Source organism: Hibiscus syriacus, unplaced genomic scaffold (genome assembly GCF_006381635.1).
Source record: "Hibiscus syriacus cultivar Baekdansim isolate YM2019G1 unplaced genomic scaffold, ASM638163v2 tig00110890_pilon, whole genome shotgun sequence".
NCBI lineage: Eukaryota > Viridiplantae > Streptophyta > Magnoliopsida > Malvales > Malvaceae > Hibiscus > Hibiscus syriacus.
Genome location: NW_024062900.1, coordinates 6,932,816 through 7,004,904, shown reverse-complemented (window position 1 = coordinate 7,004,904; position 72,089 = coordinate 6,932,816). Strand labels below are relative to the sequence as shown.

Sequence of the window (72,089 nt, the reverse complement as noted above, 5' to 3'; positions counted from 1 at the left end):
AAATCACCTTTTAGATCTTGGCTTGCAACGGTCGAGCCTGACTAAGTATGGTTCAAAAGAGAAAAAGTGTAAGATTGAGATTTGAGAAGATTTTTTTCCAGGTAACTGGCTACCTTTTTAGGATGATAAATGGTTGTTTGATCGAACAACTTCACTTAGCAATAAGAAAATGATCTCTAATTTCAATCTTGGCTCGTAAATCCACTCTAGAAATCATATTTAAGGGAGGAAATGAACAAATATTAGAGAAGAAAATGAACCCAGCGGCAGGGACAAAGGCAGAAGGGGAGATATGAAAGAAAGAAACCCTAACACAATTATATATTAGATGAATTTTTTTGTAAATAACTTAAACTATAAAATAGAAATATTCAAGTTGGGTTGGGTCGTGTTGGATATTTCTGACCTCAAACCCGACTTCATCCCGAATGTGAACAACTTTCACAATAAACCAGATTCGACCTGACCCGAACCTGATTTTTAAAAGAAACAATTCATTTTTTTTCCATATCGAGTTGAGTCAAAACCCATTGCAGGTTAAATTGCCATCCCTAGTTAAAAGATTACAATGGTCCAATAATCTTATGTCTTTTATAGTCCACTTTTAACAAAGCTTAAACTATTTAATAGAAATAAAAACCGTCTAACAATACTTACAAACTGTAACTAATTATTATTAACTCGTAATTATCTATATTCTAATATTCAAATTGCTTTCTTCTTTCTTTGTTTTAAATTTTTTTTTGAATTTAAATCAAAATAGAAACTGATAAAGCTAGTCCACAAAGATGCTTTCTAGTTTGTATCATCTTCACTATCGTCCACTTATTCATACCTTCTATTTGTTGGAAGCAAGGTGATTAAGGGCTCCAGAGTGCAATCTAAAGCCAAAAAAAACATTGCATTTTTTGGTTAAGGAATAAATTATTGTTAAAATCTTAAACTTCCCCAATTTTTTTTTGCCATGGATATTTGGTTTTGAATTTTGTTAGCATTAAGCTAAGAAAACAAGCTTCAAAGAAAAAAAGAGAGGAATAACAAAAAAACAAAGAGAAGGGAATGTAAAAGATCAAAGAAATATTGAACAAAGATGAAGAGGCTAAAGATTACGCTCTCAGCTATTCTAAGAAAGTCACTCTTGAACATGATGACAAAGTCAAACACGCCTGAAAAGAAAATTACATATGTTAAGTATAAAAACAACATTTAACTTAAAACAGACTCAAAAAATAATCAATAAATAATATTACAGTTGTCATACAAAACATATATGATTTTCAATATCAAACTCAATACTTCAACACTTCACCTTGAGGTTGATATTGGACATATCAAGCTCATGATTAAGAAAAGAAATTCTATTTATTGAAAGGGACTTTGTCATCAAATCCAAAACCTGGATTTCTCAAAAACAAAATTCTATCTTAATTGGTAAATTCTTTTCAGCTACACGTATTGCATAGAACGTTTCATTTATGTGTTTTCTTTACCATGTTGAACTAGATTTTCAACAATTGCTATAGTAGACTTATTGTTTCAAAGAAGAATAATAGCACTTTCGTGCTCAAATCGAAGACCAAAAAGAAATTTTCGCAACCAAATTGCTTGATTCGTTACAAAATAGCAACAATATATTCATCTTCAATAATTGATTAAGCCATAACTTGTTTTTTAGCTCCAACAGATTCCACTTGAACCAAGATTAAAAACATATCCAAATGTACTCTTCATACCATCCAAACTTCTAGCCCAGTCACTGTCAGAGTATCCATTCAACAATACACTACCAGTCTCTAAATAATTCAGCTCCTCACACATTGTGCTTTTCACATACCTGAGAACTCTCTTAGCAAAACCCAAATGAACATCTGTTGGTGAAATTAGGAATCTAGATAGCAACATTACAGGGAACATTAAATATAGTCTTGTTTTTTTTTTTCAAATAAAGCAGACTTCCAACTAAGCTTCTAAAAGTGGAATAGTCCTCAAGCTTCTCACCATCATTCTTTAATAACTTCAAGTTAAGAGGAAATCATGAATCAACTCCTTTGCATGATTCTAATTTGAATTTCTTTAGAAGATTTAAGGTATATTTATGTTGTGAAATAAAGATACCAACCTCATTTTGATTTATTTCCATGCTGAGAATGTAACTCATCAAGACAAGATTATACATCTTAAATTTCTCTTGCATACTCAACTTGAATGTTGAAACAAATTCAACATTGCTTCCCTTTACCAATAGATCATCAACATAAATAGAAACTACAAGAAAATAAGCATTCTCACTTTTCTTAAGATACAAAGTAGCTTCATTGATGCTTATTTGAAATCCCAGTTTCAGTAAATAGGAATTAATTCTAAAATACCAAGCTCTTGGTACCTATTTCAGGCCACAAAGAGCTTTCCTGAGCTTGTACACTTAATGCTCCTTTTCAGCAACTAAAAACCTTCATGTTAACTCACATAAATATCTTTTTCAAGCTCTCTAATTAAGAAAGAAAACTTTACATCCAAATAGAATACACTCCATCCCATCTTACCAGTTATAGCAATAAGCAGTCTGATGGTGTCGAGTCTAGCAACAAGTGAAAATGTGTCTCCATAATCAACTCCACCTATTCGTGTATGCCCTTTTACCACATACCTTGCCTTATTCTTGAACACAGTCCCATTAGGATTGAACTTGTTCTTATACACCCACTTCACACCTCATTTTTGTTAATAGGTCGATCAATTAAGAACAATGTATCATTTTTATCAATTACAACAACTTCTGCCTTCATTGCATCAATCCATTATGGTACCCTTGAAGCTTCACTAAAACTGGTTGGCACAACAAAGATGAGATTGCAGCTCTGATACACATTAGCTAAGGTTTTGGCTTTAATAACCTCATCATCAGTTGTATTTTCCGTAGAAGAATCGTTTCCAATTTCATCATTCTCAACATCATCATTCGTAACAGTCTCTTCAGCCAAAGGTTTTTTTTGTCATGATTCAATACATCATTTTTCTCCTAATTCTAATAGGAACCTTCATCAAAAGTAACATCTTTCATTACCATAATCTTCTTGGTTTCTAGATTGAAGACGTTATCCCCCTTGGATCGAAAGGAATAACCAAAAAAATTCCTTTCCATGTCCTTTCATTTAATTTTGACCTCAAGTTGACTGGTATATGGCTGAAAATAACTAAGACAAATACTTTAAGATGTTCCACAAATGGTTTAAATCCAAACCAAGCTTCGAGAGGAGTCTTCCTATTTACAGCCTTAGTTGCTAACTTGTTCAACATGTACATCGAGGTAGCAATAACTTCAACCCAAAATGGCATAGGAAGTTGCTTATCGATGAGCATAAATATTGACATGTTTAAAATAGTTCCATTCCTCCTTTCAAAGACTCCATTTTGCTGAGAAGTGTGAGTAATAGTAAGCTGATGATGGATGCCAACTTCCTTACATAAATCATTGAACTCCTTAGATACATACTCTCCACCATATTCTATTATTGAAACTTTTAATCTGCAATCAATTTGATTTTCAGCAAATATCTTGAATTCTTTGAACATTGTCAATACATTCAACTTAGATTTCAATAAATAAACCCAACACCCAAATCATCAATGAACAACACAAAATACGTGCTTCTATTCAAGGAAGGTGTCTTCATTGGACCACACAAATTAGAATGTGCCAATTCCAACTTCAAATTAGCTCTCATCACGTCATTATGGGAAAATGGCAACCTATGAGGTTTTCCAAGATGACAGGTTTCACACTTTTCATCATAGATATTTATCTTAGGCAAATCAGTTACAAAACAATTTGATTGCATGTACTTCAAGCTTTTAAGGTTAAAATGGACCATTCTTTTTTTCCAAAGAGCCCTAACTTCATCCTTTGCTAAGCAAACATGATCACAATCAACACCAAGCTTCAAATAGAAACTGTTGTTTTTCATTTTCAGCTGAGCAAACTTAGAAGCACAAACTTTATAAATATTACAGACATCACCCTTAAATTGAACACTGAATCCACTTGTAATCATTTGAGGAATGCTCAACAGGCTTGTTCTAAATCAAGAATAAAAAGAACATTATAAATAGTTGTTTTACTTGAACTTGAACCTAGCACCATTTCCCAACTTCTCACTTGTCTTGAAAGAATGATAAAGTGAATTGAAATATGTTTCCACAAGCCAAATAAAGTTATGATGTGGTTCAACAACAAGAGAAACCATAAACAAATGCTCATCTTGCTCTTGGTTTTTTTCACTTGTATTTTCTTGCTGTTGAGGCTACTTCTTTTCTTGTTTCTTCTTAGTCAAACAAAATTTTTTAGTGTGGTCAAGGTTATCACAAAAGGTACTATGAAATTTGGTCTTGCACTTGTCCTTGAACTTGCAGTCCTTTTTACCATGATTTGTTATCTTACAAACCAGAAATGGAGGAAACTTTCCACTTTCACCACTAACAAAAGAACCAAAGAAATTTCCCTTAAAGCCTTTAGGTTTCTTCCCTAAGTTTTTGAACTTTGCTCCTTTTTGAATATCAAGGAAAACACTTTCACTCACCACATTTTCTCACAAAGACACTATTTGTTATTGTGCTTCTAGTTTACTAAAAAGATTAGCAATGGTCAATCTTGACATGTCACAAGATTCCTCAATAGCTAAAAAAATTTCTTCGAACCTTTGAGGAACACTAATCATGACTTTTTCCACCAGTTTTTCATCTGGTAAGCCTTCACTATAAAGACAAATTTGATTTACAATGTTCATCAACCTCATTAAAAATCTTTGATGAAATCGTCCTTATTCATTTTCTTCATAGAAAACTATGGTATGCCAAGAGCTTTGTTTTGTTTACTCTATGACCCCCTCCATACATTTCTTTAATTACATTAATCATGACTTTCTGCACCGCCTTTTCATCTGATAAGTCAAGAGATTTGTTTTCTTTACTCTATCATATTCTTCATAAGTTTCTTTAAGTTTATTCTATACATTCTTTGGTGTTTCGAGATCCGTAATGTCTGTAAAAATATGGCATGCCAACCCGGAATGAATACACATTAGAGCATTATCCCTTTTCATCATTTGTTCATCATAAGCTCCAAGTTGAGAAAGAGTGGGATTTTTTGAACTATATTTTGATATAACAAATTAAGGCAAAATGTTTTTGGGCTTCAATTGAATTTATTCAAAGTTTTCAAAAATAATTCAATGTCTATTTAACTTGGAATTTAGTACAAAATACTTTTCTAGACAAGAAGTACCGATATTGTTCTTACAGTATCGATGCCTCATGAACAGTATCGATATTGTTCATATGGTACCGATACCAAAATACGAGAAATATCGATACTCACTAGGTAGTATTGATACTACCAGTATTGCTCAAATTACAAAATGCAAAAATTGTACTAATACCCAAAGGAGTACCGATACTACTTTACATAGCAGTATCGATACCATAGGCTTAATATCGATACCGTCAGACCCAACGGCTAGTAAAAACTAGTTTCATTTAAAAATAACAAAGGTAGTACTGATACTCCCTATAGGAGCATTGATACCCTCTATATTGGCAATTTATTTTTGTAGAGAAAACATCCCCAATGGCTAGAAACGACCACAAACTCTTTCCGAAATATAAATACAAGTTAAAGACACTTGAAGAAGGGTTAGAACACCTATCGAATCAATCAAACATAATAGAAGAGCTTTTCATTCTTTATTCTTATTATCTTGTAAATATTTTTTATTGTGAGTCTTATTTTTTAAACACCTTCTTTTTTAGAGGTTTTATTTGTTTATATCTTTTTCTTTGTAAAGGGGTTTTGGTTCTAGCTGAGCCTTTGAAAAGCTAGGGAGTTTTGTAAAGGTTATCTCTTTATCCTCGAAAAAGAAAGAACAAATTAGTGGATTTATTGGGAAATCCTAAGTGAGGAGCTTAGGTAGTGGATGTAGACTTAGTTGAGAAGTCCAACCACTATAAATTGTTGTGCAAAATTATGTATATTTTCTTTCTCCTTACTCGCTAAACAATTTTTCCAAATTCACCCCTTGTAGATTTTTTAGTTGTTCAAATTGAGCTTCGAAAATCCTGACAATTGGTATCAGTTCTTGACTCATTAGAAGGTTTAACCACTTTGAGATGATCCTTGAAGAATTTCTATTGATTCTCGACGCAACCGGTATGAAGGTGGCTTCGACTTCTAGCTCATACTACATCGAAGACTCTCATCCGATCAACAAGCCACCTTACTTCAAAGGAGAAAATTATGCCTATTGGAAGAATATGATGATGCTCTTCATTCAAGCCATTGATCTATGAGATTGGAATTCAATCATGAAGTGTTATTCCACTCCACCCGGTGATATGTATGATTGGAGTGATGGAGAGAAGAAGAAGTTCCAACTCAATTCTAAGGCTATGCACATCCTCTTTTGTACATTAGGCCCAGATGAATATGGAAGATTATTCTCTTGTTACAAAGCCAAGGAGATATGGGACAAGCTCCAAGTCACTCATGAAGACACCGATGAAGTGATAGAAACCAAGATAAGTCTTCTCAACCATAGCTACGAGAATTTCAAGATGAAACCCGATGAAGCAATGTTATTAAAACCGGACCGAACCGACCGGTTTGACTGGTTGAACCGTGAACCGGTGGCCTGTCCGGTCCGGTTAACTCCCAAAACCAGATTAGCACAGAACCGGTAAAGAACCGGAAGAACCGGCTGAAAACCTGGAAAACCGGGGTGAACCGGCTGAAAACTGACAAAACCGGTTTCAACCGCCGGTTCACTTTTTTTCTTAAAAAAAAAATTAAACCAAACAACGTCGTTTGTTCAATGAGCCGAGTCAAATTCGAGTATTGCTGAGCTCGACTCGAACTCGAAAACTTTAAAAGTAAGCTCAACTCGACTCAAAAACTCACGAGCTAAAATTTATCAACTCGAAATATAATATTAAAAATTGAAATCGAAAAGGCTCGAACTCAAAAAAAAATTTAGAAGTTCGATTGAAGCCTAAAATTTGAGCTCAATTGAAGCGAATGAATAGTTCGCTTTGTGCTCACCAAAAGGCTCCATGATTTTGAATGTCAAATTGCCTCTATTATTTATAGAAGTAAGTTGGGATGCTCTTCTATGTTTCTTAGCCATGTGGGATTGTTTTGTTCACATATTTTTACTCTTTAAACTTTTGGGATACTCTTCTATGTTTCTTAGCCATGTGGGATTGTTTTTTTAAAACAATTAAACCAAATGGCATAATTTGTTATGATTTTTTTAAACCCCAATTTTATTTTTTTGATTATATTTATATAATTATATTTATTATTTAATATGTTTTACCTTAAATATTATGTTGTAGTTGATTTGAATCATTTTGTTTCACTTGATTTTATGGTTTTTCATTTATACATGTTATGACTTGTGATATTTTTATACCTTTTAATATTGTAAACTTAAAAAAAGTGTTACATATATATTAATATTTCTTTGAATATTATGTAAAATTAAAAAAATATATTATTTTATATAAAATCCGGTTCAACCGCGGTTGAACCCGGTTGAACCAGTGAACCAGTACCTTCACCAGTTCAATGTCCGGTTCAGTTTTGAAAACATTGCGATGAAGACATCAAAGCTATGAAGAATAGATTTTCTGTGATTTTCAACGGTCTCAAGGGATTTGGAGAAGTAATCCCTAATGAGAAGCTTGTGAGGAAGATGATTTACTCTCTTCTAAAGTCTTAGAAATTGAAGAAGACGACGACCATTGAGGCTAAGAATCTAAAGTCTCTCACTCTTGATGAGCTTATTGGTTCGCTTTTCACTCATGAGTTGATGGTGAAGGAAAAGGAAAAAAAATGAAGAGATGCAAAATAAGAAAAAGAAGGAGGTAGGTACTGCCTTCAAATCCACCAATGAGAAAAATAAAGATTCAAGTGAAAAGGTTGATGCAGACGATGATGAAGAAGTAGAGATGGCCAAGCTCTTCAAAAGATTCAAGATATTCACGACTTTCAAGAGATTCATGACTTCCAAGGAAGTGAAGCATGAATCGAGCTATAAGAAAAGTCCCTCATTGTGCTTCAATTGTCAGAGAATAAGGCATGTCAAGTATAAATGTCCCCTCCTAAAGAAGAAGGGATCAAGCAAGAAAAAGGCATTTGTGGCAACTTGGAGTAATGAAGATGACTCCAATGATGAAGAGCAAGTAGCCAACCTATGCCTTATGGCCATCAGAGAAGATTCAATGGTAACTTCTAACTCAAATGAATTATATTCTTACTTTTTTGATGAGTTACAAGTTGCTTACAATGAGTTCTATTTGGAATTTGAGACCATGAATTCCAAATATAAGAAATTAATTTCAAAACTTAAAGATGAAAATGATTTGATTTTGAAAGCAAAAAATGATTTTGAAAAACAAAATGAATCTTTGAAAAATGATTTAGAGCTTACAAAAGTCAAAATCAATGATTCAGAGAAAGAAAATTTTGATTTGAAAGTTAAGCTTAAGAGCATAACAAAAGAAAAAGAATTCATTTCTAAAAATAACTCATTATTTTTAAAAATGGAAAAATGCTCATATTGTCATTTTCATGGTCAGTTGGAACATACTTGTCCCTTGAAGAAATGAAACATTTTAAAAATTAGACAAGTATGAGTTCCCAAGGGAACAAGGGCCATTGAAACTAAAGTCCAAGGATCCAAAGCAATTTGGATACCAAAATCTACTTAAATTTCTCTTGTAGGTGTGAAGGAGCAATGGTGATGAAATTGAAGATATTCAAATGCTCTAGCCACACTTGAAAAGGAATAGGTAACCACTAAGCTCAAAAGCTTTTTGATTTTCCATATTTTGTTGTTCATTTAGTTTATGCATGCATGAGTTTTGAACTTAAATGGTTTTATGTCAATTTTCTATTTCATGTATGTTAAAAGGAAGTTATAATGAACATTTTAAAGTTTTAATGATTTTTCATATTTTTTAGTTCATCAAAATAAATTTTGGTCAAAATTGTTTTCAATGCAAATGATATCTCTCTAGCAATTGATATCAATTTTTAAATGTTTTAATCTCACAAATTTTAATTTTGACCTAAAATTTAAATGTTTATGCATGTGGTTTAAAATGCAAATGATATCTCTCTAACAATTGAAATCATTTTTTTAAAATGCATAACATTTTTGAATAACTTTATGCACGTGCACTTAATTTCAACAATTGGTATTTTATAAAGTATTTTAGACTTGGATATATTGAATTTCATGTGCTACTAACATGTTTGTTATTCTTTGTTGAAATTCAATTTTGTTTGTCAAGCTTTTAAAGTCAATTTTTGTTTGGAATACTATTTTTGAGGGGGAGCTTTGGTTTTTCAAATGATTTTATGTCAAATTTAACACTTACACTCCAATGTTATTTTTTCAACTTTGAAGTTGAATTATTTTTAATATAAAAAAAGGGGGAGAAGTATGAGTTTGAATAATTCAATTTCTCAATGAAAAAGGAGAGCTGAAAATTTTCCAGCAATTGACATCTTTTTTATTAACTATTTTATTAAGGGGAGTTTTGTCAAAAACAATTTTTCAAATGTTTTGTTATATCAAAAAGGGGGTTATTGTTGAGCTATATTTTGATACAACAAATTAGGGAAAAATGTTTTTGGACTTAAATTGAATTTATTTAAGGTTTTAAAAAATAATTCAAAGTCCGTTTAACTTGGAATTAAGTACAAAATGGTTTTCTGGAGAAGAAGTACCGATATTGTTCTTACAGTATCGATACCTCATGAACAATATCGATAATGTTCATATGGTATCGATACCAAAGGTAAGAGAAGTATCGATACTACCAGCATTGCTCAAATTCCAGAATGCAAAATGGTACCGATACCGAATAGGGTACCGGTACTATTTTACATGGTAGTATCGATAACATAAGCTTAGTATCGATATTGTCAGGCCCAACAACTAGTAATGACTATTTTTATTTAAAAATAACAAAAGTAGTATCGATACCCTTTGTACTGGGTATTTTATTATTGCAAAGAAAACATCCCAACGACTCTAAATTACTCCCAATGGCTAGAAACGACCATAAACTCGTTCCAACATATAAATACAAGTTCAAGACACTTGAAGAAGGGTTAGAATACCTATCAAATCAATCAATCACAAGAGAAGAGCTTTTCACTCTTTATTCATATTCTCTTGTAAATATTTTGTTCTTGTGAGTTTTATTTTGTAAATTCCTTCCTTTTTAGAGGTTTTATTTGTTTACATCTTTTTTCTTGTAAAGGGTTTCTGGTTCTAGCTGAGCCTTTGAAAAGCTAGGGAGTTTTGTAAGGGCTAGGGAGTTTTGTAAAGGTTATCTCTTTTTCCTTGAAAAATAAATAACAATTTAGTGGATTTGTTGGAAAATCCTAAGTGAGGAGCTTAGGTAGTGGATGTAAACTTAGCTGAGATGTCGAACCACTATAAATCGTTGTGCAAAATTGTCTATTTTTCCTTTCTTCTTACTCCCTAAACAATTTTTCCAAATTCACCCCCTTGTACATCTTTGGTTGTTCAAATTGAGCTTTGAAAATCCCAACATATTTGATCTCAGTTATGGTGGATCTTTATTAATTTATACAACTCTCCAGAAGGCAATATACTATAAATAGACTTTTATCTTAACCGTCCAAATATGGTAATGAGTTCATGTGAACACTGGAATATGTGTTGAGGGAGCATTCAAAGAAGCCATTTTTTAAAGTACTAAAAAACTCAAACTCTTAAAGTTTATTAACCACTCACTAACAACAATGGAACCTTACAGCCCTTAAGAAAATCACTCTGATGCCACTGTTAATATTAAGCTAGGAAAAAAAGTTTCAAAGCAAAAAAAGAGAGGAAGAACATAAAACAAAGTGAGATAATACAAAAGATCAAAACAATATTGAAAAAATATGGAGAGGCTACAAATTACACATTCAACCATTCTAATAATGTCATTTTTATACATGATTACAAAGAAAAACATGCCTGAAAAGAAAATTACATATATTAAGTGTAAAGTCAACACTTAAAACAAACTCAAAAAATTAGCCAATAAACAACATTACAATTGTCATACAAAACATATTTGATTTCCAATATTCGAATCAATACTTCAACAAAGTTTTCAAGTCCCATGTTACCTTGTAATAGGAGTAACAGACCATGAAAACTCAAAATCCAAAGTCTTCCTTGTTGAACTCTGCTTTTTCCATCAAATTTGTCATCATTCTCACTTATTCGAACCTTTTTTTGTTGGAAGTAAAGAGATTAAACTTCTTGCTTTTGAGTTCAATATAAAGCTTCTCTTAGCCAATAAGACACCCTATTTTGTTTGGTTAACTAAGAGTTAGACTTTTAAACACTATATCCACATCAACAGAAGGGGTGGAATTACTAAACCTACAATCGTAACCTCCTCCTTGGGCTTGGGTGTTAGTGTGTGCATCACAATCTCGCCCGATGCTCCTTTAGTTTTGCCTACTAGTGCAGCAAGGTCCTCATCCGTGTTTCATTCTTTTTTTTCTTTCAAAAGACTTTCAATTATTACACTGATGATTTTGGCAACAGAAATATCCTGATTCTCTTTAGCTACAACATCTTGAGTGACTTTGTCAATATTAAAATCAAGGAGTTTATGAGGCTACTTATTGTGTCTCTAGTCCTCCTTGTCCAAGCCTTTCTCTTCCTCATGTTAGCTAGAATCCTCCTCATCTACATCCATGATATTAACCTCCTCAGAATTTTAGCACCATTCTCTTTGTCAGTAGTTGTGTCCTCAATATTATCATCCTTCTCATAACACCTTCATCATCATTCTCTAAATCGTTATCAATGTTGGTCGAAATATTCTCATCATCATCCACGGTAGTTAGGCTATGTCCTTCAAGACATAACTTGGGAAAGTACGAAACATGGTAACAACCTTTGGAAATTTCTTTTACAGTACATTCCTAATAACTTTGTCCCTCTCTTGAGCGTACTCCCAATAAGAGACTTGAGTGTGGTGCGTTTGAGGCTGATTCTATAAGGGTTATCTCAGGATAGGTTTCCTTTTTTGAAAGGCGAAAGTGCCATTAGGACAAGTGAAAGTAGTCTTTTATTGGTCTTCAAGTACAATTGCTATATGATTATAACCACTATAAACATCAAGAAAGCAATATAATGATTTGCCAACTTTCTTGAGTCTATAAAAATATGCCAACCAGTCATGGTGCAAGTAGAAATTAATATATTTTTCATTGGAAACAACAGTGATGCCACCCTTGTTTGAAATGGTTTGAACTAGACTCACCAAATTGTTGTGCGAAATATTGTAGATGATTCTAACATATAACCACTTGATGACTTCTTTTCTAAAAAAACCTCTTTCATAATATGGTTCAAACTCCTTTGTTTCTCAACAGCATCGTTGTTTAGATCATCTAGTAATATCTTGTGCATGAAAAAGGTTGGACTAATACATTTGATGTCAGCAATGGTCCAAGCAATTGCTTTCTTATAATGCATCAAAACATCTAGCAATTTTTTCTCTTGTTATGCATTGAGCTTTGCTGCAACAATAACAAGTAGAGTCTTGTTTTCCCCCAAGAAATGCAACTTCAAATTATCATAAAAAGGTTTTAATTAAAGGTTGGGGGCTCTTCAATAAAAGGGCGATGAGTTAGGATAGGTCCATTTGGCAGATCCAATGACTCAAAATATTGAACATAATTCCCTTGAACCTCATTTATCTCATATTATTCCTTTTACTCCTCTATTTTCACAACACTACAAGCAATATTGTCAATGTTGTGGCATTCATTCCATTATTCCTAGACAAAAACATAAATAATGTTAATAAAGTGACATTCGACATTGTCATCCTCATATGAAATACTATTCAAAACATTAAAAGGGAAATGTTCATCATTAAGGTGCATAGTAAGTTTTCCCTTTTCGACATATTGTTCAACGAAATATAATTGGGACATCCTTGTCAGCTTCACAGTCTAATATAATGAATTTGATGGGAAAAATGAACTTGTCCATTTGAACTAACATGTTATCAACTATACCATTAGGATGTACAATACAACGATCGACAAGTTAAAGTGTCATAGTGATAGGTCTTACTTCTCCAATTTCAAATTTTCTTAAAGATGAAGAAAAGCATTGATTAATACTAGCACCTAGATCACATAATGCTCTACCTACAAATTGATATCGATAATGCAAGGAATAGTAAAACTCCCTAAATCTTTTAATTTTGGTGGCATTCTACTTGTAGCCATAGCACTACATCATGAACTGAGTGCAACAGTTTCAAATTCTCCAAGTTTTCTCTTATTGGAAAGCACTTCCTTCATGAATTTAATGTAATTCAAATTTTTCTCCAACGCACCAATCAATGGAATGTTGATTATCAATTGCTTAAGCATATCAATGAACCTCTAAAATTGTTGGTCCTCATTAGTCTTCTTAAATCATTGAGGAAATGATTGTGGAGGTCTTGAATTTGCAAGCTTGGCAATGGGGGTGGAATTATCAGTGGGAATCATGTTGGCATTGTAGCTGGAAATGTCTCAGAATTACTACATTGTCCTACATCCTTTTCTGTGACATCCAAAATAGGTGTCTCAGTATCTACTTCCAACTCTTTTCCTAACTTGATACCCAAGCCTCTCATCATCCTTGTTCATTGGTTCATCATTCGGTTCTCTAAAGTAGAGTCCACTACGTGTTATGATGGCTTTTCAATCGTCATTGCATTGAACTTTTCCATGTGCTATAAGAACTTTAGTGTCACTTAGGACTATGTTTGATAGCTTTGTTAGTTGTGACATTATTGTGAATGCAATGCCTAATGATGTGACTGATGTTGTTGCACCATTCGCTACTATTGTTGTGATTGATAATACTATTGCATATTCCTAATGTTTGATTGGAATGCCATGTTGGGGTTAGCTACATTATGAAATCTCCAAGACAAGTTGGGATGATTTTAGTAGTTTGGACTGTATTTGTTCTCATGGGCATTGGTATTGTCATTGCTACTGCAATTCCTTACAAAATAAACAAACTCAGACTTCTTTGGACGTTCCTTAAAATTATGATTATCTCTACAATAAACACAAGAAACAATATATGTAGCCTTTTCATTATACATACCCCCAAGCCTTTTCATATTCTTCATCATTTTAGTTAGTTTCATAACTTCTGTGGTCAATGTGTTGATAGCATCGTTATCCACTGTCGCAACATTGTGTCTACTCGATATAATCCTTGTACTGATATATTAGTAATCATTATTGGATATTTTCACCAAGATTTCATAGGATCTGTTGTAAGTCTTATCCAGTGATGCTCTATTGGTTGAAGTGTCAATAACCGTACTTGTTTGCATATTAAGTCAATTGTATAACATTTTCATTTGTGTCTAATGCTGGAAACCATGCATCGGCATTTGTGCATCAAATCTTTGAAATGTTCCCCAACTTTGTAAAGGTTCTCGACCTCCATTTGCTTGAATGATGTGATATAATTCCTTAATTTAGCATTCATATTGGGAGGGTTGAAACGTAGAAAAAAACTTTTTGAGTAAGTTCATTCCATAATGCTATAGCACCAGGTGGCAACGAATTAAATCACACCTTGGCTTTGTCACGAAAAAAGTAAATAAACATTTTCAACTTCAAGGATTTCTCTGGAACTTCTTGATGTACAAAATAATCACACTTCTATTAATGCTCTTAAGTGTGCTCTAAGATCCTCGGTAAATGACCCATTATACTACCCTATCGATTGCAACATTTAAAACATCACAGGCTTCAACTCATACTAGGTAGCATGAATGGCAGGTCACATAATTCCATAATTCAAATCGTCAAAGGTTGGCACAACATGTTCTTGGATTAGCCTATTGTAGTCATCGATGTTGTAGAAATTCAATGATATATAAATTTTAGGTAAAGGTGGACTCCCTCCTTCATTATTAATTGGTAAATTATCTTAACCATTCCGTAATGGTGGTAAACCATTGTTATCAGCATCATGTTGAGTCATATTTGGTTGATGTTAATTAATTTGTCTACGAATTTGAAATGTTCCTTCAATTTTAGGATCAAAAGGTTCTAAGTCTTGATTGTTATTGCGGGTCATGCACCAGCAACGCTATTCTAAAAACAAGGTACCTACAAATTTAAATTAAAAAAAGTTAGTGAAAACAAAAGAAAAAGAACTCTAATGCAATATCACTACTCACAAAAATGGAACCAAAAACTTGATGCTATCAATGTTGTTATATCATTAAATGGAAGAATATGAATCCATTAAGTAATAAAGTGGACATAAATCATCCTGTCGAGCATTGAATCCTATAGGGAGCAAATGATACAATTAGAATCGTCATATCAGAAAGATATAAATTGAAATAAAGCAGTGGCAGGTTTATAAAAAATGTATTAAAATTAAGAGAAAAATGTTAGGGAATGTAAAGCAATCAAGGGAGCAATCAGACCAATAAACCTTTGATGTTGTTGTCAAATGGTAGCATTCAACATGATCACGATGTAACAATACATTTATATTTCATGCATTAATCAACTAATTAACCCTTTTACGTAGTTAAACACCTAACCAAATAGATTTAATTCTCAATAAATCCACTGATTAACTATTGACAACACAATAACAACCGGTTGCATAAATTTCTTTATGCTACATCATTTTGATAATGACCAATGTTGCAAGAAAGGTAGTATCCAAACTTCAAAATTTCTACTTCTAAAAAGAACCCAAGATTAAACACACATAATAGTTATTTTTATTTCTAAAAATAACTTTTAAAAGCTCCAGTAACAAAAATTTAATGTAAAAACAAAATCATAATGTAAATTATTTCATCAAATACCTTGAGTTTAAATCCAAATAATAACATTATAAAAATAAAACATTCAACTTAGACAAATAAGTATTGTAACATCCCAAAGATGGTAAATAATATTATTTTTGACGACTAGTTAATAATTTCTATACGTTGTAAGATTTAATTTGAATTATGAGATGAAGAATTAATTCTTAGAATTTATTTTGTAGAAGATTATTGACTAAATTTCCATAAAGAAATTTCACATCTCAAAAGTGAGAACAAGGGAAGAGTTGACTCTTTAACGAGTTAATCATCCCCAAAAATTACAAGATATTTTTGCTTGGGTGGATATGGACTAATATATTGGATATAATTTTCCATCTTTAACTTATACCATTAGATCTAAATAAAATGTGTGGTTGTTGTTTCATTAGAAAATATGTTTATATGTGTAAATAAAAGAGATAGAGAATAGATGAAAAGAGTTATCATCTTCTTCCATAAGCCCCAACGTGAGTTAGAGAGACAAGATAAAGTGTTTACATTTTCTTCATTTCATTAATTTCTAGTTAGATTTGAGGTTAGCTTGTGATAGAGAAAAGTGTTCATTTTCTCATTTCCATCAAAATGAGTAAAAGAATATGGATATTGAATGGTTTTGTTTAAACCCTAAGTTTATCCATGATAATTTTAGTGAGAAAGTTTAAGGTTTTGAGAGATTTTGATTGAATAAAGAGTGATGAATGACTCTCTTCTACCTCCAAGGTTGTATTCTTTTGAGGCAAGTGAAGAAATCAATCTACGGGAGAAATTCTCGAAGTTAGAGACTGAGGTGCTTGTGTCCATGGAAAAAAGGTTCTAAAGCTCGGATAAAGTCAGTGAGTCAGATTTAGGATATTAAGGTGATTACTCGTTTTTTCATGATATTCATTATTTCGATCCCTTGTTCTTAATGTTTCACACTTGATTTAAGCTTCGGGTAGTAATTCTTAAGAGCTTATTTTGACAATAAATTCATTGGGTATAACTACTATGAGGATGCTTAATTTACCTAGTTATATGTTAACTTTGACTAGTATAAGTCTATGATAGGCTCAAGATTGGAATTATGAGTTAAATTTAACTGGTGTAATTATGTGATAGGTTTATTGTTGGAATCATGTGTTAAATTTAATTGGTGTAAGTGTGTGATAGGTTCATTGCTGGAATTATGTGTTAAATTTGACTAGTGTAAGTCTGTCATAAGTTCAATGCTTGAATTATGTATTAAATTTGATTGGTGCACTACAAAAAATATGTTTTTAGTGGTTCATTCATATAGCAGCGTTTGTGATTGTAAAACACCGCTAGTGACTATGTATATAGTGGTGTTTTCTGTATAAGATCTAGAACTTTAATGGTATTTTAAAAAATTGTCGGTATTGACTATCTATTTAGTGGCATTTTTTATACAAACACCACGAATTAAAACTAATTTTTCAAATGTTGTTTTCTACTCTTTTGTTACCTAAATTTAACCTATAGCAGTATCCAATAAATTTGACATCCATAACAAGAAACTTGAAATTCATAATAATAAATCAAAGTTTACATTAACGTAAAATATAATGCAATTCAACATTGTTAACTAGAATAAACAATAATAACACCTAAGATGGTGGACTCTGGGGTTGATTTTGTCGTATCATCTGCATCATATCTTGAAATTGATTTTGAAAGTCTTCACATTTTTCTGATATACTACTTCTCTCTTTGCTTCCCTTGCTTCAGTTTCGACTCCATTTCGAAATTCGTCGCTTACCCTTGACAAATCCATCCAACTCTTATCCATTTCTTATTTCTAGATTATCAATTTCAAATGTTGATTGCTAATATTATAGAGAAAGTAAGCAACTAAACATAAGCATTACATTTAATTTCATAATTAAGAACATATCACAAAACACTAAAACTCACAACCAATATATCAAATAATTATCAAATAAATTATGAAAAAAATTAATTCTTTGTCTTGGCTCAAAATTAAATGTGTTGTGATAAATGAAACACAAAATAAAATTATACTATTGGTCTACTGTGTGTAAACTAATTACCATCTCTCTCACATGTTCTCTCCTCTCATCATTCCGAATAATTCATTTTTCATGAGGATGGAAAATGACAATCCTCTCATTTTCTTTCCTACTAAGCACATTCAAAGTTTATTTTCTTTCCACGATTTCACTACCTCCTTTTTCTTTCCATTCATTGCTTGATAATACAGTTGAAAATGAGGGGGAAAAAATAAAACTTAGAAAATTACATAATATTGAACTAGGATGTATCTACCTCACATTTTCTCTTTTCCTTCCAAATTGAAATCATTTGTTTATACAGATGAGGATGGAAAAGATCATCCATTCATTTTCTTTCCACTCACTTTTCCTTCTACAACCACACTACACTCAAAATTTATTTTGAAATAGAATTTTTTTTCACTTGAAGTATTTCTTTATTCTAACTCCCAATTGGAAAATAAGTTATCCAAGACATTTGACATTCCTCGTATGTTAAATATCATGTATTCGTAAAAACTAGTTCAATTGTAATGAAACCCAACTTATTCTTAAAGTGCACATCATTGTCTTAAAGAAAGAAACAGAAACATAATAAGATCAAGAAAATGAATGAAAGATAAACCTTCTTTAATGCCATGACAAAAGGGTAATTTTTTGAAAGAAATAGAGCCACTCGAGGTGCTCGTGATAAAAGATCCATTTAAGATTGCTCATAAGCAGGATTGACAACCAAACTACCACCATCTGCAAAAATTTGGACATATTTTCCCTGGTGCCCATATATATGCCTCTGCACATAGTGGTGACAATTTTAAATAAAATGTACATGGTAATGCAAAAACAATGATTAAACCTTAATGTCTTTATACACAAGTTACCAACTATCTAAATACTCTTACTATGCATATAAAATAATAATAGAAAAAAATAATCACCAAGATAAAGCCTTTGCTAACTAGTTGGTTAGCTTACATAGATCATATACAAGAGTACTCTATCAAGAAAAAAACAACTTCCTATTATCAACAAATCCAGTATCAACAACTTATTATATTTCAAACAAAATAATCACAGTACCCAGGGATTAAACAAAAAAACAAGTTCCTTGCCATTTCTATAACATAATCAAATCCATAAATATTTAAAAAAGTAAAATTTAGTAAGGAAGTTGCGGTTTTAGATTTAGATTTCTTACTGAAGCAAAATTTATGATGAAATCAGCATCCCCCTGGATTTGAAAGAGGAATAAATGAAAACAACAAGATGAAATTAAGCACAACAAATACAGATCTTCCCATTTTCCTTTCTCATTCGAATTTCATTCTTGTTCACCAAGTAGATGAGATGAAATCACAAGGCATTTTTAAGCTAGATCAAATTATTAAGATCTAGAACTTTTAAAAAAAATGAAATTCATTAAATAAGCGAGTGAAAAGAAATGGGTAAAAACTAGATTGGAGGAGATGACGACAGAGAGGTGGCCACGAGAGGGAAGATTGGAGAGAAACTTGGAGGTGCTAGACACTGTTTGATGATGATCGAAGGGCTAAGAAGAAGATCCCTCCATTGCAGAAGAAGCAACAGATGGATTTGGGTAAATGGAAATAATGAAAAAAATAGGTGAAGGGGAAAAATAAAAAAGGGTTAAAGGGGCACGAGACTTAGAAGATATAAACTTACAGCATTTATAAACACAAATGCCACTAAAGTACGAGTCTTTAGCGGCATTTGTATAAATATGCCACTAAAGTAAGAGTCTATAGTTATGTTTGTATAAAAAAGCCACTAAAGTACGAGTTTATAGCAGTTTTTTTTTCAAAAATGCCATTATATATGCGTCTTATTACGACGTTTGTATAAAAACGCCACTAAAGTATGAGTCTTTAGTGGCCTTTTTTTGCTTAAAACGCCGCGATATGCATAAAATTAGTGGTGTTTCTAAAACGCAATGAAATTTGTTATTTTGTGTTGTTTGTTCTAAAAATGTCGCGATAACAATAAAATTAACGGCATTTTCTAAAAAAAAATTGCTAAAAACGCCGCTATAAACCTATTTTGTTGTAGTGGTGTAAGTTTTTCATTGGTTCAACGTTGGAATTATATATTAAATTTTACTAGTGTAAATAAGTGATGAGTTTAGTGTTGGAATTATATATTAAATTTTACTAGTGTAAGTCTATGATGAGATTAATCAAGGAATTATGTGTTAAATTTGACTGGTGTAAATTAGTGCTGAGTTTAGTTATGGAATTATATGTTAAATTTTATTGGTGTAAGTTTATGATGATTTTAGTGCTGGAGTTATATGTTAAATTTGACTGGTTTAAGTCTATAACGAGTTTAGTGCTAGAATTATATGTTAAATTTGACTGGTGTTACTCTAAGATGTGTTATGTGATAAATTTCACTAGTATAAATCGATGATAAGTTCACTTCTTGAATAATATGTTAAATTTCACTAGTGTAAGTCTATTTAAGTTCAATGCTGAAATTATGTATTTTGTCTCATATGTAAATATGTGTTATGAAATTTTCTATTTAAATATGTGGCATCTATTAATTGGTTATATGTCTAGAATAAAACAAGATAAATGAGTAAAAATACTCGTTTAAGAATAACAATGATTGAAGAGCCCTCATTGTTGAGATACTAAAATACCCTTAAGCGTTAAATGGATTAATTAGTGAAAGTCTTGAGATAACTTAAAAGCGAGATAAATATAATATTAAGGATATGATCAAAAGAATTAAAGGCTTTAATTAATAACTTACATGGAATAATATTATAAAAGGAAAAGGGCCCTTAGATGTGAAATAACCAAAATATCCTATTGGTAGTAAATGTCTTATGGAATTTATAAAGGATTAAAATATATGTTATGTAATGCATAAATGATTTTCATGTTGCATGACTTAGTGCATGGTGAAGGGAGAACTTAAGGCAAGTCAACTCGATCTTTATTACGATGATGCCTGATGGTAGAGAGGCTTGAGGTAAGTTATCATGATTATTTCTATTGATGGTTGATTATACCGAGATAAGTGCATTGCATGCATTCTAATATTGTTGTTACCCAAGTAAAATAGTTAGAGGTCATTGGTACAATGGCATGCATAGGGTCAAGCAGTTGTATCTTGGTATCACAATATCATTCACCTTAGCGGAGAAACTTGGTGATGGTATTGACACTTTGGTGCATTTAGACCTACAGGTTTGTAGAACTTCAGTACATTTGGACCTTCAAGTTCATTTACTATAACATAGTGATTTCGTATCAATATGACATTTTAGCTCACATCAGCTAGATAGACCCCAATTAGAGTTTACTTCAAGTGTCATTAATAATATTTTACGATGATACCCCAATATTGATGATAACATGTATGATATACATGCACTTGCTATTGTTGATTATATGCAAGGTATTGTGCTTGATATTGATGATTACATGCATGATATACAAGCGCTTGCTAGTAATGATTATATGCATAATATACATATGCTTGCTACTAATGATATTGTGTATAGTCTTTTACCATGTTGATGGTAGGATTAAATATGTTAATTTGGATAAGACAATTTTCAAATAAATGGTTAATGATGAGACTATTAGGATGGAAACCGCTTTAATAAATTAAAATAATATCCTAGATTGGATAATTGCCTTGCCTACTACATAATAAACTTAGAACTACTAAGATCATGAATATTATAGAATGTGGAAGGTTGTATGATGAGAAAAGACATTATATCCTCTAGACCTTGGGTAAGTATAATGAACCCGGCTGATAATGATAAGACTATGATAATCTTATAATAACGGCTTAGGTTCATAAACAGCTAGCAAGTTGATTTTATGAGACAAGTGAAATATAGTACAGTCAATGTGTACTCACTGGATTAATAGCTCACTCTTTTAATTATTACCTCTATAGGTTTAGGTTTAGGGATCACGATAGGACAATGATGTTATCAAAGGAGTTTTAGTGAGAGTACAAGAATACAACATGAGGACTTGAGTTAGAATGTAGAGATTATAATTTTATTTGAGTATGTTGTAAATTTTTTGTTTATGTATATTGGTTTTTCAAATAAAGGAGGTTTGCCTTTTCTCAATGTTTATATTTTTCTATCATGACATTATTAGTTTTAACTTTTTAAGTAAATTGTATATTTCTAAGTTTTAATTTTTACGATCACTTTGATGGTACAATGTGACATCATAGATTCATATTTGATTTCTGGATCGAGTTGATGGTGTTACAAGTATCTTCTCTTATGTAGTAAATAAACTAAAAGAAAATTTGAAACTCAATCGGTCATCGCTGCTACGATGGCGCTACTTCATGACTGTTATTATACTCCCAACAATGAAATTAAGCGACCATCACTACTTGATTGAAAAATAAAATATGGAAAAAAATTTAGAGAAAAATAATCATCCCAAAAGTACCCTCTATATATAGGATGAAAAAGTGAAGACTTCATCCAGTGAGAGATTTCCATAATTTCCTTTAATTTGCAGCCAATTTATAGCTGTTATAATAGTTATCCATATTCCAGAATATTCCATAACTATCTGGTGACTCAGTAGTTGCTATGGGATTTGCTCAGTATTTCAGTACACCATCTCTGTACAACATCGACTACATCATCAATAATGTCATAACATTAGGATAGATATTTGCAGCATAAAACATAAAATTGGCCCAAGTATCAACACTTAACTCCTAAATAAAATTAATTATAAAACATACTAAATTAATCATAAAAATGTAAGAGTCTAAGATTAACCTAAGTATAAAGGTCTGAAATGATAACTCTTTTGGAGAGTTATCAACAATATCTTCCTTGTATTCTCTTCGTTATTCCTTCTCATTTCCTTTCTTAATTCTTCTCCCCTAAGGTTTTAAACCAAGGTGAATGGTAAGAGCTTCTTCCATGTCTCCTTCTAACACTAAATCCGTTCTTAAGTTCTCTTGCAACATCCTAGGTGATTTATAACTCCTTGCATCTCTTGTTGACCAGAGGAATGGGTGTAAAGTGCCCAAGTTTATGAGAAAGAAGAGAAAGTTAGTATAGCTTGAAAATAAGCTTTATTTTAGGATTCTAACATAAAGGTAGTGTATTTATAATCCTTTGTGGTGTTATGACTTCCAAAATCATGATGTTTGATGGGGGTTTATGTATTTGAGCATGTTGGAGGTTTTTGTTTGATTTTTTCCTTAAGGACTTTTTTTTATAAAGCTTATAATTTTATAGTGTTAAACGATCCTAAATAACTCCCCTAAACTTAAGAACATTTTTTGGGACCAAACTAGGTTGTCTGGGAGGATTTTTGAGTGATTCCTAAGACTATTTTTTGGTATTCTAGGTTGGAGTATTGATACTGGATAAACAATATCAATATCGGATGATATGGGATGATTTCTAGGCATTTTGTAAGGGTACTGTTGATAATGCAAGGAGGATTATCGATATTTCTTCTCTGGTATCAATATTGAGGCTATTAGTATCAATACTAGGGGTAATTTTTGGTACTTTGAAACTTTTTTTGTACCAATATTCAATGAAGTATTGATACTTTTCTAGGGAGTATCGGTACTACATGTAGGGTATTGATACTACCCATTTTTTATGGTTAAATATGAATTTGTTAAGATCCATAAGAGTGAGGGATGATCCCTAATAGTGGGATTTAGCTTGAGAGATGCTAAAATGGGTAAAAGTGACTAGAAACACCCTTAGGTGTGGGTTATAAGTAAAATAACCTTAACGAGATGGAATAATTCTGAGTATCCCTCAATTGAGCATGTATCGAGTAAGAAAATGAACGACGTGAATAGCTTGATAGAGGAAATTGAGTACCATTTAAACAACTATAAATCAAAGATAAGCAAATTACCATATCGGTTCAAGGATGAACTGATAGTAGTGATTACAGAGAATGAGGAGTCATAAACTTGAATCGAGTATTGAGCTAGTAATAATATACCAAATGGATAGTGATGAATATAAATTGACTTAAGGGCACAAAACACTAAATGAATTATAAGCCCTTGCATAATGTTCTAGATAAGGTAATGAACAAGATATTGTTGAGTGAGGGGATGACCTTATCAGTTTATGATAAGTTACGATTTTGAGTAGTTGAGATACCGAGATTGTCTTTGTTGGAAGCTCGGGAAACGATGAAGACACTTGAGTTACTTGTGTATGTGAGAGTGGAGATCATCTATTTGATTGAGGAATATCTAAATATATCCAAGTCAGTGCAAGAGAACTTTAAATTCTAGTTGGATGTCGCTTTGATGCTTTGTGACCCAGACACGTCCTAAGTACACTAAAGTATTAGAATAGTCGGGTGTTAGATATTGATGCTTTGTGACCTATATCTTACCTTAAGAACTTTGCACTGAGGACCATGTGGATGTAAGATGTTGATGTTTCATGAACTAGATCTTATATAGAGTACCTATATTGTAAGCTTTAGGGGAATAAGTTTCGTGGTGCTGATGTGACCCCAAACTATACCATTAGGCTTACTCGATGTTGTATGAATAGTATCTGATAACTATGTGAGACTGGTACTATCATTTTGCTTGTGTGTTAATTTGATAATTCATAGTAGTATGATATTATTTTTTGAGACCCAATATATGTATACTTATGGCGAGGACTTTGGCATAAGATTAAAAGATGCATGAGGCTTGTACTATAGTGATAGGATGGTTGAACCTTTAGTAGGTAGCACTTGTTCATGATCATGCATAAATCTACTGTTTATTACGATATCTTCTATAATGATTATGTTTATGAGATCCAAACACTCTTATTGATTAGTGATTATAATATTGGGCTTAGCAAGCTCAACATTTAAATATTTTCATTCACATGTTAGTATATTGAGTAAATAAAGGAGTATTGTCATAGTAGAATTTCCAACATTCCTCAAAGAGTATTGTATAGTTAGTTGTAGTGGGCATGTGTATTCATAGTAACCTTACTATTGGATTTGGATTTTTAAACTATGTGATTATATTATTTTGATTTAAACTATATGTCATGGAACTTCGGTTTGTAGAAGTATTTTATAACTGTTATGGATGTCTTTTAATGAATTCATGGTTTTTAAATGGTAATGAAGAAAGTTTTAAATTTTAGTTGTTGCCTCTACAGACTAATATGACACTTAAGGTCCAATTGTGTTTAGAGTGTAACATTTAGTAGTATCAGAGTTGAAGTTGAGTCGATTCTAAGACCCAGTGGTTGGTTTTAGTAGGTGTTATTGAATACATGCATGTAGGTTCTAAAACTACTCTTATAATACTGGAATTATGATTGTGTTTTTTCTCTATAACTACATACTCCTGGTATAATAGCACTATAAAGTCTATGGTGGAGAGATTAAGGATGTATGGTTCATGTGATGGTGACCCGATTTTAGTTAATTAATAGTGGAGAGAAACTATGTGGACTTTGAGATAACTTCACCTTACCTTGAGATAAGCTAGAGTGTGCAATCGCTTTACTCAAGGGTGAAGCTATCTTATTGTGGGAGACTGTAGAGATGGCTATAAAGCCTGAAATACCTACATGGACTAGTTGTTGAGTGAGTTTATAGGTGAGTATATCGATGAGATATATATCTTTTTGGTGTAGAAGACCCCTTGAAGGACTTCGCATAGGTATGCTTTGGAGTTAGCCTTATGGTGTAGAAGGCCCACTAAGGGAGTTTGCATATGCATTCATATGAAGTGGTTGTAGACCAGCCTAAAGTATTCTCTAAGTTGGCACGACAAGTTAAGGTCATGGAGAGGGCATAGAACATGAGGATGAGTTTGGTGGATGATACAAATATGTTGAGTAGGAAGAGTTTGGTATCGGCAGACCTATCTCATTTGATATTCCATTAGGGCCATAGATTCTCATAAAAAATTGAGAGTGGCTTCATTTTAGTCACATCAATTGAGTTAGAGATTTAAAATGGGATCATGTGGGAGATTATTAGCTTCACCGCCTATGAAAAGAGTGAGAGGTTCTGATAGAGTGTTGATGTATCCAAAGTGTGATTGTTATGGATAGGGGCATCGAGAAAAATGTTTTACACTCTCCAGGACATGTTTTAGATATGGATCCTTAGAGCATTTAGTGAGAGACTACCCTAACTTGACTAGCAATGTTATAGCTCGACACAAGAGAGCAATCCAAGTAGCCAACATGGAAGAGGGTCTGCACAAAGATGTGTCAATGCTATGATTAGGTACGAGAGTGGATGAATAGATCGACCTATTCCCAATATAGTTATATATGTCCTAGCCTGTCAGATCATCATGAGGTAATTAAATAATGTTTTTTTTTTGTAGTTTCGTAGTTTAGATACCAAGTATGTCTTGAATGATTCCAATTAATAATTTTACATTTAGTAGGTGCAAGTTCGTGCATTCCTTCGTTGTGTGAAAGAGAACTATATAGGAAAATTATTCGTATGGAAGATCTTGGCGCAAGGATCCAAGTGCCTAGTTTAGTGGGTCTGAGTTAAGTAGACCAAGTTTACCGTAGATGTCCATTGAGGGCTTGGGTCGGGCTCGATAGCTGACCTAATGAAATTTGTTAGCGTGAGTATTACTTTGAACTTGGGGTTGTAAGTCTAAGGCTTTAGATCAATTAATCATGTAAGAATCATTAATTGATCCTAGTTAAGTTGCGCATCAACTCTAAGGAAACGTTTGGTAGTCGATCAATAAGACAAAGTGGCTCTTCAAGGATAAGACTAACATTATGGGAGCATGTGTTCTTATCGAGAGTCGATGGTTTGTTAGACTTGCTCGATAGAGAATTAGTCCGAAGTCTGGATTTAGAGGTGTATATCTCCAATAAAAACATTATGGGTATTGAGATGCTTGCATTATTAATAGTTGCTCATGTGTAATAGGTTACTCAAAATTTATAAAAGTACTACTAAGGTACTAGTCATGTGAGGCTGCTGGATGTACGTTCCTCATGTGAGTTCTAGGTCTCATCCAAAGTACCTATGTTAGTATACTAGTGGGGTATAAGTCCTGCAATGTTGTGTGACCCTAGAATAATCCATAATATCTACTTGTGTTGTTTGATAAATGTTTAAACTTTTCGAACCAAACTTCATCTTTGATGTCTTCGTGTTGGTATACGATTGTGAGCTATATAGAACATCTAATGTTCTAAGGTGCCAAGTAGCATTTATAGTGCTTGAGGCTAAATGAGACCAAGTACCTTAAGTGTCAATTGACTAGCATTGCTAACATCAATTAGCACATTGTGGTATGCGATGGTGGGTACTAGACGTGGAGTCATGGATTCAATAATGTTCGAGGGTGTTTTTGAGGGATCTCTACAACGAGAAGCATACTCTCTAGGAGAGTTAGAGGTTTCTAGTCTCACTACGTGTGTATTTCGGTTATAATTTCCTATATGTGTGATCTAGTGATTGGTGTACTTATTAATTACAAGGAAAATTAAAAGTTATTGGGTTATCGCGAGTTTGTAGAAAATCATAGTTACGCACCGAGAGCGTGTAGGATGATGTATGGGAAGCTAGAAATTGGAACCATATCTTTAGGATATGACATTGAGATCATGTATGGCAAGTAATTGTAGGATTCTATAAATACGAAAGATAAGTTAACCAAGATTCGATAAGTGAAAGAGACTTATAGATTTTATACGGGTTGTCAAATCGATTGTGTCGTAACGACCCTTCGCGTGGTCCAAGGTTCATGTCTAAACTTGGATTGAATGATGGAGTTATCACCGATCATTTTTGAATTAGGTAGATTGGAAACTTAAACTTTTCATTTTACTAGATTTGCATCTTACGAGAGAAATGTCGGATTCAGAGATGGTTACAATCGAGAAAGGTTGAGCACCCCTGTATTACCCTTCCAACACCATCACGATTACCCAATTATCTTAATTATGAAAAATGAATTTTAGGTGAAAATTTAATTAATGATCCAATCTACTTACCTTTGAGTTTTGTAAATGTAAAATACAATAAACTAGGACTACAAAAAGAATAAAAATCAAAATACATGATTTAGGTTTAATTTGCAAAAGTGAAACAAAAAGATTATGAGAACCAAAATAAAGAAATCATGAACAACGTATAATAGAAATAAAAATTAAATAATATATATACATATACATATACTTTTAATAATAAACTAATTATTTAAAAAAAGAAATGGCAAAGTGTTAATGAATTAAGTCAAAAGTGAAAAGTTAAATTAAAAAAATTAAAATAAAATTATGAATGATGAGACTAAAATGAATTATCTCCTACCCATTTAAAGAGCGCATCATCTACGGTATCCAGATCGGGTCATTAGTTTATTTAATCGAAGATAAAATCCCTAAAAATAAAAAAAAAAGTCAAAATTGAATATAAATAAATAAATAAAATAAAGAGAAAAGAAAAGAAATTTTCTCAATTTTCATCGAAAAATATCAAGGATGGCTAAATCTATAAAGACTTATCTAAAAGTCTTTCCTCATTATTTCTCGATTTTCTCTCATCCCACAAAATTTTTATATAAAATCAATTTAATGATTTTCCAAAACAACAAAAACAAAACAAAATAATAATAATAAATAAAGAATATTGTCTATTTTTATTGAGAAACCTCAAAGAAGGTTAAATCTATGCATATTAATTGAAAATACTTTTTTCTTGTTCCTCGATTTACTCTCCTCAAATATTTTTTTAAAGAAAAGAAAAAGAAAAAGGAAATAAAGACAAGACAAAATTGAACAAAGAAATAAGAAAAAAAGAATTACCTGGGTCAAAAGTTTTCTTTCATTGCTCGAATATTTTAGGTTACAATGCCTCTCACCGTTACAAAATAAGAGTGCCTATTTTTAGGTTCCAAAAATACCTTGAAGCAACAAAAAAAACCCTAACATCTTTTCATTAAAGCTGGATGCACTAATTAAAAAGAAAAAATCCTACCATGATAAAAACAAATCATAAATCACTCTAAATACATTTGGAAAATATAAATTTGAATTTAATTACAAATATTCAATAAAAATATTGAAAATTCTTACTAAATTAAAGTTCTCGTATTGGGCATGTTTCCAATTTTCTATATGTGTTATCTCTGCTAAAATAAGCATATCTTGAGTTTATGATGTTTGATTGAGGAATTTCAAATTGTGTTGGAAAGATAACTAAAAGTTGGTCATATCTCAAGAGGAAATCATGCCCTAGAAATGTTCGGATATTGCTTGAAAATTTGTTGCAAGCCAACTAATGTCTCAGGCTACAATATCAACTTCAATAAAATATATGAGCTTTGGGATAGAAAACTAGGCCGACAAAAATCGGGTATTACAGCTACCCGTTTTTTGCTATTGGTGTGTGTTGTGAATAGAGAAAATATAAAAATAGTTGATTTTTGTTCAATTGATATAGCTCAATTCCATGGTTTCATCATTTTCCTTTAACCTTCGGTTGATATGCTCTTCTACATCTTCAAGAATGATTTGGAAATTTTTAGTCCATTTTAAGGGTTTGTCTACATCTTTTAAATCTTCAAGTATATGGGTTTGAAAATCTTTCTCTGGTTTATCTTGGTCCCCAAGTAATTGAATATGAAAAAGTCAACAAAATGGTTGGTGTGACTGTATATATTAAAGTTAGTTTGGATTATTGGTTTCTCTGTCCATGGAATTCAAGCAGAGGTTGGACAACTCCTTTTTGTGAGTGAAGTTAGGTGTATTGTTCTTCGGATGACTACTCTTTGCGCATTTAAGCTATATAATGTGGTAATTGGTTACCGTCCCTGACCCCTAACTTTGGTTTCTTGTAAAACTGGTCTAGTTAGTCTGGATCGACCCAAACCAGTTTGAACCGAGTCTGTTTGACCCGACCAAGTCAACCCGGTCTGAGTCAACTCGAACATAGTCACCCCATTGACTTTGACCTGACCGTTGACATGCATGTTGACTTTGATTTTGATCGTTGACCATTGACTTTGACCTAAAAAGTTAAAATTTTTGACAAGTCATATTTTATGTTTTTCAATGTCATGAGTCCAAATCTGAAGTCCGTTTTGCCAAATTCGTACTTGGTTTGTCGTTTTTCAGTGATTTATGCCCAAAATAAAATGTGTATTTCCAATTAAGTTTAGTATCTAACGTAAATTTGTTGTTATGTATCCAAGGAATTATTAGACGTCGAATTCAAGTTAGAGATTAATTAAATGGAGTTTTAATGTTCGATGGTGGAGCACAAAAATTGAGGTAATACTTTACTACCTCTTTACATGCTTTATGAAACATTTTGATAATGGATAAATGAATAGATGTATATGATTGGTCTATTATGCATGTTATATTATGGATGGATTAGAATTCGAATACAGTTTAAGTGATAAATTGGTTGAGACTAGATTGAATTATAGAAAGTAATTGAAAGACTAGTAAGAAATGATTTCAAATACAATGATTAATATGAAGAGCCAATTACTTTAGAATTATTAAATTTTAATTATTTTCGGTGAAAGGTTTAATATCAGAATCACATGACTATAAAATTTATGAAATTACCACTATGGGGTAAAAATGGCCCGGACTGACCTGAGGGCGAAAGTACCTTGAGAATTTGTTTTTTTTAATTTGATAAACTCTATTTCGTCTGTTAAATTAATGATCTGTTAAATATTGGAAGAACTATTATTGATTGAATTATTTAGAGAAATGGAATTAAATGGAAATGATTGGAATAAACTTGAATTGTAATTTGTCCAAAATGTCGTTGCACCGCAAAAAGACCATGATTACCCCTAAGAACAGAAAATAATGCTGAAAAGATATATCTGAACAAGTTACCAGAAAAGGTACATATATTTGGATTGATTTGAATTACTAAAATGTCTTCGAGCTAAGAAATAACTAAAATAACCTCCAACATTCAAATGACCAAAATACCTTGAACTCTAAAGGAACTAGAATACTTTAAAGTCTAATTTATCGGAAGTAATGCCACTAACAAAATTGAATGGAATAACGATAATACCCTTAATGCGTAAAAAGGACTATAGATGGCTATGATAATGGAAACGACCTGAGAACTTATATTTTGATTCACTTGAACCTTGGGATCACCGATTAAATTCCTAATCTATTTAAAACCCCCCAAAAATAAACTCCTACATTTGAAAATTCTTAATATGCCGATCTCATTGTTTTTGAATGATCATTTGAAGACTAGATTATTGGAACTGCGACACGTCACTGAAGCATTTAAATTTTTGATATTCCTCAAGTTTTGAAATAACTAATGAGTATGGACCCCAAATGACTAAAAATAACCCCAAGTACCGAGATGATCTAAATACCTTTAGCACTTGGATCAAGTGAATGTCTTTGGATAGACTATGGAAATACCGATGAACCTAAAAAATGTACTGCCTCTAAAGGTTATAGAGCACGACCCAAGTCGTCTAACATTTTGGATACTATTACAACGTGAAAATGAAATAAATGCTAACAGAATATCTATTATTCTCCTCAAGAACTGATCAAGGATGATTCTGATATTGATCAAATCAGCTGGTGCAGTCAATAATAAGAAGTGAATAATAGTGAAGTATCACAGTCCGAATGATTGACAAGTATCACAGTATTGGGATCTATAGTTCGATTGGACTCGAAATTTTGATGATTCAATGTATAATATTTAATACCACAAATCATTGCTCTATCCTTATTGAGTTAAATTATTAAGAATTCTCCAAGAACCAAAATGTCTGAAATATCCCTGTTTGCTTGAATAATGAATCACTCATGTAATACTTGAGATCTTAAGTAACTTTACTGCAGAAGATTATGAATACCTTCCTAATTACCAAATAGCTATGAAGAATATCTGGATCCTCTAGTGTGCTCCTTATGTGACATGTATATGTTTTACGTGTTTTAAATGTGATTTTCTAAAATCACTAATTTACTGATTTACTGGCTTATGAACTATGGCTACATAGTATATGTTCTTTGGTTAACTGTTTTCACTGGAAAATATAATAGTTCCTGATTTATAGATCATGTAATCTATTGGTTTATGAATTATGGTTACCTGAAATGTGTTATATGGTTTCCTGTCTTCACTAGAAAATATGATTATTTCTGATTTATGGACATTATCTTTACAGACCTAAGGTGACCTTTGGGTAGGCTTCGAGGACCCGATAAACTTTCTTGGGTAGGCTCTTAGGCCCCAAGGCACTCCCTTGGGTTAATTATGGGACTACATATGGTGTATGGGTGGAGGGTAGTTATGTGATTTATTTTATATTGTCACTCTTACAAGATTTTACTGGATCACAATCATGATATTAAAGTTTACTGTAAAATCTGATTTATACTGGATATTGTATGGGTAGGATTATGGAGTATGGAGGTTTAGCTCTGATCAAGCTTCGTAATTAAGATAACGGGGTAATTATATTGGTACCAAAAGGGTAATACATGGATGTTCATCCTTCCTCGATCTTAGTTAACTCCCAAATCTGACATTTCTCTGGTAAGATCCAAATTCGATAAACTTGAAAGTTTAAGGTGTCCTATCTACCTAACTCAATCCAAGTCGAGCCGTGAACTGGGGAACACCCGAAGGACTGTCGCGATAGCTTAACGACTTTGCTGAGGACATTTGAGAGTTAGGCCAAAAATCGATTAGTCGATTATATTCTTAAGTGAAGGTTGTAAGTTTAAATTTCAATATATTTTTGACTCATTTTATTTACCTTTAATTTTTTTCCAATAAATTTATGTACTGATGTTTTCTTTCAATATTTTTAGATTTTTTTCAAAAAAATCATTTCGAACTTTGAACCCATTTAAGTGAGGGATTCATATATCCTATATCTTTGTAGGAATTTATTCCTTATGTTAGACATAAGGGACTGTGTGTCACACCCTAATTTTAGTTAAAATAATAAATAATTTATATAATTTAATTAAATGATCAAAATGGAAATTTCTAAAAATTATTGGGTTAATTTAGAAAGTTTGGAAAGTTTAGGAACTAACTTCATAATTTTCCCAAACACACTTGACACCAAAAAAAAAAATAGGAGATAGGGGTGCTGGCCAGGCTTGAACCCGTTACCTAGGGTATGGGCGGTCATCCCTCTACCATATACCCTAGGTCACTATTTTAATATTATTTATTTTAAGTTTAATACATTGGGTTATATACCTAAACATAGACCCCTGGTCAAGTAAGAACCCCATAAATTATCCCAAAATTCCCAATTTTCAAACCCTAGTCGTCGTACCCCTCTAAAATTCACCTGCCCCGACCACCATTGTGGTGTTCCCACACCACCAGACGAATCGACAGACATCGCGAGGCAACCCCAACTAACCATCAAAGTTAATCGGTCATCAAACATCATGTAAAAGTTGGTAAAGCTTAATCAAAACCTGACATCGTGTTACTTCACTACCTTCAGCACGGTGTTCCCCAGGCGATTCTGATTAAAACTCGACCGGGTTTGTTGTCCACCATTGTCGTTGATGTTGTCCTTCATGGGTAAGATTTCGATGGTTTGATTCTATTATTTTCCCAATGTTTTTGGCTTAAAATAGGTTGTTTTGAGTTGTGGTTTTTGTGTAGATTCTCCCAAAATAATCGGTCAATCACCCCGGCCTCTATCGTCACCGCACACACTGCTACATGCCGGTAGTCCGCGTGGGGCTCTTCCACGCTCCAGAAAAACCTTTTAGATCGGTCCAATCGTTCTGGATCGGCCAGAACCAATTTGAATCGGTCTTAGTCAACTCAGACCAAACCGAGTTAACTCAAACTGGTCCGACCCATTGACCTTGACCCGAACCATTGACTTTCATATGCCCATTGACTTTGACCAAAAAGTCAAAATTTTCAAAAAGTAATATTTTATGATTTCAACGTTCTGAGTCCGAATCTAAAGTTCATTTTTTCCAAATTCGAACCCAAAAGCTTCTGAATTTATAGTTAAACCCGAACATATATATATATATTAAGTATTTATTTCAGTGTATTAAATTTAACTGAAGGAACAATGACTAATTAATGTCATGATATACTTAATGTAATCGTGGATACCCTGACAGTTCGACTGCTTGACCTGGTTCTTCCCGATTCGCTCATCTATGAGAGCCCGTGAATACTTGTATACTTCTACAACCCTATTAAATGCTCAGTTTAGCATATTACTCCGAAAATAACTTTGTACTGTTATGAGTTAGGTTCATGTACTATCAAAGAATGTAGTAAAGATAGTTCTTGGTAGATATTCTAGAATGTTTCTTTTTGCGAGGTATGTTCCTTGTGTGCTATATACATGTTTTAAATATATGTTTGAAATACCACATGCATATGATTATTTTATCTTATTTGCAATGTGACTATCTGTTTAACTTGTTTCTGTATGATTTATTTGATTTAAAGTATGATTTTTGATTTATAAAGATTTAAACATGATTGTCTGATTCTTGTTCTCTGGTTACTATTTTTACTGATAAATATGTTTAAACTCTGATTTTCTGTTACCACTGGTTACTTTCTCAAAAACGTTTTTCTTTGGGGTACTCTAGGATCTAGTATGAAGTTTCATAGGTTTAGCTCGGTCAAACTGGTAATTCCTTATATAGGTTCAGACCGATCGAACTGGTAATTCCTTGTGGACCTAAGGCGACTCTTGGGTGGGCTCTTGGACCTAATAGGCCTAGTAGTAAGATCTTATGGACCCTAAGGTACTCCCTTAGGGTGGCACATCTGTTATGTGCATTTGGTAAGTCCTTAAAAGCTTGAGGGCACTCCCTACCTACGCTTCGGCTAGGGTAAGACCTTGTGGACCCAAGGTGCTCCCTTAGGTTGGCACCTACGCCCTTCAAGCCTAGGGTAAGTCCTTATGGATGTTGTTTTGGGGAACTACATATGGTGTTCGGTTGGAGGACGATTATGCATTTTAAATTAAAAACACTACTGATGTTTTCACAATTTAGAACTAACCTGATTTTGGAAACTCTATCGATGTTTCATAACTTTATTGATGAACTGATTTTGAAATCTAACTATATGTTTTATTTCTACACTGTTGGAACACACTGAGCTCCCTAGCTTACTTCCCAAAATTTCTCTCTTTCAAATATTTTTTATAGGCATCCCGGACTTGACACTTAGAGGATCGACATATCACCTACAATAATTTTTTTTGTAATGTTTATATCTTTCAAAACTGCCCTTATTGATGACATGTGCCTATTTTATTTTATGTTAAATGTTCGTATATTTATATACTACTGATGTACGGGTTATTGGGATATTTGGTTTATAGTTATTTTTGACATTCCATATTTTGTTATACACTTGATATTTTATGTCTTATATTATTTGTTCTAACTAATTTAATATTACTATTATTTAATTTTTTTAAAGATTGTTAACGTAATCCGCTAGATCTAATCATAATGTATATGTTGGGTCGAGGGTTTACATTTATTCGGTATCAAAGCCTTTGGCTTTTAAAACCTCAGACTGTGAATGGGTCTAAAATAAAAATACGGTTTTAAAATGTTTTAAAAATTAAGTTATGAAGGTCATGTCACCAAGTTTTTACGAGTTTAGCTATGTGCGGGACTTCATGTGCCAATCTAACCTAGGTTTTACCCTTCTGTAGTGAACTTGAGGTTTTGTAAGAATGAGTGCTAGACATGGTCATCAACCTAGCTGTAGGCGAGGTCGAGTGACTAGATTTACAGACCACATGGATGAGATGCATATAGATCCCTCACCTCCGATAGATGATCATGTTCTTGTGTTCTTGACGAATCTGCCACTGCCTCTGGTATTGGTTTGACTACTCCAGTTAGAGGAGTGACAGTTTTTGAGACCGAGTCTGTTAGATTAGTGCTATATGAGAATTTCGATAGATATTTTCTCCAATAGATTCGTCATAGCTGCAGGCTTTACACCCGAGGTCCCCATTTCTCATACTCTGATTGTTAGTGGTGTTATGACCTCTGGAGGCCCTTCTGGTGGAGCTCCGACTGAGGCTGACGATTGGCTTTGTGATACTGAGCGACACATGGATGAACTAAGTATAGTTCTACAATGACATTATTTGGGAGTCATCTCTATGTTGTACGGGAATGCCCACACTTGGAGGGAGTCTATTGTGAGAAGTATTCTGATCGATCGCTTAACATAGGATTTCTTTAGGGAGCATTTTAGAAGTTACTTTCTGGGAGAGTGTTGTTTAGCTCACAGACGGTAGCCGTTTCAGGACCTAGTACATGGTGATATGATAATTTCTAAGAATGAGATAGAGTTTTTAAAGTTGTTGAAGTATGGTTCTAGTATGGTACCTACCAAGAGGGATAAGTGCCGAAAGTTTGCTGTGGGACTCAGATATGAGCTGCGTCGTTAGATGGTTACTCCTCTGGATGAGGTGTTTGATGTTTTAGTAGGGAGAGTGAAAGAAGTTGAGGAAGTTGAGGCTTTTTTCTTGAGATAGAGATAGGGTAGATCGAGAGCGATCGAGGAGATCTTCCAATCAGTCTAAACCTTTCGCACGCCCCGATAAGAGGACTAGTACTACTGCTCATCAGAGGAGTTGTACTAGTTTGAGGCCTATGTCACCTCCACCTAGATTTGTTAGTCGAGACAATTCTTCAGGTATTACTTCGGTACCGAGTTACAAGAACTGTGTGAATCGACACGAGGGAGAGTGTAGTAAACAAATGGGTACCTCTTATCACTTTGGATTTAATGAGCACTTTTTGAGAAATTGTCTGTATCCAGCTTCTATCGATCGGACCCTCGCTCATAGAGTAGGACTTCTAGAACTATTTATAGGGTTAATGGTAGAGCTCGATCGTAGAGTAGAGGACCAGTTGCTTCTAAGGCTCGATAGCCTGCCCTTGTCTACACTAGACGTTCTAGTGATCGAGATGAGCCAGAGACTTTTGCAAGTATATTTATGGTTATTTCTGTTTCTTGTCATGCATGTCTTAAAATGCCCTTTCCATACTCGAGTTATGTAACTTGAGATCCCACAGACTTTTGATTTAAGGCACCAAGACCCTGTTTCCACTCCGAGTCTAGAAAGATTCTCTATTACTGTCAATAGGGTAATTAGCCCTTATCCTATAAAGGAACCTTTAGAGACCTAGTTTTCATTTTCTGTTCAACTCTGGTGAATTTTGAGGACAAAATTCTTTTAAGGGGAAGAGAATTGTGACACCTTAATTTTATTTAAATAATATATAATTTATTTAATTTAATTAAAAGACTAAAATAGAAATTTCTAAAAATTATGGGGTTAATTTCAAAAGTTTGGAAAGTTTAGGTACTACCTTCATAATTTACCCAAACCCACCTGACACCAAAATAAAAAATAGGAGATAGGGTTAGCCAGGCTTGAACCCGTGACTAAGGGTATGGATGTCCATCCCCCTACCATATACCCTAGGTCACTATTTAAATATGTTTTAATAATTATTTATTTTATGTTTTATACATTGGACTATATACCCAAACTGAGACCCACTGGTCGAGTAAGCCAACCCTAAATTATCCCCAAATTTCTAATTTTTAAACCCTAACCATCGCACCCCTCTGTAATTCACCTATCCCCGTTGCTGTTGTGGTGTTCCGACACCACCAGACAAATCGACAGCCTCCTGCGATACAACCCCAACTAACCATCAACGTTAATATGCAGTCAAATGTCGTGTAAAATCTGATAAAGCTTCATGGGAACCCTTGGTCCCTGCTCATATTTTCCTCATTTCCGTTCAAACCTGATCACGGGTACCTCACCGCCTCCAACAGTGTGTTCCTGAGGTGATTCCGATCAAACCCCCGACTAGGTTCGTCATCCACTGTCTTCATTCACCTCGTCTGCTGTGGATAAGATTTCAATCGTTTTATTCGGTTATTTCCTGGTGTTTTGGATTGAAAATAGGTTGTTTTGAGTTTTGGTTGGTGTATAGATTCTACTGGAAGTATCGGTCGATCACCCCGACCTTCGTCATTGCTTAATGTGCCGCCATGCGCCAAAAGTGCGTGTAGGGCTCTTGCACGCTCCAAGAAAACATTTAAGACCGATCTAATCGGTCTGGGCTTACATGAACTAGTTTAAACCGATTAGAGTTAACTCGTATCGAATTGAGTCAATCTGAATCGGTATGACCTATTAACCTTGACCCGAACCATTAACTTTGACCTATATTTTGACTTTGACTTTTTTGTAAACCGTTGACTTTGACCAAAAAGTCAAATTTTTTAAAAAGTCATATTTTATGTTTCTCGACGTCCTGAGTCCAAATTCGAAGTTCGTTTTGTGAAATTTAAACCTGAAAGTCTACGAATTGACCATTAAACCCAAACATGCATATGTAAATTAAGTATTTATTTCAATGCATCAAATTTAACTGAAGTGTCAATGGCTAAATAATGTTATGGTATACTAAAGGTACTTGTGGATCTCTTGATCGTTCAACTGCTCGACCTAGTACCTCTCGATCTGATCATCCGTGAGAGCCCGTGGATACTCGTGTAGTTCTACAACCCTATGAATTACTCAATTTAGAATATTACTCTGATAATAACTCAGTATTGTTATGACTTAAGTTCTCGTACTATCGAAGAACGTAGTGAAATTGGTGCTCAATAGATATTTCAGATTGTTTCTTTTTGCGTGGTGTGTTCCTTGTGTATTATATACCTATTTTAAATATATGTTTGAAATACCATATGCACGTGACTGTTTTATTTTATTTGCAATGTGACTATCAGTTTAACTTGTTTCCGTATGATTTATCTGATTAAAAGTCTAATTTCAGATTTATGAAGATTTAAGCCTGATTATTTGATTCATGTTCTCCTGTTACTATTTTTACTAATAAATAAATATGTCTGAACTCTGATTTTTTGCTACCACTGGTTATTGTCTGAAAAATGTTTTTCTTTGAGGTACGATGGGATCTATTATGAATTCTCTACATGTTTAGCTTAGTTAAATTGATAATTCCTTATATTGGTTCAAACCGATCAAACTGGTAATTTCTTATGGACCTAAGACAACTTTTGGGTGGGCTCCTAGGCCTGATGGGCCTAGCGGTAAGACCTTATGGACCCTAAAGTACTCCCTTAGTATGGAACCTCTACTATGTGCATTGGGTAAGTCCTTATGGGCCTTAGGGAACTCCCCTCAAGTAGGTATGTACTCTTCGACTAGGTAAGACCTTATGGACCAAGGTGCTCCCTTAGTTGGCACCTACGCCCTTCGGGCCTAGGGTAAGTCCTTATGGATACAGTTCTAGGGAACTACATATGGTGTTTGGTTGGACGATGATTCTGTATTTTAAGCTAAAGCACTACTCACGCTTTCACAATTTAGAACTAAACTGGTTTTGGAAACTTTACCGACGTTTCATGACTTTATTGATGAAACAATTTTGAAATCTAAATTATATGTTTTATTTTTTAACTATTGTAACACACTGAGCTCCCTAGCTCACTCCCCCAAATTTCTCTCTTTTAGATATTTTCGATAGGTATCCAGAACCTGGCACTTGGAGGATCGGCATATTAGTACAATGATATTTTTTGTAATGTATTTATCTTCCGAGATGCATTTATTTTGGGTGACATGTGCCTATATAATGAAAATGTTGGTTTTATGATTTATACTACCTTCAATATTGATGTTAGAATATTTTATTTTTATTTAGTTTTTACTACGACTTTTATTTATTGGAATTGAATTTTAATATTATCAAATACATTTTAAAGATGTTTATTTGGAATATGGTTTTAAATTATTGAAAATGTTTCGGAAAACTTTATCGCAATCCACTAGATATTATCGTAAGGCATAGGCCAGGTCTAGGGGGTTACAATGTATCCCATGGAGTTTAACAGGTCCCTTTTATATAACCAAACCTAGTTGCTGAACGGAATTTGAGCATACCCTAAACCATATACAAACACTAGGATATTTGTTGTTTTATTTCATGCTTTTATTTTACTGTTCGAAGCATGCAAACTAGAAATTCATACGGTTAAGATTTTTCTGTCATAAAGCATGCGCAATAGAAAATAATGATCAGGTAGTAACAAAACATGGGTAGATATTATGTTAGAATCGATTTCAAGTGACATGGGTAGTTCGTGATCAAAATCGAGATACAAACAAAGTTAAAGCTATGGAAAAAGTGCAAAAGTGAATTATATCAATAGTAAATGTTTGCTAGTAGGGCATATCAGGTGAGTGCATTATTACTTATATTATATATATGATATGAGGAAGACTTGTGATGAGTCAGCCTCGAATGTTTTGGAATGAAAAATAATTTGAATCACATCATGATATATTTTCATAATGTTTTATTAAATAGTATTTGAATGATTTCAGGTATGAACTGTCAATGCACTATTATATGATAATTGATATATGAGTATATATGGATATTTATATTGAACGAAAGATACGTGATTTTGTTATAAATTCATTGTATATGCATTGAGAGTTATTGGTTCAATTGGAATGCCATGAGGTTGAGTGATCATTTATTTGATTCTATATCGGTACATTCTACATGGAACTATATATACATTATGGGACTTCATTATGTTTTGAAGTTGTGAGCTACAATTTCGATTATTGATTTCCTGTATAATGATGATGTGTTCTACAGTACCTAGACATATGTCTGACACAAAAACTGCATATTATCTATGTGGCAATTAAATTGCATATTACGCACACTCGTCTAACTCACGCACCTTTCATTATCATTCATTATTCATTGGGCTATGAACTGAATGAATGAAAATAAATCTTTCATCGAATATATATTTCGATTTGATATAAATTGTTTTATATTTGGACTACTTATTTGCAAGTTATTTATACGAAAGTGACTTAACAAGTATGTTTTATCTGTTCAATATTATCATATTATATTTTGCTTACTATGATTTATATGATATTTTATATATCTCTGACTTACTTTATTTATGATAATGTTTCACTAAGTATATGCTTAGTATGTGATGGTTTTCACGCGTAGGAAAAGAAGTTCAAGTGGAGTAAGGAACTTATCTTGGCATCACTTATCAAGGACTACTTAACGGTATCAGTAATAACATCCTACTATTGTTTTGATTTTCTAGTTGACATGTATACGTCAAATAAGTGTCTATAATATTTTAATATTGTTGGATTTAAAATGGGTTAGAAATGCTCTAATATATCTATGATGTTTAAATTATTTGTAATAGTTTCTATATATGAATTTTAGTAAGTAATATATATATGGAATTTATTTTTATATTTTGATAAAGTTGTATTTTATTATAGTAAAGTTGAATTTCTATTTAGGCAGTTTCACTTGCTATATGATATAATTGAGAAGTCCTTGATTGTTGTCTGATTTGGATTATCAAATATTATTTTTCGATTTTACGCGGTTAAGTAGTTTTGATTATTCATGTTAAATTTAATGATTTTTTAACGAAACAATTTTTTCAGAATTGATTAAAAATTTTCATCTGACATCTATGACTTGTATTCAGGGACGAATACGGGAAAAGGGTATTACACTGCTCGACTCGATTAAGGTAGCTCAAATGGCTCAGCTCAAGCGGCTTAGCTTGAATCAGTCCGACTTATTCAACCTGGTTCAAACCATTTTTTAAAAACTGTCCAGAAGACAAACCCCATGAGCAGGGGTGGTGCGTGGGGCGCCAGTGCTCATAATCACACCATTTTCTCCAGATACGCAGATCAACATATTGGTAGTCTCATGCAAGTGTTATTTCTTGATGAAGCATGGAAAAATATCATATCTCGAATGATCAAACTTTCGTTCACTCACTCCTCTCAACGGTGATGACAAAGAAGACACTGCTAGTACCAGTTGACTTGGTTCGATGAGAGGAATCCATTAGAATGGGAGGTGTTGTTAAAGGAAAACTCGTAGGCAATGAAATGAGTGAAAACCATTGTGAGCTTTTAGTTTTCCATTGAAGCTTTTAGAGCATTCTCTAGGGTTACGGTGAGGTTTCACGATGAGGGAGAAACTAGGTCTTGGTCGTGAGTTGACGACGGTACTGATACCGGGGGCAGTGTACGTCACGGCCGACTGAATGATGATCGATCGAAGCTCGACGGTGAAGAGCAGGTTATGGTTAGTTTGCAAAAAAATGGGAGATGGTTGGATGATACAAATCTAATTTACGTAAAATATAAAAGTTGTTTTTGTTATTTTATTCTTGAATAATGATTTAGCCTAGTCGTGGAGGCATTGGTTGCCTTACCTGATGTAGCAAGACGTGGATTCAACACCTTCTACACTTAGTTTTTTCATTTTACATAATTTTTCACTTTCAACAAATAATGGACAAATTATACATGAGGTCCTCACTCTCACTAGAGTTCGTTCTTTGAGCTTTAGGTTGTTGTTATTGTTAACAATTGTTGTTTATTATTCAAATCAGAATTCAATATTCAATAAATTGTTTCTCAATTGATATTTCTAACTTTAATTTCTTAAACAGTTTCTTGGTTAAATTTTGGGGCGTGACAACTCTCCTCCTCTAAAAAAAATTTCATCCTTGAAATTTAAGGAGTAAAAGAAAAGCAGAAACTGATCAGTTTCCTTCAATCCTTTAGTTTGTAAGTAGCTTCTACATGGCTACAAATCCCCCACTAAAATTTATCCCTTGAAAGTCACTTACTTCACAAAACTCGCTTATCATAATCCAAGTCTGAACAAGATCCTCATCGAAGAACCAATTAGATCTTAATTTAGTATCCTTGATCAAAATAACATTGGTGGGGGTCAGAACGACATCAGTTTATCACAGACACATAAAAGGCATCCATAATTCCTTTAGTTTTCAGTATCAACTTAAGTTGATGGACAATAGGTTTAATAATTCTATAGTATCAACTTAAGTTGATGGACAATAGGTTTAATAATTCTATGTATCGAATATAGTTTAGAGAATCCATGACTCAAATTGCCCCTTTATGTCCAATCAAAATATTTTCATCCACGAAGATACTTGGATATTGTCTAATCTTCAAAATTGGACTCGATGTCACTCTCCTTCAAATCAATATAATATTTTTGTTCGAGCTTGGACAATTGACCTTGATCTAAAATCCATGGGTAGCAGACTTTGATATAGTAATTTCTTCTTAACGCATCCAGCACTAATTCAGGTTCAACTTGAAATCTTACAAGAATTTGTCATACTCCAACCACTGATACAAACAAACATTTATTCCCAAACAGAAAAACAATGTTAATTTTATAGGCATCAACCATTTCAAGCTCTTAATCTGGATTTGAATCCAACACGTTAATCCAAAACTCATCAGTGGTTCAAAACACTTGTGTGCTCTTTTCGGTTCATGTCCACTATCAAACTATAGAAACTTAAACCAATAGACATAAAGCTTTAGAAGACATCCACAATCATTTATTCCATTAACAATGTCGATAAAAATGTAACCCTCAGAAAATATCCTTAATTATTATACATTAGTACTTGAATCCTTTAAGGATCGACTCTGATATTTTCAACCGTGACAATGTATCCCAAAATACAACTTTAAATTCCACTTATATTTAATACGGGCATATAATCGCAGAGCACTTGGAATACATAACCCAGCTTCATATCAGGAGTCCAGTGAGAATTCTCAAACGAATAACTCGAACTTTGCTTGCAAGACGATATTCAAATAGTGGACAAATATTAATGTCATTCTTTTTTTTTTTTTGCACAGATTTAGTCATAACAAACAGAATACATAGGTACACTTATTATATAAGGAGGGCTTGACATCAAAGTTTGCAGCTCTGAAGAGATCGATTATAATCTAGGGCATGTATTGACCAGATATCCTACAATAGTTGATCAGTCGATCTACCCATAAGACTCATCTCAACCTAAGCTCTGATACCACTAAATGTAACACTATTAGACCGATTTGAGTGATCCGATCTAATCTGAGATGTCACATTAGAATCATCGGAGCGACCCACACAAAAATCCAAGAAAACTAAAATTTTTGTTAAATCATTACACACTGGAAAATAATTTATAAACATAGTATGAAAACAATTATAGACTCTAATATACAAATAAAATGTAACCTACATGCCCCCTAATTACACTTATATCACACTCTACAAGAAACATCGATGGAACTCCTATTACTGATATCGATACTGCATAGGATCAATCCTTTTAACTTGAAATTTTAAGTAACAAAGTGATATTTGGGAAAGCTCAATAAAACATAACTACTAGATTATGCTAAAGAACAAGTAGTTATATGACAAAGCATAAAACTTTCTTACTAATCCAAGCTTATACATGTTCTAGTAGTGAGTTAAGGTTCATTAATTAAATCTTCAGGTAACAATCAAGAAACCTATAGTTTAGAGGAAACATTCGGAGATATAAATTCAGGAGATTGAAAATGGGTGTCTAGTGTGTTCCCACAAAACCGTAAATACGTGTACATATAGTTTAAAAACAATAGTAGTTTATTTCAAGAGAACGGATTTTTAAAATCACTATAATACCCTCCATCCGAACACTGATATGTAGCTTCCCATAATTGCATCCATAAGGATTTACCCTAGACCCATTGGGTGTACGAGCCAACCTAAGGGAGTACATTTGAGCCTATGGGCCTACCATCCCAGAAAGTTTCCCCATTAAAATCATATTAAGCATTAAACTATAATACCATAATATTGATTCAGAAGAATATCGTAAAAGTGAAACTTAAGAGTATTTAAATCATATAACTACCATCCACTCGTACACCAAAATGTAGTCCCCCAGAACTACTTCCATAAAAAGACTTACCCTATACCCAATGTAACACCCATTTCCCATATACGTTCCTGTACAAAAGTCACAAGTGTCACATGATTTTTAAAAACATTTTCTTATTTATAAACCAGTAGAATTTTGTTTCGATATTTAAAACAAAACATTTTATATATAATGTAAAACATTCGTGTAAGTTATTACAAAGTTATAACTTAAATACATTACAGAGCATCTTTCTTAGATTCATATACATGCCATCCAATTATCAAAATAAGACAAGATTGTCCTATAGTTACTAATTAGTCAACATTAGATTAATGTTCATTGTTGCACTCCTTACTCTGCTAAGTCTTTGCTTTTACCTACGCGCGAAATCAACACACGTTAAGTATTTACTTAGCGAGGCATAATAATGTAAATGAACTAAAAATTCATACACAATCAAATTATAGCTATTGAAATACAAACTAAATCGTATAGTTCATAAAAATCAGTTAATCATCTCAATTAAACCAGGTTTCTTTCATATAGTCATCAAAATCATTCTTAGAAATCCCATCATACTTATTTTTTTTGTATTTTGTTCCAAATTATACTTTATTCTGCCCAATATATGTTAAATAAGAATTTAAGGTACATACATTGCACGGAAGTGTCGAAATGATCATTCACCTTTTATGAATACCATGAGTGGCACCTTTCTGCCAATAATGCACAGTTATGAATTTTTCATTTATGACACATTTCTGCCAATAATGTACCGTTATGCATTTTCATTTATGGCACCTTTCTACCAATAATGTACCGTTATGCATTTTCATTTATGGATCCTTTCTGCCAATAATACACCGTTATGCATTTTCATTTATGGCACATTTATGCCAATAATGTATTGCTATGCATTTTCATTTTTATTACCTTTCTGACAATAATGCACTATTATGCATTTTCATTTATTTTAGAACAATTCATACCCTAAAACTTTATTCATAATATCATTTCCATACACATTTACGAAAGTAATTAAATATTGTAAAACATACATTAAATCAAAACATTCTAAGTTGACTCATTGCGAGTCTTTCTCATCTCAAATAAATACAATAAATGCACTCTCCTGATAAGCCTCGCTAATAAGCTGTAATGATATCTGGTTAATCGGAAACTTTATATTTGCCCTTTTTCTTGCTTGACTCAGGAGCTTGGTTATGATATACACAAACATCAATTAAAGACACATATCATACCAAGCTTAGTATATTCCCTAATATTTATACTTTAATAATACTCAAAAGTACTATTATTTTCAATTTCTCTTACAATTTTAGACTATCTTACAATTACATGCTCAATAGTATCGGTACCCCTACCATGGTATCGATACTCCCTTTCAGTATCGATACCATTTTTTTATTTTGGAATCTATGGCATTGATACATTTCTCATAGTATCGATACCCACATCATTATCGATACTAATTTCATGAGTATCGATATTGTTCATCGTAATTCTTCAAATTTAAACCTATAGTATTGGTATTGTTATTCCAGTACCGATACCATTACCCATATTTTCCATTTTTCAGCCCGATGTTTATCCAATTTTTGTCTAAATTTCTTACTTTTACCTCCAGCAATACCCTTAAACTTAATATCACTTAACTCAATTAACTTTCCTCCATTTAGCTTCTTATAACACCCACATTCTCTAAAGAACACTCCAACCCAAGAATCATACCACTTTTTCTAACATGTTTTTAATCACCTTCAATGTTTCTCATATCTTATTTACTTATTTGACAAGTCAAATATTCTTTTAAACCTCAATAAAAACTCATATTTCAACATATCATTCAAAAACCCATTTTCATCAATCTCAAAAAAATTATCCATCTCTTAGTTTTAATCCTCTCTAACCATTTCTTAAGCTTCCACATCACTTAAGGTTTCAAGACCAAACTAAAACTAAAGGAAAAACTAGCTAAATGAAGTCTTATATTTGGCTATGGGGAGAGTACGGTCATGGGGAAGAAGGAGAAGATAATGACTTAGCTTATTTCTCACATTTCCCCTTTTCCTCTTTTTAAATACCCTAATTAAAATAAATTTTAAAACTATTTCCATTTAAATGACCAAAATGCCCCTTTCATTCATCTAATCTTCTTAATTTGTCTTACACATAATTTCTAAATCATTTTTATACTTTACCATTTCTTCAATTTATTTCCTCAAATTTTCAAATTCTTTTAATATGTCACTAACCTGATATTTGGGGTAATTCGTCCTTGAATTTTAAGAAATATCTGATACGAAGAGGTGTGGAAATTGTTTCATCATGTTCTCCTCTCTTTCCTACGTAGCTTCTTCTACCTTATGGTTTTTCCAAAATACTTTAACTAGAGGAGTCTTCTTTTTATGTAGTTTTTTTTATTTTTCGAGCCAAGATCTGGACTGGTTCTTCCTCGTACGTCAGATCTGGTAAGATCTCTATCACTTCTGGGGTGATAATATGGGATGGATCTGATCGGTACCTTCTGAGCATCGACACATGAAAGACATTGTGGATTTTATCCATGTCTAAAGGAAAATCTAAATCATAAGCTATTGGTCCAACCCTTTTAAAAATCTCGTAAGGTCCAATGAATCTCGGACTCAGCTTTTCTTTACGTCTAAACCGCAATACTTTATTCCAGGGTGACACTTTTAGAAATACCTTATCTTCCACTTGAAATTCAATTTCTTTTCTTTTCAAATATGCATAAGACTTTTTTTCGATCAGAGGCTATCTTTAGATCATCCTGGATAACTTTCACTTTCTCTTCCATTTCTTTCATCAAATCCAGGTCAACTAGGTCTCTATCTTTTAGTTCAAACCAATTTAATGGTGTTCTGCAGTTTCTTCCATACAAAGCTTCATATGGAGCCATCTTAATACTCGATTGGTAACTGTTATTATAAGCAAATTCCGCTAAAGGCAAATACCTTTCTCATTATCCTTTAAACTCAATCACACATGCCCTTATCATATCCTCTAATATCTGAATAGTTCGTCTTGACTGCCTATTTATCAACGGATGAAAAGATGTGCTGAAATTCAATCGAGTACCCAATGCCTTATGCAAGGACTTCCAAAATCTTGAAGTAAACCTTGGTTCTCAATCTTACACTATCGATATAGGCAACTCCATGCAGTCGAACTACTTTCTTGACATACAATTCTACATATTTATCCATCGAGTAATTTACCCGAACTGGGATAAAGTGAGTTATCTTGGTCAATCTATCTACAATTATCCATATCGAGTCTTTTTTACTTGGTGACAAAGGTAGCCCTGAAACAAAATCCATTGTAACTCGTTCCCACTTCCACTCAGGAATGGATATTGGTTGTAACAATCCAGATGACACTTGATGTTCAACTTGCACTTGCTGACATGTCAAGCATCTTGTAACAAAATGTGATATAACTCTTTTCATACCAGGACACCAATAGCGACTCTTTAAATCAAGATACATTTTATTCCCGCCTGGATGCATCGTCAAAGGACTATAGTGTACCTCAGAAAGAATATCTTTCTTCAGTTCATCATTATCGGGAATGTAAAGTCTTCCACAATAATAAAATCATCCATCAACACTCCTTTTGAATCCAATGATCTTTTATTTTTCTACTTGCACCATTCTCGCCAAGCATTTCTCATCTTGACCTTCAACTCTTTTACCTGATCCAAAAGCATCGTCTTTAACTTAAGTTCAACAATCAAGACACCATATTCCTTTAAAGACATATGCACATCTAAGTCCCATAGAGCGACAAAAGTCTTTTAGCTAAGTACATCCGCTACTACATTAGCCTCTCCAAGATGAAAATCAGTGATAAATCATAATCTTTTAAAAGCTCAATCCATCTCCTCTATCTTCAGTTCAATTCTTTTTGAGTCAGCATGTACTTTAGACTTTTGTAATCCATATAAATATGACAATGCTCACCGTACAGATAATGAGGCCAAATTTTCAAAGCAAATACGACCGCTTCCAATTCCAAGTCATGTGTTGGGTAGTTTCTCTCATGATTCTTCAGCTGTCTTGAGGCATAAGCCACAACGTTTCCATCTTGCATAAGCACACATTTCAACCCATTGTGAGATGCATCACTGAAGACTACATAGTCTTTACCCGACTCAGGTTGTACAAGCACTAGGGCCTCTATTACGATTATCTTTAACATTTCAAAACGTTTTTGGCATTTCTCCGACCAAACAAAAGGAACATATTTTCGTAACAACTTAGTTAGCGGCGAAGTTAACATCGAGAAGTTCTTTATGAACCATCTATAATAACCAGCAAGCCCCAAGAAACTCTGAACTTCTGGGACTTTATTTGGGGGTTGCCAATCCACTATAGCTTGAATCATTTTGGGATATACTCTTATGCCTTCTGCGGAGACTATATGACCAAGGAAAACAATCTAAGCTAACCAAAATTCACACTTGGACAATTTGGCATACAACTTCTTTTCTAGTAGTGTTTGAAGAATCACTTGGAGATGAGCATCATATTCCTCTCTTGACTTGGAATACACCAAAATATCATCTATAAATACCACTATAAATAGATTGAAGTAAGTTTGGAATACTCAGTTCGTCAAGTCCATAAATGTTGCAGAAGCATTAATCAATCCAAATGGCATCACTACAAACTCGTAATGTCCATACCGAGTCCAAAAGGATATCTTTGAAATATCATCCTCTTTTATCTTTAATTGGTGGTATCCCGACCTCAGGTCTATCTTAGAAACACTATTGCGTCTTTCAGTTGATCGAACATATCATCAATCTTCAGAAGAGGATACTTATTCTTTATCATTACTTTATTTAACAGACGGTAGTCAATGCATAATCGCATAGAGTCGTCCTTCTTTTTCATAAATAGCATAGGTGCTCCCCAAGGAGAAATAATGGGTCTCACAAATCCCTTATCGATTAGCTCTTGCAATTGGGCTTTTAATTCTCTTAACTCTATTGGATCAAATCGATATGGAGCCATAGAAATAGGTTCAATACCCATGTAAACCTCAATCTTAAATTCCACCTCACGACCTGGAGGTAATCCCAATACTCGGGAAAAACATCCGAAAACTCCCTAACAGTGGAAATATCATCTACTTTCACTTCCGATACTCGAGTGTCTATCACATTAGCTAGGAAAGCTATAAACCATTTTGAAATCATTTTTCTTGCAGTCATGGTTGATATCACATTGGATGGTGATTTCGCTTTTTGGCCGATCACTACGATTTCTGAGCCTTCCAAATCCTTTAGAAATAATCACTTCTTGTGAAAATCGACCCATCCATGATGTGGAGACAACCAATCCATGCCAAAATGATTTCAAATTCATTAAAAGGCAACTCCATTAGGTTTGCTAGAAACTCAATCCCTTGAATCTTTATCGGGCATTTTCTACATTCCGAGTTACTCTCGCACCGTGACCCATAGGGTTTACCGCTAGCATCTCACTAACAATTGGTTCTAAAAGAATTCCTTTAGTTATAACCAACTTTGTAATAATTTATGAGTGTGTAGAACCAAGGTTAACTAAAACAAATATAGGCTAACCAAAAAGATGAAATGTACCTGTTATGATCTCTGGGTCATCCCGATCCTCATTGATCTTAATGTTGTAAATTATGGCGACTCCCCGAGTCTCTTGTCTCTATATTGATTTAGATTATCCCCTGGATCTACCCCTTCTTCTGCTTCTATTAGAGGTTTCCACAAATCTTTTAGATTACGTCGAATTGTCCCCATATTTCTTAGGACATTTTCAGGAAAAGTGACCAGTCTTTCCACATTAGAAACAAGCTCCACTAAGAAGTTTGCATACTCCACGGTGTAATTTACCTCGTGTCTAACATGGAGTTCTTTCTCCAAATTCTCTACCCAAGCTAGCAGTAAAAGGCTAGTATTGTTTAGTTTTTTGCGAAGCAACAACATAACCATCTCTATCAGTATATCTAGAACTCGAGCCCTTTCCTCTCTTAGTATGATGGGGAGTTGAAGGCATTCCAACTCTTTTCCCCATATGCAAATTCTGTTCAGTTGCTAGAGTCTTCCCCTGGGCTCTTTCAATAGCCTTGGCTCAGTTTATGACTTCTTGCAAGCTAGGCAAGTTCAAAGTCAACATCATCTCTTTTAATTTTTGGCTCAAACCTTTTATGAACCAATCACGTTGAGCCTTGTCATTGGGAACTATTTCAGTAGCAAAATGACTCAGCTTATTGTACTCAGCCTCGAACTCATGTACGACTCGATCACCTTGTTTCAAATTAAGGAACTTTAGCAGTATCGCCCGTCTAAACTGCTCACCCACATACTTGTTCTTGAATTCCTCTAGGAAGAATTGCCAGGTCACTTGTTCCGGTGGTGCATACTTCGTAGTATTTGACCACCACATTAGAGTTGATCCCCTAAGTAAAGATACATCTCCACCCATCTTTTCTGAATCCGAGTAGTGAAGACTTTCAAGCATTACCATTACATCATTTAGCCATAAGTCAGCCTCCATAGAACCCTCATCCTCTTCTCCCTAGAACTCTGGAGTTCCCAAACTGTTCAGCTCTTTTGGGATCAATATAATCAGTGCTATAGGAGCATAGGGAGCTAGAGGAGGTTGAAATCGGGTCAATATGGCATCGAGAACTTTCATAAAAGCTCCAAACTCCAGCACCGACATCTCTTGATGTGCATGTGCACTAGCATTTTCAGATGGAATCAGTTGCTCGTTATTAGCCTCCTAACTTTCACTACCAGTTCCTTCTCCAATTTCTTGTTCCCCTGATCTTCACGAGTTTGAAGATTCTGACATCTAATAGGACATACATAATAATAACACTAAAGTAAGGAGTGTCATCAATCACACTCTAATGATACCATATCAGTAACCATGACAATCTTAATGGAAAGTAATCCATTTTTCAAATTTCAAATAAAACCGATTTCGACCGAGAATCGGTTAAACTTGTAGCTCTGATACCAATAAATGTAACACTCATTTCCCGTATACGTTCCCGTATACAAGTCACAAGTGTCACATGACTTTTAAAAACATTTTATTATTTATAAACCTATAATTTGTTTTCAAAATTTAAAACAAAACATTTTATATATAATGTAAAACATTCATTATAAACTATTACAAAGTTTTATAACTTAAATACATTACAGAGCATCTTTCTTAGATTCATATACATGCCATCTAATTACCAAAAGAAGACTTGATTTTCCTATACTTACTGATTTGTCAACCTTGGATTGATATTCTTTGTTACACTCCTTACTCTGCTAAGTCTTTGCTTTTACCTATGAATGAAATCAACACACGTTAAGTACTTACTAAGTGAGGCATAATAATGTTAATGAAATGAAAATTCAGACACAATCAAATAATAGCTATTAAAATACGAACTAAACTGTATACTTAATAAAAATCAGTTAATCATCTCAATTAAACCTAGGTTTCTTTCATATAGTCATCAAAATCATTCTTAGTGTGTACATCATACTTATTTTTCAGTATTTTGTTCCCAATTATACTTTATTCTGCTTGCTTTGACTTTACGGTCTCCATATTCTCCTTGATTTGTAAAGGGGATTGTTTCTTATATGCATTCTCGCCTTGATCACATCTACTTGAACAAGAAGTACTGCCTCGGGATAAATTTTTTTCTTCTGTGTTGACTATCATTTTTTATGGCCATAAGAACCATTTTGTCCAATTCTATATAATGTTGTAACTCCAAAATGTTAGAAATTTTAGTATTCAAACCTGATAGAAATTTTGCCATAGTTATTTCTTGATCTTTTTCAACATTTACACGAATCATGGCCACTTCCATCTCTTTGAAGTAGTCTTCCACGCTTCTATTACCATGCTTAAGGTTTTGCAATTTCTGGAACAAGTCTCGCTGATAGTGAAAAGGAATGAACCTTCTTCTCATAGTGGCCTTCATGTCTTACCAACTGTTGATAGGCCTTTCTCAAATTCTTCTTCTTGTTGAAGTCAATTGATCCGACCAATAAGGGCTTAATCAATGAACTCCATGGCAACCAATCTAACCTTTTTCTGCTCGGAGTAGTTGTGCATTTGAACACATGGTCTACTTTGGCTTCCCAATCCATATATGCTTCTTGATCATTCTTTCTTTAAAATGTTGGGATAAAAATGTTATTGTTATTTAAATTGTCATGAAAGAACATATTTCCTTCATTGACTCTTTGAACATTCTTCATTGAACCTTGAGAAACGACCTTAGCTTCTTCATCTTCAAATTCTTCTTGTTCTTCACACCTTGGTTGCCTTATTGGTATTTTTCCTCTAGACTCTTCAATTCGATCTAGTATTTCATGGAGTGGATCTAATACCAACCTCATCGTCCTCATTATCTCTTGAATAAGTGCTCAATTTTCCAAGTTTAGAACTTTTTCTTGACCTGAACCTTGAGACATGGTTAGAAAAAAAGAACGAAATGTGAATAAGGTCCTTACTAGTATTCACTCACAAAGAACCTAAGTACGCGCTACAAAGAAAATAAAAATGTCACTCAATCTCTCATGTTTTCACTCTATGACTTTAAAGGCTTTTTCTAGTCCTCTTATGATCTCTCATACTCAATTGTCTTTTTCAACTCTTCCTCTTATGCAAAAGTAGTGATATAACTTAACTCAAAAAATTTTCAAGTCTTGGTCTATGTCAGCTTCGCCTACAATGGGTTAAGGGTTAGGATAAAACAAATATAATAAAATGGTAGCTAGAAATAAGAAAGAAAAAAAATAAAGGGGACACTTACAAGCCAGCACTAACAACTTCCAATTAAACCAAAACCAAAAGATTTTGAACTTGCCTTGTGATGATAATCTTTTGTTGATGTTGTATTGCAACCCTTGTATGTTTTAATGCTTCACTTTTAATGTGTTGAACTCCTTTTGATGAATGATGGAGCCTTCTTTGTACTTTCTTTTTGTTTTTTTCTTCTTGAAAAGGGCTTTTTTCTTCTTGACATTTCACCCAAAGATCTGAATAATGCTTGATGTAGAGTATACTACCCTTTTGTTTGTAGATCTAGTGAGAGAGTAAGCATCTATAAGAAGATTGTCTCAAATAGAAGGTTTGGTAGTATATGTAACGGTAAAATGATGGGTTGAATATGATGAATGATAATATAATGGTTACGTGTTTAGTCAATCAAACTAATGAAATGGCCAAGAGGGTGTGAAATGGAAAATAAGAAAAATGATGGAAGTTTTTTGATAGAAAATGAAAAAATTGGACACAAACAATTTTTAAGTGTTTCAACTTCCTTGATGAAGTTTACAGCCACTACCATAGCTTCTACACTAAGGATTTCAAAAAAACAATTCACTAATTTGTTCAAACCTTTTAGGACAAAGTATAACCTTACAACACATTTAGACTTATACCCCAAAGTCTCAAGTGTACAACCCTTCCTAATAAGAAATTACAAATAGCAAACTTAGAAAAACCCTCACTAGGAATGTGTTTGCACAATTCAAGAACAAAAAGAACACTTAACAAATAAAAAAAGGAGTACTCGAGTGTTTTTTGAAAGCAAAAGAATATTCAAGAATGTTGGCTTTGATTTTTTGCTCAATTTGATTGCTTTGGCTTTCCTATATGCTCTTATCTTCACATATGACTTGAAACTTGTTTTTATACCCCTTCATTCAATTCTAGACGTTTGGGTTATTGTGGGAGTTAATAGAGCTGTTGGGATGAATTTTTCCCGCAATAAATGCTACCCAGAGTACTCGGGCTTGGAGTATCGGTATTGCCTACATTAATTACAAAAATCTAGCTGCTGAGAATAGGGCAGTATCAGTATTGCACCTAGAGTATCGATACCCACATCAATACTCACAGAATATCGTTATGAAAATATCTTACTGGAATTTGTTTTGTCAAAAAATGTAAAGGGAGTATCAGTACTGCAGTGTATTTTTACACATTGGTATCGATACGCGTATCGGTACCACATGAACAGTATCGATACAATATTATGAAAAAATTAATTTTGACTTGATTAGGATCCGAAACTCTTTGTAAAATCCTTTGAAAATTATTTCCAGTAAATGACTTTAGTTTTTCAAAATAGTAAGGAGTAAAAATGAAGTATTTGACTTTAAAAGAAATTTTTATATTTAAATGGTTGAACTGAATATAAACTTGAAAATTTTATTAAAATTAATCTTAAAATTTCTTTAAACTTATTTTGGTACATCAAAATCTCAAAGCATGGTTCAACACTGCGGAAGTCTCTTGGTCGTAGTGGTGGGCTTATAAATGAAAAGGGTTAAGTGTGGATAGTATCTTGGACAACTACGGAATAAACTAGGCAATAGAAAACCTAACACCAAACCTTATAAGTTGAACAATGGGTGGTAACAAAGGACTTTGACCCTATAGTTATATTAAACTTAAAGCACCAATAGTATCAATGAAATAGAGGGGTTGATGCCACAAGAGCCTAAGCACTTGATAAGTCGATAAAAGTTCTAAAGAACTTGAATAAAGAGGAAAACTTCACGTTTATATTAATTGTTCAAAGAGGGATGCCTTACAAATGCCAAGGCATTAGCTATTTATAGGGAATGAAAGGAAATGGCTGAGTAAACAAGTAATGGTTTGGCCATGCTTGTGTCCTTGAACATACATGAGTTAAATACAAAGAAACATAACCTACGATGCTTGTGTTGTTTTCACTAACTCTTCATGTTTTAGATTCTTCCTTTGGAAGAATAGAAGGCATTGGTTCGACCTTGATTGTGAAATGAATGGTTCACAAAGAGCCTTGGTCGAATGGTTGGTGTTGCTTCATCTAGGCACCCAAACATGTGGTGTAGGATGCATGGTCGGATGGTGATAAGCCTTTCAATTTCGGCACCTTGTTTGAATTCAAAAGGAGTGCACATGAGTCTTTAATGAATGCACATGACTCCTTGATATATTATGATCCTCCACGACTTGTTATGGTGTGCTCTCTGCCACATGATGCTCACATGGTGTGCGTGGATGCTAGGTGATGACATTGGTGGGTAGTGAAGCTAGCAAGTTAGGTAGTAGTGTAGGAAGCTAGTTAAGAGTATGAGTAGCCTAGCTAGGCACTTAATGTCACTCCAGCTACCTTCAGCTGCCATGAGTCCTCAGTTACTCTCCAACTAGTGTCAGTTCCCATTCAGTTGCTTCAACTACTCCCGAGCTAGTTTCCTTGTTCCTTGAGCAGCCTTGAGCTAAAGTGAACTTCCCTTGGACTTAGTTGAGCTGGTATGAGCTGCCATAGATTGAATGAGCAATCCTTAAGCTGGCATATCGTTCCTTAGCTTCATTTGCACCTATATGTGATAAGAAACAATGCACATGCATTATGTCGCCTATGTATATGCTAAGAATGGGCTAATAAACTAATCAAATGCATGATATGAGGTAAGTAAATGATGATAAGCCTAAGATGAGCTAAACATGAATGCATAATCATAAAATATGCTAACTAAAGATGTGAAATCAATGCCTAATGTCAAGCAAAGTATGATAAGCACATAATTAGAAAAATATATGGTATGCTTAACATAATAGACATGAAATACGATAAGTAAATAATGAAATAAACTATGCTAGACATGAAACACATACTAAAGTATCCAAACATCATGCATATCATGCTTGAACATGGATGCAAAGCATAGTATAAGTTCATATTATGTGTGTAAGAATAAGTAAAGAAATGTAAAAAGAAGATAATGGAAATTCCTTGTCCTTGATGAAATCCATGCTTGAAGAAAGAAAGAAGAAAACTAGAAGGTGCATAGGTAGGATCACATCACTAATGATCCACGTTTTAGGATTGCTGGAGACCTTAGGTGGTGACCCTTTTCACCCGTCGCCGCGACCACTACAAGGGAGCCGCTCCCGACGCAGCCAACTTTGGTTACCATTGTCATTACTGTCGATTAGTGATCGAGCCACCACTGTTTCATAATAATAAAAATTTAAAGGGTAACATAAAAATCCTTGCCATTAAGACATGCATATTCTGACAAAAGGCAAGAACAACCAACAACCCCATTTATTTCAAAAGAAGATTTTCAATCAGAATAAAATGGAGACCAGTCTGGAAAAAAAAGAATCAATAAAATATCAACAAAGAAAGAAAAACAAAAGAAGAATCGAAGTAAAAAAAAGGAGAGAGCACGATTCAAAAAAAATGACAGCAACTAGAACCAAAAACCAAGGATAACAAAAACTCTCCTTTCCCATTGAAGAAATGTGATCGTCATTCATTGAAGTCCAAACACGTTCCAATCGTCGAAGGTAACTCTTTCCTCCTTAGATCTAAGTTTAGAATGGGGGTTTGAGGTCGAAAAAGGGTATTTTCTTTGAGATTTTCTAAATTTAAAGGGTAAGGTTCGAAGAGGATGTAGAAATGGTCACTTTACTTATCTTCGTTGTCGAAGCATGGTGGCCATGGGTCTTACTTCCTTCACTTTCGTTTTCTGAAATGGAAGAAAAAAAAAGGTTTTCCTAAGTTTAGAAATGATAAACGGTCGTGGAAGAGAAGGGTGAACATGTTTTGGTTTTAGTGTTTCCTTAAACCTAATTAAGGTTTAATAAAAGCAAAGTGCTGTCTTTAGAATACTACTTTTGATTTATAAATTAGATATTTGATTTTAAATGATTACATTGTGATCCCTGCCTATTTTAGATATTGTTTTAATTTGTTACATTTAATGTCTGATTTATTTGCATGCCTACTCCTTATTATTTATGCTATGTTATGATTTAACCTTTGTTTTAAGTAGTTTTAATCCCTGTTCATTTTGATTACTGCTTGAGTTTGTACATATGTAATGCTTGGTTTATTTCTATGTTTGGTTCTCATTACCTCTGTTTAGCTATGATTTGGTCCCCATTTAAATGGTTAATATATATTTTAGCCCCCGCACTTTTCTTATTATAGTATTTATCTAGCCCTTGTATATATATATATATATATATGCTCATTATGCTTTTGATATTTTTTAATATATTTGTAAATACTAGATATTACATGTGTATTAATACTATATTTTTAATGTTTTATTATTTTTCTAAAAAGCTAAAATATTTTATTCTATTTTTTACTTAAATTCATTTTCAAGAACATTTATCGTAGAATAAGCGTGAAAAGCACAACTTGATAGAAATAGTGTGATTCGATGACATTCAAACAAAAGTTAACTTGCAATAATTAATCAATGTTTGATACAAAGGATCATATTTTAATTTTGGCTCGAGTTTGCAAATTCCACTGTTACGATAATGTATAAGCGAAAGGTATCAATTTTGGACACTGTAGAGGTGCTAAGTAAAACTTAGTGAGGCAGAAATATAACTAAAGTGATATAAAACCATAAATTTCATAAAATATAAGAAATAAATTGTAATTTAAATAAAACATTAAACTTCCAATCGAGTTAGTCAAGTTGTTTTCCTTCTGAAAACCTGAAAATAATCATCTTATGATTTTATAAAAAATCATGTAAGTCATCATCAAATATCTTAAATAACTTTTGTTCTTTTCATTCAAACATATTTCTTAAATTTCTTTTTTATTCTATGTTCTTTTATTTTATATATTGTCGTAACTTTCACACTTATTATATATGTAAGAGAATATAAGGTACGTGAGTTTAAGGTACACATTAGTCACAACACAACTCCTAATCATAACTAAAACTGTGGTATGATGCACTTCAATGCAATCATAACCTGAGCACCAACGGTGCTGAACATTGGTACACGAATGTACCAAAGCTGAACTGATAACTGATAAGTGATAACTGGAAAGTACTCACTAAATGGCATGCCAAATGTACCTATGACTCTCAATGCAACATACAATGGGCTTATATGTATCATCATAGAATCATTTATTAATATGCGTTTGATAACTATAATCATCTAATATATGTAGCTATCTGATAACTGTAAACATTTAGAATTCATCATCATAAATATCATAATTTGGCAGTTCATACCCAAAATCATTCATTGAACATGATGAAAAAATTTAAATAAATATTTCATATTGAAAATTTATAAATCATACTGAAAAATAAAATGAGGTAACTTACTTCAAGTCGTCCTCGACAATAATAATCAAATAAAAAACAGCACCCACTTTAACACTTTATTTATTTACTTAATCAAAATATAAGTCTCACTAAGCTTTAGATTTAAATCCTTTTCCTTCCACTAATTTCAATACACAATTTATCAAAATTCCATATTCTGGTACTTTGCACTACCTTCAAACAAATATTATTCTGTATTACTTTATATACTGAAAAATTATTTTGTTTGCGCCAATGGAAACTAGACTTGAATACCAATCAAACCATAGAGTAACTCCATCTAGTTCCACTTGTACAATTTATATCGAATTTTCAAAGTTAATTGACAAGCTGTTTCGGGCGGAATCTACTACCCTGTTTTCTGACATATCACCTATTAAAAATTATATCTTTTTGTATACCCATCGAAATCAATTTTCGTTTGTTTTAAACAACACTAGACTGATATAAAAATCCAATGATATAAGATTCATTCTTCAATTATTGTTTTAGAATTACTGGTGATTTTCTATACTTTTTGTTCAAAACATAATGTCTAAGCAGATTTCACCAACTTTCATCCTTAACCTATTCACTAAATCTATAAGCTTACCAATTGAACATATAGGCTTGAAGTACACTTCTCATGAACTAGGAGTCACTTCTTAACATAATTTCAATACTGGCTCATCATAAGTTAATGTTTGTTCTGATAACATAAATACAAGTTAAATGCACTCACCTGGTATCTTTAGCTTGCAATCTTCTTTAGAATTTCCCATTTAATCCTTAAGCTTCTCCTTAGCTTTAATAATATTTGATATTGATTTCAAGCACTCAATCTAAATGAACATCATTACCAAACATATACAAATTCAAACCAAATGTTATAATCTTACTAACATAGATATACTTTGAAAAATAAATTCCTAACAAATTTTCCAAGGCTCATTCTATATAATTTTCATGTCACAACATAAATATTGACTTTAATACTTCTAATTTGCAACTCAATTTCCTTTTTATCCTAACTTCACATAACATTTTCACTTAAGTTCCCAACCTTTCCATATTTGTGATTTAAACTTCTACTTTTACAAGCTTTCCAAAATAATCCAATTTCACATCCTAACTTTAATTCCAACATTTGAACATTAATTTCTAGCATTGTACATCAACTATTGAATAATTACACAACAATACCAAACTTTTCCAAAATAACAATTTGGTCCCCCAACTTTTCATAAATTATAGAATGGTCCCCAAATTTTTATAAGGCTTGTAGAATACTTCCTACATAATTTCCAGTCCCTATATAATTTTCTCATCGTCTATAGTCAAGGTTGAATTCTTTGTTTGTTAAAAATTAGGAATTTCATGATTTTACTTAATTTTTATTCGGTTCAAGCATGAAATCAATTTTGATTCAACCTTATAAAATCTCTACAATCAATGCCCCAACTTAATTTCGTATGGATTTATTTGCAGGGATTACTGCCCAAGTACAAACGCGCATATGATATTAATGATATTAATGTCTGCATAAGAATATTGTTCAACTTTGTATTTATGTATTTATTTATACATGCATTGCACTTTATCTATATTTTTAATTTTCTGACTGCCGGATGTCTTCCACGGAAGCTACTCTCAACCTGGCGTTGGGGGCAGTCTACTACCCTACCTCCCCCTTACCCCATTGCATATGGGAATTGGGTTTTGTTGTTGTTGTTGTTGTTTGTTTGTTCATATAACCATGTACAAGTGATTTTAATCATCAATCATGCTTGGAAATGATTCTACAACCTCCAAAACATCAAAAACCTTCATCAATTCCATAAACCCTATTGTGAACATAAACCCTAAAATTTGGGATCTTTGAACACAAACCAAATTAGCAAGCAAAAATGATATCAACTAATAGCGTTTTTCGAATAGAACAATTTTCTATTTCACGACATGATCCAAAAACCAAAGGAAATTGCTCAAAAATGGAAATTAAATTTATCTTACCTTGGTATGAAGGAGCCCTGAATATTGGATGAAAAATGGCTTGGTTTCATGAAATTTTGGTTAATTTCATGTTAATTTAGCCTTTACTTAAGCTTAAATGAAACTTGATATTTTCCTTAATACTAAGCCACATAAATCTTATCATCTTCCAAAGTCAAAGATGGACAAAATATTTTACCCTTTACAATTTTGCCCATGCCAAAAATTTCAATCTTGTCATTTTTTATCCAACAGTCCAAATTGAATATGAAAATAAATTCTCAAATCTAATGCTCCATATTATTTTTCATCAATCAAAAATGTAGAAATAATGTTTTTAATCCTAATTTATCATCCTTCAAATTTTCTAAAAATTTCTATTCGGTCCGATTTACCGAAAATCAGACTTTAACACTTTTTAATTTTTAACACAATTTCCAGATCAAGAATATGATTTCAATAAAACCCCACTTTCAAGAGTAAACTATCCATTTATGGAATAAAATTTTTTCTTGGGAAATTTACCACTTAGGTCCCAGAATGTTTCCCAATTTTCTAGTCATGCAATTTTTGAAAATTACATTTTCGTCACTAAAATTATACTGTTTGGTCAAATATGAAAAATTAAACTATTATGAGCCAAATTTCTCTGATCTAAAATATGAAAATGATATTTCAGACCATTTTCTAACATCCTTTAGATTTTCATAAAATTATGGTTCGATCCGATTATCCGATTTTAATATCAAACTTTATCGTTTTATAGCTTTTAACACAAATCTCGTACCGAAAATATGATTCCCACACAAAAATCCTTGTTTTATGCCAAAGTGTTCATTTACGAGCAAAAATTATATTTTTGGTCCCTAAACTTTTACAAAGTTTTTACTTTGCTATCAAACTTTAAAAACTTAAATTTTAGTCACTAGTCAAAATTTGGGGTATTACAAATAAACTTTCGATCAGTAATTTAAAGTGTCACATATTCGAATTTTATAGCCATAAAAAAATGTTGATTTTTCTTATGATACTATTATATAAGTTAAATACAAAATGTGGTGATATTAACTTTAACTCTATGGTTTAGTGTTATACTTATCATGTAAAATACCTAAGTTCAATTCATGCTAAGAGCAAGAATACTTTCTTTTTAGTGACACGTGTCACCATTTAATAAACTAAGGATCACTTCATAATAAATTTTTATATTATTCAATTCGAGTTAATTGACCAAGCATATTTGATTAATAAAAAATAACAATTTGACCGATTTGAATTAATGTTCCTGGCAGAGAGCTGGTGTGAATCTTCATATATATTCCCTTGAAGCACTTAATCGAACCCTGACTGAACTTTTTCTGATCTATAGTTCATATATGGCCATATAAAATGCATCATAATCAACCGCTGGAGCGTTCCATTTAAAATGTTTTCTCACTTTCATAACATTGTTTTGCAGCCATGACAGCTGTTCAAAGCTTATCCCTTGCAGAATCTTTTTCAACACCGGGATATCCACGTAATGCACCACCACCGAGAAGCTTTTCCAGTAGAGAATATCGGTGAACGGAAGATCGTAGTGATTAGCAAGTATGACCGGCACGCACCCGTAGTGCAGCGCATCGGTCACTCTCGCAGTGTTCACTTCGAAGCCTTTCACGTGTAGGCAGAACTTGCTCCGGAGTTGTTCGTTGTCGTCGTCAGTCTAGAGTCGTCCGAAATGTGCGAATATCTCGGTGTCATTGACCCAGTGTTTCAAAAGAGCTGCACTTACCGGAGAATTCACTTGTCCTGCGAAAAAGGCCAGTTGGTTCCTGCAAGCAGATCCGGGGAAGTACAATTTGAATCAATGATCTAAAACAGGATTGTTACAATTGGATCTAAAGGTTCTCCTTTTCGATGAAACAATTGATTTCGGATCTCGTTCTTTGGGCCAAATTTGAGGTAAAGAGACATCTTTGTGAGGGAAATAGCTTGGCACAAAATGTGGAAAAACACACAAGTTGAATGGCGTTTTCTTTTGCTTCAACAACTTTATCCAAGGCTATTCTGCTGATCGAATGACACCCGACGTAGAAATGATCAGCACCACAAGTCCGGTTCCAGAAAGGGTACCTATGACTGATGTTGAAGATGTAATCTTTGATGAAATCCTGCAGTCCATCAGGGCCAATTCGTGGATCATGTCGCATGTCAGCAATGGAGAAAGGCATATAGAAAAGATCGGCTTGGTTGGGATCCTTTGTGAAGAAATGGCTATTGAAAAGAGCTTTATTGAAGTAAAGTTCACTGGCATAGTGACCTTCGGGATCAAAATCCACAGGAAACAGCACATTTGCAAAGGGATCATCAGGTTTATGGGGATAAACGAATATCTTAAAGCTCTTATTCATTTCTCTAAAATCCTCCAGAAATGTTTCCGTATCATGATAAATCTGAGTGTTATTCATATTGTCTCCTGAAGAAAAAAAGTTCAATCCCAGTTTCAGCATATTTTCAAAAGTGTTAAAAAAACATAACTGCACCATTACTTCCTAAACTACGTACTTTGTATTGAGTTACCTTTTAAAGTATTTTTCGGGATGTTTTATTCTCTAAAATTGAAATTATTATCTCATTTGTCATAACCTATTAACTCCGTAAAAAAAAAGATAAAATATATATTTAGTCACTCAATTACTTCGGCAATTTTATTAAAACAATAAGAGTAAATTACATCTTTAGAATCTCCATCTGTAGCTAACTGGGCAAATAGAATTTAACCGCGCCTTTGGTTTGAGTGATATAAGTTACTTAAGGGATAGAATGTGAGCGAGAGGGTGACTAAATATGTGGTTTGTCAAGTTTAGTGATGATTTTCGAAAATAAATAGTTGAGTGACCAAAATGGAATCGTAAGAATAGTTGAGTGGCTAAATATATAATCTAATTTTTTTTAACGTAATTAATAATTTAAGGCAGATGAAATAACAGGTTTAAGCTTTAAGGAATAAAACGTCCTAAAAGAATAATTTAAGGGTGAGGGATAATTCAGCACAAAATACATAGTTTAGTGATAACGGCGCATTTAAGCAAAAAAAAAAACCGTTTCAAGAAAAATAAGATATTTAAAAGAAAAAAAGCAAAAGAAAAGCTATAGATACCAGTAAAGCCAAAGAGATTTCCAGTGGAAGGGACCATTGAGACTGCTTGGAATAACTGGAAGTTCTGGGAAGATCAAAGAACAAATCTTCAGCAGTATTGTCGATCGAAAACGGGATGGTCTCGTCATTATCAGTGGGAACTTGGATGATGAGATCAAACAGAGTATAATTTGTCGCAGGTTGTAAGAAAGTAGTGGACTGGGGTTTGTTAAGACACTTGAAGTGGTGTAAATGTAAATGAAAACCAGAAAGAAGCTGGTGAGGGCTAAACCTATTGGTAGGAAGAAGAAGAATAGCTTGAAAGTTGGGGGATATTGTTGCTTTGGGACATTGTAAATGATACAGAAGATTTCCCCATTTAACACTTTCACAACCTAATTTTGTTTGCATTCTTACTATGCATTTATAGTTTGTTTTATGTTTCTTGCTTCTCAAGTTTGCATTCACATATAAATAGCTATGGTACAAATGTAAATCAGATATCTTTACACACAAGTTAATTGCTTGACTTGGCTTGAGAAAAAACTCATGAAATTGAACTTGTCTTGACTTGATTACACATATTCTAAGAAATGTAATTATTAAGGGTAAACTACTTTTTTGTCAGTCAATTTATTCATATTTTTGTTTTGGTTACTCAATTTAAAAAAAATTAGTTTCATTTAGAATTGTGCTTGTTTTTGTCATTTGGGTCTTTAACGTCTTTTACATTATTTTTGTTAAATTAATGCAAAAACAAAAACTGGAACTTCCTTCACAAACTCAAATTTATAGACTCCTTTCAATTCATTAATGTTGTAACATTTTCTTCCAAATTCAAATGGAAAAAGATCAAAAAGAGAAGAAAAATATCTTGATTTAATACTGGTCAAACTATCGAGATTGTAAATCAAATCAAGATTAAAATTTCAATGAATTATTGAAGTAAATCAAACTGAGAAGAAATAGGGGAGGAAAGATAATGTTTTTGTACTAGTCGTAAGCAATGATCGACGACAATCGAACGACAATTGAGAAAAGCTCCGATCATTGGAAAGAATAAAGGTTAAAATTTTACTAAAAAAAAGCATCAAAACGCAGTATTTTAGTGTTGACATTGGACACTTAATGTCGAACTATCAAAATGAGCGAAATTCGAAACTTTAATGATGAAATTGATTTTGTAAAATTAAAGAATAAAATAGAAACACAAAAGAAGTTGAATGATTAAAAAAATATTTTACTCAACTAATTAAAGGTCACGAGTTGAAAATAACGAAAAGAAAACACAAATCAAATTAAAAAAAATGTCGAGGATGTACCATTCAAAGAAACATATATATTGTGATCAAGTAGGCTTCTCCTGGCAACATGTTTCGCCAGTGTGACTTTCAGCAATTTTCAAACGAGAAAAGGATAATATAAAACCTGAAGCTTTGGCCATTAAGTTGGCAATTTACATGTTTTGAAATTAAATTTAAAGATTTTGACCTCTGCCTGCAAAACCATATGAAGTTGCAGGTGAAAGAAATGTCAGCATTTTGGATATGCACATGAATGACTATTTAAAAGGAAATTTAAGACAGCCTTGTTCTTTGAAAATATGTTCAATTAGGAAGAGAAATGTTTTTCTTACGTACTACACATAAGGTAGTTTTGTTATACGGTAGTCTAATTTAAGATAAATTTTAATTTAAAATATTATTTTTAACCAACGAAATTATACAAATTTATAATATTTCCGATTGCAACTGAGAAGTTATATCGTGAGGTTTAAGGGTTACAGCCAAAAATATTATAAAATGTTATGAAGATACTATGTCCAAACTAAAAGATTACACCATTTTAGTCATTTTCTAATCTTATATTAACAAGTTATATTTTAGAATTTTCACGCACACAATGCTTTTCCACGTCTTACCAATACTAGTTTGTACCTGCACATCATGTTGGTTATATGATAATGGAAAGTAAAATTTGTTTTTATTTAAATTTTAAATTTTAATTTATTGAAATTCAAATGTTGAGAGTATAATAGAAGTTGAGATCTTTTTAGAGATTTATTATTAATATTTCCTTACATTTTTATCTAAATGCATTCATTTTAAGCTATAAAAAGAGATCATCTTCTTCATTTTCACAATTAAGTTTTTTTCCCGATGGTATTTGATATTTGTATTTCAGTAGTATTTACTCCAGATAAAATATATTTTTTAAAAAAAGAGCAACACTATTCAGAGTTTCACTTCTTTATTTTTGTTGTACGAAATTTAGAAATTTATTTTGGGTTTACAAAATTTGGAAGACTATGTTAACCTTTAGGGGCAACGTCCAATTTAGAGATCATATCAACCCTGACGAAATTGCTATGAGACAGTGACTACACGGTACGGTAAAATTACTTAATTTTTACTTATTCATTTTATTTATTTTTCCAATCAATTCTAATTTTTCATTTTGCAATAAGTTATTTTTCCTAAAATTTAGAAGCAATTTACTTACTTTAAACATATGGCTTTCACAAACAAGTTCATCCCTGAACTATCCAAACTCGAACACTGGACGGAACTAACTACTGTCGTTGGTCACAAAGTACAATGATTTTCTTTAAATAATAAAAAGTTGACAATGTCTTATGTGATACACCAACCATCAACGAAAATAGAAAAGCTCTTGTTGTTCTCCAAGATGATTCATCGAAAGCTAAGTATGATAAGGATAATAAACTAATAAGATGTTATATGCTTAGTCACATGGCAACCAAATTCTTTGACTTGTTTGTTAAAGACAAACCCACCAAATCTGATGTAGACTGAATCTACACTCTTCAATGGAAGTGAGTAGATAGCCTTATTGTTGTCCCGATCTAGGAAGGACAAGTACTGATGTCCTTCAGTTATAAGTATGGCTGCAACAAAGATAAGAAAGAGATGGAATTAGAAATGGAAATAGATATGGATAAGAAAATAATTAATTGAATAAAATAAGAAAGAGTTGGTTGTGGAATTATAATGAAGATGTTGATGGCCTTGATGGAAGATGGTGGTGATGTTGTATCTCAAACACGCCAAAGAAGAAACTATGCTAGAAAGCACAATCCCGATCTTCATAAACTTGCTTGAGGGGTGGTGATAGTGTCTTCAACCCACTAGATATAAAATCTAGGAATTTAGGAATCAAGGTGAAGGAATAATGCCACAAATATAAGAAATATACTTGCTTAATCGATAACGTTCACAAAGAAAATTGAAGAGAGAATTAACTCACAAAGGTTTGTTTATATTATGAAAAGGGATAAGAATAAATAAAGGCAAGCCTCTCAATTTATAGAAAATGAGAGGGCTTGGCCAAATAGTCTCCTAATGATTCGGCTAGATACATGACTCTTATGAAAGTACATAATGCTTTAAAATGAAAGGAGAAGTCCCTTTTCTTGGTGATGGTTCGGCTACCTCTTCAAAGGGGTCATGATGTTTCGGCCATGCATGAATTAACCCCCTTGGCCGAATGGTGGTGTGTTTGTTCATCTTGGCACCAAAGATATCTCCCTTGACTGAATGTTGATGTACTGGTTCATTTTGGCACCCAAGCTCTCATGTGCAAGGCATGTGGATGGTAACCGAATAGGCATGGTGCTTTGTCTCATGTCCCTTCATGATTTAGGCCTCCAATGGATGTAAACTATTCAACAACGTGCACATTGATGAAAGGGCATCTTCATGAACAATATCTTTCATGAAAGGTTACAATTGTTGGAAGGTAACATTTCCTGTTTGAGCTAGTTCTAAAGTAAATAAGCTAGAGGTGAACTGGCCATAGGTGAGTTGTAGCATGATGAACATTGTGGCATCTCCTTTTGAAAAGGTACTTCTTGAGATGGTAACTATTCACGAAAAGGTACGATTTCAAAAAGTTTGACTTAGGACATATTTGAAGTATCCTAAGTGGTGATGATGATGGTGAAGCTCCCCAGCTGAATTGAAGTTATCTTGCAGCTCAAATCTTCAGCTCAATCCAGCTTTGAGCTCACGGGTCTCCAAACAACTTTTCACCAAATGTTCCTTATGCTCTCCTAAATGTCCCCGTGTAACTTTCCTTACTGTTGTTTTCTCCATTTAACTCCAAGATAGCTCCCAAGTTGTGGTCGAATGTACCTACACACATAACATAAAGAATAAGTTAAGTATATGAACTATATCAACGTATAAGATAAAGATGTGCACTATAGTATATAATAATAACTTATGCCTTACATAGTAATGAATAAGTTATTATCATGATAGTTATAGATGTAATATGTATATGAATATAACTATGTTATAGCATGTGAAATAGGCGACATTATGTATAAAGATAGAAAGTTTCTTCCCTTGAAAGGTTGGGATGGCAAAGTTAAACATGATGCTGAATTGGATCACATCATCATGTCCTTCCATCCAATGGATTCAGCAAGTACCTTTATGAAAAGGTTCATGTCTTTTGAAGGAATGCTTTGGAAGTCCATGACCTAAAAGGAAAGAAAACTTTTATAAGTAAAGATTTGATTAAACATAATTATAAATAAGAGGTACTCCCTATTAGATGGATATTTAAAGTTCATGTCTATTGAAGACATTTTGCTTTGAACTTTTATGTTCTTTAGCATCCCAAAAATCATGTTCCTTGGCCCTCCAATAGATATATGTATTGAATCACGAAAGGTTATGAATTTTGAAATGGAGACGTCCTTATAATCCTCATATATCACGCCCTTTGGATGAATAATTGTCTCCATTTTCCTTTCATTAGATGCACCTCTTGGACCTTGAAAGGTCACCTCCTTTAGTCTCCCAAATTGATTAATTGTGTTGCTTGGAACATCCTGCAAATCAAAGAAATTTTCTGCATTTTCAAAGTTAGAAAAATCTTTTTCAATCTTGCATCTTGACAATAAGCATTTTTGCAACAACTACTTAGTTGTATAAACACTTGTTTTTGGACTAGTTTTCTCCTTGCTTGATGTAAATTTTTCTTTCCTCATGGCCTCAACACTTTGCTTCATCTTGATTTGATCAATTTGGACTTGTTTAGGCGTCAAAGGTGTAAGAATAATCTTATTTCCTACATGGTTGAACGAGTATTGATTAGTAAAACATTCATGGATAGTCCTTTTATCATATTGCCATGGCCTTCCAAGAAGCGAATGGCTTGCATGCATAGGAACGACATCACACATAACCTCGTCCTTGTATTTTCCAATTGAAAAAGAAACAATCACCTATTTACTGACATTAAGTTATCCTCGTTCATTGAGCCATTGTAGTTTATAGGGATTTGGATGCTTCAATGTTTTCAATCCCAATTTTTCCACCGTCTATGATCATGAAACATACCTTTTCGTTCACATGGCATCGAGTATGAAAGATGTTTTCCTGTTATGCATTTTACTATACTAATTGAGTACTGAAACTTCTTTTAACCACTAGAGCTTCTCCTTCCACTGTAGCCCTAATTTCTGCTTCTTCATCGACTTCAGTTGGTGCTTCTTCTTCTTATTCATAGTCAGATTCAATGTCATCAGTTCCAAGTAGTAACATGGTGTTTCGATTGGGACATTGTGTAGAAACATGCCCCTCCCAAGACATTTAAAGAACCTAATGTCTCTTGATCGTTCAAGGGTTTTTTTTCCTCGGTTATCCTTGTTGAGTTGTGGATCATTGGATGATTTGTCCTTCTCTTTGCTAGGAGTAGGAGTAGATTTCTTCAAGTTGTTTGGACTCTATCTTGAAGGTGTAGGTATGGCAGTGCGAGAGGTAGATCTTCTCTGTAGTTGCCTTTTATTTTCATCGCCATTTGCACCATTTCATTTATCTCTATGTAATGGTATAACTCCAAGGTGTTGGCAATTTCTGGATTGAGTCCGGCAAGAAATCTAGCCATGGTTGCTTCACAATCCTCTACAATATTGACTCGGATCATTGCCACTTCATCTCCTTATAATAATCCTCCTTGTTTAAGATTCGACGGTTTTTTAAACAAGTCATGATGATAATAAACATGAATGAAATGTTTACGCATGATACTTTTCATTTCAAGCCATGTTGAGATTGGCCTATTTCCATTCCTCCTTATGGTAATAGTAAGTTGATCTCACCATATCAAAGCATAATCTACAAACTCCATGGCTTCCAATCTCACTTTCTTTAGTTCAGAATAGTTGTGGTAACTAAAAACACGTTCCACCTTGCTTTCACATTCAAGATAGGCTTCAGGATCAGTTTTTCCTTGAAATTGAGGAATCTTGATTTTGATGTTACTCATGTTATCATCAAAATTGGCACGTCAAGGTCCTTGTAACATTGCTGGTTCTTCTCCATCATAATTGTCTAGGACATCATCTTCTCGAAGAGGTTGTTGTCTCTGAGGTGTATCATTGTTTTGATCTTGTGGTGGATTTTGACGTTGGTCTAGTTTATCTTGAAGAGCATCAAACTCTTCACGAAACATTCTAATCATTTCTCCAATCAATGTTTGCATTTGTAAGTTTGGTTGACCTGTATTTCCTTTAGGACTTTGAGACATGGTTAGTAAACAAAATAAAATAAACCTTACCAGCACACTCACAAAGTCTCACAAATTTTGCTCCAAAGAAAATATAAGATTACTCCACTCAACACTCGTGTTTACTCTCAGGAATATGAGTTGGCTTTTACAATTCCCATTCTGATCTCGCTCACTCAATAAGCTTTTTCCACTCGATCTCTCTTGCTAAGTCCTTTGAAGAACTTAAGTCCTTTGAAGAACTTACTCAAGATTAGAACAAGTTATTTCTCTTCTTGTGTGCGTCGACTGCAAAATAGGTTAGGGTAGGAAAGAAAAGAAGAAATGGAAAAGTAGAATGAAGGATTCAAAAGGGTAATGAAAAAGAAGGAAAAGGTTGAAGACAAGGAAAGTGAAAGTATAGAAAAGAAGAGGTGACTTACAACTCAAGAAGTAACACTTACTATACCCTTTCACAAGAAACAATAAGGTTGTCTTTGAACTTCATTTCTTTTGATTTGTTGTTGCACACCAATGACTTTTGTTGTCAATCCAACTATGCTCTGATACCACTTGATGTAGGCTGAATTTGAAGACAAGGAAAGTGAAAGTATAGAAAAGAAGAGGTGACTTACAACTCAAGAAGTAACACTTACTATACCCTTTCACAAGAAACAATAAGGTTGTCTTCTCTAGTGTAGATATACCTCCTTGATGTATTTGTAATAGTAGAGCACTTTTCCTTGGCTTTGCTTTTCTTTTTGATTGAAATTATTTTTCTTCGTTTTTGATTTTTTAACTCCTTTTGTTGTTGGAGGAGCTTTTTATTTCCTTTTTGAACTTCATTTCTTTTGATTTTGTTGTTGCACACCAATGACACTTTTGTTGTCAATCCAACTATGCTCTGATACCACTTGATGTAGGCTGAATCTACTCTCTTCAATGGAAGTAAGTAGATAGCCTTATTATTGTCCCGATCTAGGAATGACAAGTACTATGTCCTTTAGTTATAAGTATGGCTGCAACAAAGATAAGAAAGAGATGGAATTAGAAATGGAAATAGATATGGATAAGAAAATAATTAATGGAATAAAATAAGAAAGAGATGGCTGGGAAATTATAATAAAGATGTTCATGGCCTTGATGGAAGATAGTGGTGATATTGTATCTCAAACACGCCAAAGAAAAAACTATGTTAGAGAGCACAATTCCGATCTTCACAAACTTGCTTGAGGGGTGGTGATAGTGTCTTCAACCCACTAGATATAAAATCTAGGAATTTAGGAATCAAGGTGAATGAATGACGCCACAAGTATAAGAAATATACTTGCTTAATCGATAAAGTTGACACAGAACTGTAAAGAGAGAATTAACTCAGAAAGGTTTGTTTATATTATGAAATGAGATAAGAACAAATG

At 33.1% G+C, this 72,089-nt stretch overlaps 1 long non-coding RNA gene and 1 pseudogene across 2 annotated transcripts; one reads left to right on the top strand and one right to left on the bottom strand.

The window, feature by feature from the left end:
• The first annotated feature begins 16,524 nt into the window (after nt 1-16,524).
• LOC120144814 lies at nt 16,525-42,225 on the top strand. Of its 2 annotated transcripts, XR_005518063.1 has the most exons (5): nt 16,525-16,817; nt 20,890-20,966; nt 30,180-30,258; nt 41,086-41,148; nt 41,591-42,225. It is a non-coding gene; the product is annotated as an uncharacterized LOC120144814 (long non-coding RNA). The 2 variants fall into 2 exon arrangements; XR_005518064.1 differs by lacking the exon at nt 30,180-30,258.
• Nucleotides 42,226-62,340: 20,115 nt separating this feature from the next.
• On the bottom strand, nt 62,341-63,496 carry LOC120144565 (annotated as a pseudogene).
• Nucleotides 63,497-72,089: the final 8,593 nt, after the last annotated feature.